This window comes from Mustela lutreola, chromosome 14, assembly GCF_030435805.1.
Source record: "Mustela lutreola isolate mMusLut2 chromosome 14, mMusLut2.pri, whole genome shotgun sequence".
Taxonomy (NCBI): Eukaryota; Metazoa; Chordata; class Mammalia; order Carnivora; family Mustelidae; genus Mustela; species Mustela lutreola.
Window position 1 is genome coordinate 5,002,949 of NC_081303.1, and position 72,089 is coordinate 5,075,037.

At 42.4% G+C, this 72,089-nt stretch overlaps 2 long non-coding RNA genes across 2 annotated transcripts; one reads left to right on the forward strand and one right to left on the reverse strand.

The window, feature by feature from the left end:
- Positions 1–5,334: 5,334 nt before the first annotated feature.
- Positions 5,335–7,436, forward strand: LOC131814586 (uncharacterized). Its single transcript, XR_009347353.1, has 2 exons — positions 5,335–5,762; positions 7,268–7,436. It is a non-coding gene; the product is annotated as an uncharacterized LOC131814586 (long non-coding RNA).
- Positions 7,437–12,903: 5,467 nt separating this feature from the next.
- On the reverse strand, positions 12,904–41,579 carry LOC131814585 (uncharacterized). Its single transcript, XR_009347352.1, has 5 exons — positions 41,454–41,579; positions 40,908–41,052; positions 20,008–20,137; positions 16,916–17,076; positions 12,904–13,310 (listed from the first exon to the last, which is right to left on the reverse strand). It is a non-coding gene; the product is annotated as an uncharacterized LOC131814585 (long non-coding RNA).
- Positions 41,580–72,089: the final 30,510 nt, after the last annotated feature.

Here is a 72,089-nt window from a genome sequence, read left to right on the forward strand (position 1 = left end):
GTTCCCCTGCCATCCTCAAGGTGCTTCTAGGGAACTCTCTTCTGGATGTGCTTCTAGTTTGGATCAAGAGTACAAGAATCTATAAAACACACAAGCGATTTTCTGGACAGAGTAGGCCTTCAACAGATGCTGTAGTGTGATTTTTTTTTTTTAAAGATTTTATTTATTTATTTGACAGACAGAGATCACATAGGCAGAGAAGCAGGCAGAAGGAGAGGAAGAAGCAGGCTCCCTGCTGAGCAGAGAGCCCGGTGCGGGGCTCGATCCCAGGACCCCGGGATCATGACCTGAGCCGAAGGCAGAGGCATTAACCCACTGAGCCACCCAGGCGCCCCATGATTTTTTTTTTTTTTAATCTGTGCGGGCATTTTCGTGTTTATTCTTCCATGGACACACATGTTCCTTAACCACCTCTTAAAGCTGAGGTCTGGTCAGCAGTCTCTCTTCTTGAAGGTGGTTTTCCCTTCGCTTCCTACTCTCAATACCACCATATAGTTTATTCACTCATTTCCACCTTCCTACACTGTACTAATAGGTCTTAGGGGTATGTCCTTTGTGCAAAAATCACACACACACACACACACACACACACACAGAAAACAACAAAAACCCCTGCAACTTTATGCAAATCGGTTTAGGGACCGCCTCCAGGCCTCTCCTTCCTACTTTCTGTGGGGTTGCTTGGTGCTTTCTAGGCTCAGTCTAGGAAAGCTGGATTAGGTTATTTTTTTTTTCTTTAGCACCAATTGCAGTCTACCCTGTGTCAGAGTTTCGCGTAGATGTGCCTGTCACCTCACGGGGAAGAGAGGACAAGCCATTGTCACATGTCCTTGCTCTCCCCCAGCACCTGTCCGTGGCTGTGCTCAGGACAGGGACTGAATTCAATGAGATCAAGAGCTATAGTTTTATTCTAGTTCTTTGGAGCTTCTGCCGTTCTGTCCTTCTATACTTCTAGTTCCGTGATTCCCTGCCATTCCCTGCCACACTTTGCTTTTATTCTTGACATCCTGGGCAGAGTCAAAAGACCTGTATGCAAATAAAAGATGTACTACCTCCTATTGATAAATTATTTCATGTCACGGCCTTCATTTAGTTATCTATGATCAACCAGTAAATGATAGACAGATGACAGATAGAAAGATGATAGATGCATAGATAGATAATAACCTCGTTAATTAGGATACTGCAGCTGTCATTTAAAAAAAGGGAAAACACTCCAGTATAAAAAGATTTACAAACGACTAAAATAAAATTCTAACAGAATTAAGAGAAAAACTCGAAATGCAGTGGCTTTTTTTTCTTATAGAAATGTTATAACAAAATGCTAACGAAAAGGACAAATAAGGCACAGTGCTGAGAGAAGCTGTTTGATACAAAGTAGCATTCAATAATTGTTAGCTGTCATTATTAGTGTCATTATCATCACTTGAGATCGAGCATAGTAACTGTTTATATCAGGAAAATCGGTAAACACTACAAGTTGGGACTTTTTTTCAGAGAGAACTACTTTACCAGCGTACCACTGGACTAGTGCCACATACTGAAATGATAGTATCTTGGATCTATTAGGCTAAATACAACATTATTATAATTACTTTCACCTGTTTCTATTCGCTTTTTTTTTTTTAATGTGGCTACTAAACATTTTTAGACTACATTGTGATATTTCCAGTGGACACTATTGGGCTAGAGAGATCCTAACCCCCGTGGTAGTCTGAGCCTGTCGCATTCCACAGTGTGGTCCCAGGAATTTCTGGGCATTCCGGGGAGAGCTCAGATGAGCCACAAATCAGTCCAGATTGATGCTTTTCATCTTGGTCAACAGTTCTCCCCTTGAACCTCTGTTCTTCCTGAGTCTTCAGCCTCCTTGCATGGTCTAATCACCTTGACATTCCATGTTGATCTCTCTAGATCCCTGTTTCGGTTGGCTGTGGCTGAGATCCCCTCCATTGCTACTACAGATGTCTACTGACAGCACCCAAGAAACCAATATATTTATCTCACGGGCCCTACATGCTTCATCTCAGTTTCCAGGGAAGAGCCAACTCAATGCCCATTGATGAAAATACTCTAAAGCTCCTTACGCACAGTAGCCCCCCCTTCCTTGACACTCTGAATCTCTCTCTTTCCATTTACTAACGATCTCATCTTCTGTGCATTACCCAGAAATGGGGAGCAAAATTCCCCTAACATACAAAAAAAAAAAAAAAAAACCTTTGATATTTCCTAGCTGCCCCACCTCTAACCTTCACACTATATTAACCAAAGCTCCTTCCTAATGTGTATAAAATGTGGGATTCTGTTATTGCAAGGTTAGCGAAAAAATTTTTTTTCATTGATCTTTTCATTACTACTTAAGAAAAAAAAGGAGAAAGTTCTATTTGTTTTCTTTTTCTACTTGTGTGGGAGATGAATTAATCCTAACAATTTATATAAGCAGTAAGACACAGTAATCCTGGCAAAATGTGAAACCCCTTGACTACTAGGGTTGAGACAGAAGAGATTTTGACAAATGATCAGAGATTTAGGGTGTGTTTTGCAGGTCAGGCAAGACCTACTGGTTTAAATACAAGTGAAGGAAATCAAGGAATCAAAGATGATTTCTGGATGACTTAACGGAGCCGCGGTGTACCGGTGCCATTGACTCAGTAAGAGGAAGATGGTAGCGAGGAACGTGGAGGAGGCAGTTTGCAAATCAAGGGATCTGTTTTGAACAGCTCTTCATTGAAGCATCACGGGGTGCTTAAGATGACTCCAAGAGTCATTTTATTCTTCCCATTTTACAGATGAGGAAACTAAAGCCCAGAGAGGGTATGTAACAAGGTTAAGATCTTTGGTGGCTGACTCACTCCATGGGATCTCTTCCTTCACAGGCAGTGTAGAGGTTAAGAGGGATGAATCCTAACCCCACAACCACCATTTGCTAGTTTTGTGAGCCTTAAAATCTCTAGGCCTTGATTTTGTCCTCTTGAAAACGGAATGTTTCCTGCTAAGGGTTTGAGTGAGAGTCAAGTGCAGCAGGATAGGCAATCGGCAGGACATAACGTATAGCACATGTGTGGTAAGTGTTAACTAACGTTATCTCCAAAGCTAGGAATATCATAGCGTTATGGTTCTGGATTACTCCTACTAAACGGACCCATCTATGAGGTATATGTTCTTCCTCCAATCGGTCTTCAGCTTTGACACTAGTTTTGCTTCTTTCATCGTTAAGGCTGTGTTCCAGAATGAGAACCCAGTTGCCTATGCTGGATACTCTCTGACTTCTGAAAGTGAGGGCAGGGGAGAAGCCAGTGAGACATGAAATAAAGCCCGATTGAGTAAAGGAAACATCAGAGGCAGAAGACCAGGCACAAAAACTCCACTGAAAGGGTCTGAAATGACCAAAGAGAAAAAGTCCCAGCCTTAATCAGGGAAAGTTAGTTGTGTCAGTGAAAGAAAAAAAAGATAATAATAACCACACATGATACAATCAGACAGTAAAGATCTCGATCCCAGAAAGCCAAAGGTGAAGAGTGATCAAGAACGGTTCCCCCACGCTGACCTCACAGGAAGAACTGATCCAAAATTAGCAAAATTGAGAGGTTTAGCTTAAATGCCTGGAAAATTCCTTCCCTGAGAGTCCCCAGGTGCCGCCTCCTCCGCCGGCCCACTGGGCACCCTCACCTCAGCACGCCCCTCCCCCCTCGTGGCACTCTCTCTGGTAAGAAAATAGGACATGGAGAAATCAGTGCCAACTGAAGTGGGGAAGGGGGTGGGGAGGTGACCCTTCCAAAGTGTCCCCAAATGATGCCTTTTCAATAACTGTAAAAGGAAAGATGAGGATATGATCGCTAGGACTGGTGTAAAAAGCTGTTAGAGAAAGCAAGGCAAAGCAGCCCCACAGAGAGGCAAAGTAGAGGGGTCAGAGTGTCGAGCCTTTTCCCAGAAGTGTAGGGCTCCCTCCGCCCCAGCCTCAGCCCCATGCCGGGCAGGCTGTCTCTAGGCTGGATCCTAGCTACGAGTCCGGGATGGAGTGTCTGGTTCCTGCAGTCTGGGGAGACCGTCGACCTCAGGGACTGCGACCAGGTGCTGAGGGACCAGCTGCCTGAGGCTGAAGTCCAGCTTGCCCCACCCTTTTCAGTAATAATGGAAGAATAACTGAAGTAATTGGACAACTTAACTTCATTCAACCTTGGTTTTCTCAGTAATAAATATGAGAAAGAATATAAGGGCTGTATAATGAAGGTGAGAAAAAGTCTAATAACGGGGTCGCTGTGCGATGCCAGTGAGGTAATGTTCCCAGCACACAGCCTTCAGGAAGCATTTGTAGTTATTCTGTCTCTATCTGGAGTTTTATTGGATTAGACCAGAAGGTCTTCGGGAAGGCGTCTTTTCAGGAAAACAAAAACAAACCCAAAAAACTGCCAGGAATTCGTCCCTTTTCAGTCCATGTCTTTGCTTACCCCCGTTCTAGAAAAGAATATTTACCCAATAAGTTCCAAAAATAAGTTGCTGAAGAAAACAATGGGGGAACTATTGCATAAAGTCCCAAGAATAAAAAAAGTGAAGACGGAAGACGAGAGCGACGTGGAGTTCAGAAGTTCGCCGGAACGGATGAGTAAGGGGGGCCCAGAAAGGCCGGCTGTCACTCTCCTGCGGGGCTCAGGGCCGCTTCTGACGTCCCAGTGCGGAGCGGAGGTTTCCTCCTGTAGGTAATTTTGCTCCCCCTTCTTCCTTTTCCCAAACATATCATAAACTGTCCGATGACCAGAAAGTCTGCGTTGGCTGGAAACAAACAGGAAAGGGGAGGGTGGGAAACTCTTATTGTCTGTCTGGGTCTTATCTCACCAAGAGCTCCAGGCAAATAGGATGCGGTAGAACCCAGAGAACCGGGCCAGGTAATCCTGGGGACCCCCAGACGGTGAAGGAGATACGCATAAGGGGGTTGCCTGGGGAGAGCCCTGCCCGGTCTGCACCCACTCGGGAGGGATATGCCCCAGCCCAAAGCCCCCAGGTGATTTCCTCTTCAGAAAAAGCAGCCTGTGAGTATGGCGAGCGTGCAGGACAGGAGGCCAGAAGGCCCGAGGTAGCACCAGAGTGATTCACTGCCGAACTGGGACGCTTTGTCAGTGAAAGGGAAGAATATTCAAAACTACTCAAGATAATGTTAGTTCAACAGCCCACACCAGGACTGCCCGGGCAAGCCGGCACAGGTGCCCCCTCCTCTGTGTCCGCTGTCCTAGCGCCAGCACAGACACAAGACCAGCGCAGTAGAAGATGTATGCTGAGGAACAAAGAAAAAAGGGGGGATAAGTGTGAGGGAGGGAGCGAACATCCTTAAAAGCACTAGGACACGCCAGGCCTCTGTGGATCACCTCATGTTCCTGATCTCATGCATTCCCGGCAGACCGGCAGTTGAAGGGAAGTGATGCAAATGGCCTTGAATTCCGGACACTGGGAAGCAGCAGCTCATCCTTTTTTGCCTGCTGCTCCCCCAACCCCCCAGGGCTGACCATCAGGATGACTGCTGGGCACACTGAGTCGCTGGAAACTCCGTGGGATGCTTTACATGTGGTAGCTCAGGGCAGCTCTCCAAACCCCGCAGGGCGAGGTGGAGACGGGCCTCGGGGAGGTCGAGTAGCTCCCCCAGCTCACACCCTCCCGAGTCCTGAGGCAGAATTCAGACGGTCTGCCGGCTGCAGGGCCGGTGTTCTCACCCACGAGGCTGCAGGAAGAGGAGCACCGTTCAGCCGAGCCCAGGAGAGGCTCCTCCTCGGTGAGTAGCTGAGCAAAGAGAGTAGCCACGAGGCGACCTGCCCGCTCCGGCCTTGGCCCCGCCGCCTGTCCTCCTGCCCGCGCGCCCTCCGGCCGCCCTGCTCCTCGCTGCCCTTCGGCGAGTAGCCGACCGCAGTGGCCTCTCGCCCTGCACCCGTCCCGCTTCCTCCGGATTAGCGCGGCCTCTCCGGGGCTGGGCTTCCCGCCCGCCGCGGCCGTTCACCAGCAGAGCTCGGCCTCCCGCCTGTCCTGCCATTCTTCTTCACCAGGACACTCTGAGCCCCTTTCGGAGCCGGGGCTCTCGCTCCTTCCACGCCCCGCAGCAGCGGGGGGCACAGCCGGGGGCACACAGGTGGGTCCCGCGGCCTGCAGTTCAGGTGTACAGAGATCTTGACCCCTGGCCCCAGCGCTGAAAGAGAAGTTCCCCAGGGCAAACCGAAGTCACTCTTCCTTGTACAGACACACCTGAAAAAATTCACTGAAACTGAAAAATCATAAACAACGCCCAGATTTCCACTTAGTCGTTAACTTTCTTCTTCCTCACTTGGAGCCAATCTTTTAAACCGACTTTTCTCTCTGACATGCGTGCGGGCTTGACCTTGCTCTTGAGCCAGAATCTTTAGCCGTGCCCGGAAAGTCACTAGCGAAGGAAAAGGGCTGATGTGTTTCTCAGGGCCTGGCGCCCCCATCTGCTTGAAGTCCTTCTTTTCATGAAGGAGGCCCGGGGAGTGAGAGCTGTCCCAGCTGGGACAGAGCCCCAGTAACTTCTGGGTGCCAGAATTGAGGTGCAACCAGAGTGAAAAGAACTGTGAAGTGAAATGAAATTGCAACTGCTTAGACCAAAATACATAGAGGTTAAAAATAGAAACAGAGAAATTGTGTTTCAATTCTCCAACACAGAGATCGTCAATCGAGAATCACACCAACTACAGAAGTAGAGGAGAAATACGAGTTTTCTAGTCATTTTGCTAGAAAATAAAAAGACAAAACAAAAGTCAGCAAGCACCTAGTCTAATAAACCCTTGCTTATTTGTTTTTTTTTTAAATAAGTTCACTTTATCTGACTAAATATGAGTAATAATGATATGGTGATCTTTTTTTTAAGTTAAAGAATGAATGAAGTTTTGATTTGGAAGGGCGTAATTTACCAGACCTAATTATCACACATCCCTGTACAGACAGTGCAGCACGACTTCATGTTTTTTTCAGAACACGATCACAGAGTCAGTTTTACACTAGGTGGGTAACAGGTGGTCCCCCCAAATCTATTCTCCTCTTATGCTACGCCCTCTGTCATCCATGCAGAGACGACGTTTCTCATCCTGACTAGCCGTTGTGGCCATGCAATTTAGTTCTTGCCAATGGACTGTGAGAGGAAGTGATATAAACATATATCTTCTGTTATCACTTGCTTAAAAGGAAATTGCTTGTTCTGGACTTCCTCTCTTTCCCCTTCCTTTCAATGGAAAGTCGGGCGCGTGACAGATTTCTCTCCAACTCCGCAGGTGAGCATCACCCCCTAGAAGAAGTCCGAGTCCTAAGACGGAAGGAACTTGCACCCCCCCGCCAGAGCCTCCAGAGCTAGACTGTAATCGCTATCTCAAGTCACTGTATTTTGGGGTCCCTTTAAAGCATCTTGGGTGTTTTCCATAATCAGTACAATTAAAGAGAAAGATTCATCCATTTTCTCAAGGACTCTTTTAACCTTCGTGTGTCAAAATCATTCTCTTTTAAATCATCAGATCACGCGACCGTCTTTGTGACCCCTTCTTCCTCAGCTGTCCACTGATTGGAACCTGCCTGAGCCTCCTTCCTCAACAGCTCCAAGTGTGACTCTTCAGTTGTACGTTCACAGACTCATATCTTGACTCTCTTGCAAGCTCTGCAGTTTTACTCAACAAATCAGTTTACTTGGCATTCAAATGTTCACAACCATAGACTTAGCACAGAAGGAGAAGGATATTTATGTGGGGACTAATTTCGTGGTTAGCCAGTTCATTTGTGAATATTTTACGTTGCAAAAACTTTCCTTTCTCTTTATGACCTAAAGGCAGGACCTCAGATAATGCTACCTCAGTGCCAAATCGTCATACCTGAGATTTTCAAAAGGTGTTCAGGAGAAGGAGAATTTGTTGTCTGTGCCTTTAGTGGTTAACCTAAATCGTTTAACATGCATCCTTAACAAACTCCAAGTTTCATATTTTTATCGTCTCTTAAGCGCTACACAGATCCGAGAATGTTTTCATTCTCCTCACTGTAATTCCCTGAATTTAAGTGCTGTGGCGGTCTGGTATCTTGGTTCCGTCTTGTTTTGATTTGTCCTACCAGGTAGGTATTATCATTGCTGTTATTATGTTACACAGTCAGTGTTTGTTTTTATGTAACCACATCTTTAATCACATCCTTGCTCACCATTTCTTTTTGTCGCTCAGACTTTCCATTCATGCTCAAGCCCCAGAGAGGACTGGCTTGTGGTTATAAATTCTCAGGGGAGACTTTTCTTGCTCTGCTCAAACCAAGGTCAGACCAGACAAGGGAAGATTGAGCTTCTCCTTAAACTAAGACCAGAGTCCTTAGGTGTCCCAGCTTTATTTGTGAGTTTCTTATGAGATCCCCACTTTAGTCCAATCTTAGTCATTTTCCCTTGTCTTCTAAGTCCTGTGCACCCATCAGAACAAAACATCAAGGTCACCAAGGTTTGTTAGATAATCCCAAATGAAATCTGCTTTGATGTGCATTTGCCCTTAAGGTTCCTACTTTCACTGAGTTTCCAGCCTCTGTGGATGTCTTCTGTTCTCGCTGACTCAGAGATGGACTTTTAAAGCATCCTTTATATTCTTTCCATTTCTTTTAGTTGTTTTCAACTGGAGGATAATTCAGGATAGCTAATCGCCTTGCTGCTAGAGCTGAAATTCCTTGTTTTAAACAAGTTACACTTTCCTAAATAGGAACTCTGCCACAGAATGACAATAATAGTAATAGTAAATAGCTAATATTCACTGAGCATTACTGTAAGCTGGGTACTGTTAAATGTGTTTCATTTATATTAAGTTCTCTTAATATACATGATATTAATATAATAATAATATTAACGGTATTACAGTACCACTAGAGAGTCACACCCAGATAATCTGACTCCAGAGCCCATGCTGCTAAATTATATCTTTGTCTGTAGGGCATGGGTCACAAAGGAGGGGCCTAGGTCACAGGCATAGGAGGAAGAATATACAGATCTTCCCTAATGAATGCAGCCAGTGAAAATTCTGCAGAAATGCCAGAACTTGCTTTTCTAGTCCTGGGAATGAAGCAACACAGCCTCCCAATGGGCTCTGTGTTCAGGAGACTCACGCCTGCTGCACAGATGGTGTCACAGGTTCGATATAATGCCAGGATAGTAATAAGGTTCATCGTGTATGCCATATCCCTTATGTGGAGTGACTGTAGGGGACCTGCCCTTGAGAAGGCCAGACCTTGAGGCTGTCACTCAGCTCAAAGAGAAAGAGGGTTCTAAGCGATTCTCGGTGTGTGCGTGGACCAGGAGGTGGACGTGCCTTCTCTGGGATACTCCTGAAACAAGAACGTGGAACAGGGCAAAACCCAGATTTGAGTCTGATCTTCCGCCACCTGCCCCGGCCGACTGCGCCAGCCTTCTCCAGACCGCTGCGTGGCTTTACATCCTCTCTCCTCCTCCTCATGAGCAGAAAGTGAAAAGCTTTACTAGGTAGGTCTGCGGTCACCCTCTCTCCACCTGCTCTGTGTCCTGTGTTCCACCTAATTTACTAAGTGCAGCTTTGCATACAGACTGCTCGTGTCTTTAGAACTTAGAAGGAGGTAAGGGGGATTGAATAAAAAGTGAGCATAAATGGGGCACCTGGTGGCTCAGTGGGTTAAGCCTCTGCCTTCGGCTCAGGTCCTGGGATAGAGCCCGGCATGGGCTCTCTGCCCAGCAGGGAGCCTGCTTCCCTCCCCACCTTTTTCCTCCCACCTCTCTGCCTGCTTGTGAGCTCTCTGTCAAATAAATGAATAAAATCTTTAAAAAAAAAAAAAAAAAAAAAGTGAGCATAGAAAATGTCTGTTCCTTTTCTTTAAGATTTTATTTATTTATTTATTTATTTGAGAGATGGAGAGCAAGTAGGGGGAGAGAGGGGTGGAGAATCTCAAGCAGACCCCTGCGGAGTGCAGAGCCCTCCTGGGGCTCCACCTCACGGCCCCGAGATCATGACCCGAGCCAAAACCAACCAACAGAGCCACCCAGGCATCCCAGAAGAGGTCTGTTCTAAGTGGGGAAGCGACGGTAGAGAGACTGTCCAGATTCTTCTCAGCTTTCTAGATCCAGAAATGCTTAAAGGCATTTTTAGTGGTGACAAGCGTAAGTTCCAGAATCATTCTGCTGCAGTTTGAATCTTAGCTGTACCACAAGCTATCTGTATTTGAGCAAGTTACTGAATGTCTCTTAGCCTTAGTTTTATCATCCATAAACTTGGGATAGTAATTAACCCATATCATAGAGTATATAAAGACCAGCAGTTCAAATTTTTTTTTAACTCAGGAACTCTTTATGCTCTTAAAAATCATTAAGGACCCTTAAGAGCTTTTATTTATATGTACTATATCTATCCTATCAATATTTACTATACCAAAAATTAAAACAGAATATTTTGAATAATTTATTCATTTAAAAATTAACCCTATGGCATATTAACATCAAATTTTTATAGAAAAAACCTATATATTCAAAAAATTAATGAGAACAATTTATGTTTTTATCTTTTTTTAAAAATATCTGGCTTAATGGAAGACAACTGGATTCACACATCTGCTACATTCAGTCTGTTGTGACATGCTGTTTTGGTGGATGTATACAAAGAAAATCTAATCAACTATACATGTAGTTGAAAGAGAGCAGTGTTTTAATATTCTTTTCAGAAAATTGCGGATATCATCATTTGATTATATACCAGAACTCAACAAGTGGTAGTTTATTAAAAATTAGTTGCCCTGTAAATAAAAAATTATATCCATGAATTTATACTGTTCCTTTAAGATCCATTGGAATATCTTGCATCTTGAAAGGATCCTTTACCATCTATGAATTTGTAACGTGATTCATTGATCATTTAAGTACTGGCCCACTGAATTTATACAAATCTTCCTAACACTGACCCATTACATTATTCAAAAGCCAGGAAAAAAAATTTCATCCATTCATATCACTGCTATGGTCACCAGAAAAGTCATCAAGCACTATACTAGTAAGCAGTCACTCTCAAGGTGGTATGCAAGTTTTCCAAAATGGACTTTCACTTGAGAGCTTGAATTTTATCATTGACAAAATATACTGCCAGATGTTTTTCTTGAAGTTAACAGACTCATTTTTTAAAAGATTTTATTTATTTATTTGACAGGCAGAGATCACAAGTAGGCAGAGAGGCAGGCAGAGAGAGAGGAGGAGGCAGATTCCCTGCTGAGCAGAGAGCCCGACGCGGGGCTCCATCCGAGGACCCTGAGACCATGACCGGAGCCGAAAGTAGAGGCTTAACCCACTGAGCCACCCAGGTGCGCAACAGGCTCACTTCTTTTGTTTAAAAGAAAGTATCTGCCAAATACTCAAGTCTAAAAAAATCAAAAAGACTGTTTCTTAAGTCTTTTTCTCCCAAAGCAAAAATTGTGTTCCAAGGGGTGCCCGGGTGGCTTAGTCTTTAGGTGTCTGCCTTTGGCTGGGTTATGATCCCAGGATCCTGGGATCAAGTCCCACATCTGGCTCCCTGCTAGGCAAGAGGCCTGCTTCTTCCTCTCACACTCTCCCTCCTTGTGTTCTCTCTCTCTGCCAGATAATAAATAAAATCTAAAAAAAAAAAATCTTCCCTGTTTCAAGGAAAAAAAACAGCTACTGAACTCTTCACTCAGTCACAGAGGGACTTTCCCTCTAGAAACCGTATTTCAGTGCGCAGCACAGCCTGTGTCCGCACTCAGAATATTAAAAAGATGGATACTGAAAGTCAAAATTTGATAAAATTAATTTTTGCTGGGCATTCTTATGTGAAATGGCTGCTTCTGTTTGCTGTGATTGACTTTTAGAGAATGTGGTGACCATTGCAGAGTGTCACCATTGCCTTAACTGACACCAAAATGACGACAGTTTTATCCACCCTCAGTGCCAGTGCCAGGCACTGTGTGAAAGTGAAAAAGTCCAGTATGTGACAGTGCAGTTAGGAAACAGTTTTGACCTCACAGACCTCTTAAGGCACCTCATGATCCACAGATGACACTTGAAAACTGTTGTTAAGAGCAGCTATCAGCAAACTTTTTCTGGCAGACATTTTCTTTTAAACAAAAGAAATGAGCCTGGTACTTCAAGAAAAACATGTGGCAGTATTTTCTTTGCCAATAAATTCAAGCTTGTTGACTACTTGAATTTAAATTTAAAAAATTTTTAAAAATTGTTAATTTTAAAAATTAAAAATTTTTAATTAAAACTAAATTTTAAATTTAAATTTTAAAAGGTATACCTATCGTGATGAGCACTGAGTAATGTCTAAAATGGTTGAATCATTATATTGTATACCAGAAACTGATGTAACACGGTATGTTAATTATACTTGAAATTTTTTTTTAAGTATTAGCACAATACATGAAGTATGGTTTAATTACAGTAATTGCTCCGCCAGTGGTAGCTATGATGACAAGTTTTCATAGCTCTCCACCACAAACACACACGTCTACACATACACATATGCACCACATTAAGACGGATAAGCCTTAACAATACTGTCTTCTGTTTCCTGCCTTTTATTGTAAATTGAATAATTAAGTTAGCCCAATTGATTGCTGAAGTGATAGAGTCAAATTATTTATAGGAATAAATAATAAGGAGGTATTAATAGAAGTTCAGCAGAAGGGCATTAAGAGTTTCAGGCATATGCAAATGCATTTCACACAAGACGTGATTCACTGGACAAGTATAGGTCCAGCTATGTGAAATTCTGGGTCTTAGCTCCAGATCTGTCCTTAACTAGTTTATAACTGTATACTTCTCTGGGCCTCAGTCTGCACATGTTCAAAATGGAAGACATTGATGTGAACAGTATATCAATTTCCTATTGCTACAATAACTTTGTGTAACAAACAGCCACCAAATATCAGTGGTACATAACAATAGCGTTTATTGAGCTCATGAACTTGTGTGTTCGCTGGGGGTCAGCTGACAAAGAGTTGACTTGGGTAGGGAGTTCTGTGTCAGGTGCCTCTCGTTCTCTTTCTGAGACCCAAGGAGGAGTCCTGGCATTTTCTTCTCATGGCAATGACAGAGGTACAAGGAGGCAGAACAGAATAATACAAGGCTTCTTTGGCCCCAGGCTTGGAAATGGTAGACCTTCAACTTCCTTCTGTTGGCCAAAGCAAGACATGTAGCCAAAACAAGGTGAAGAGTGGGGAAATACACCGCCACCTTTTCCGAGGGTAGAACTTCACAGTCACATGGCAAAGAATGTGGTTACAGGGAAGAACTGGAGCCATCAATGCAATCCACTACAATCTGCATCCAAGATCATGATCTGATAAAAATTACACAGATTTCAAATTAAAAGTCTCATCTACGCAGTTTTTCAAGACATTAAGATCTTTGTTTATAATTTCTTCAAATTAGCTTGGGCCAATAAGAGGAGAGAAAGATGGACAGAGCGGGGTGGTATGAAAATTATGGGAATGGGAAGGAGGAGTGTCATGGGGGAGGAGAAGAAAGAGAATGAAGGAGGGGGAGGAAGATGTGAGAGAGAAGGGCGGACTAAGGGCCTGGGGCATGTAAGGGGAAAGCACTAATGACTAAGTCCCAACAAAGTGTAGCCTGAACCAACAAAGTTATTCAGAGCCCACGAGAAACAAATTTAGCACATTTTTTAGGAACTACGTTTTGAAAAGGTATCTATTCTGATTCTACCCAAAATAAGCTATATGGAAACTGTGATTGTCTAAAACACACTTCATTCTCAATGTTTCTGTAAAGCTGATTTAGCATTAAGCATGTCTAATTATGTTAAAGCTGTCAAGATTTCATGGTAGACAAATCAAAAGTCATAGAAGATAGCCCATGTCTAAAAAAATGAAAGTGAGATTTTTAGATCATACTTTTTTTTATTATTGAGCTTATTTTCTATGACAGATTCAGATCACACTCACAGTTTTATGACATCATCTCACACCATGTACTGATTTCAGACCATCAGTCTCTGATTTGATACTAGGTTTGATCTTAAAGTATTTCCAGCATTATGTTCTGTTCTTCTCATCTCACCTGCGTTCCCCTTATTCCTATATCACTTCTTCCAACTCTTTCCTACAATGTAATTTTAGGGCTGCAAACAAAGTTTTGAAGAGGTCACCTCATTTAGTAAGAGAAAAAAGTAGCCTCCTAATCTTTATTGTTATTAAGGTGCTTATTATGATGAAGATTAAGACATGTTTATAACTAAAGAGTTAGAAAGCGGGAATCAGCCAAGAATCTGAAACCAAAATGATTAACATTTTCCATCTGCAGAGTCTCTAAACTCTGAAACTAGCTTGAAACAATTCAGGGTTAGAGGCAAGTGAAGTGTAGGAGGCAGAAGCACAAAGCATCCAGGTTCCAAACCCAGCTCTGCTACTAGTGACCTGGCAAGTGACCTCCCTTCCCTGGGCCAATACGGTCTTCGCCGTAACAGAAGGAAATCAGAAAACTGAAGACCTCAAGCTCCTTTCCCAGCAACCCCGTCTTACAGAATGTTCTTCAGTTTTCATGTTCCTTCCCGTTGTCAGATAACCCATTGAAAGCACTGAGATTTTTTGTTTGAGTTTTGTTTTTTCGTTTTTTGTTTTGTCCTTTGATCATCAGATACCAACGTAATTATCTCTCAGTGGTATCTCTAAGGTATCTCTCCTTAGGTCTCCGTTAGGCAAACAACAGGGGAATCACTTGTCACCAGGGAAAGAAAAAATAAGAAGTCCTGAATACACTTGATGTGACACTGGGCTAGTGTGTTGCATCATATTATCTAATCTTCAGTGCAATCCCTTGAGTGGGACTTCATAGCCCTTGTTTAACAGGAAAAGAGAGAACGAGGCTCCAAGAAAGTTTTTAAATTTCCCCAGTTCACTAATCCAACTCAGTCATCCATTTAACAAATATTTGTTTTGTGTGTGCTCTATGACCAGTATTATTCTAATGGAGGGACAGACAATAAAGGAGGACTCAAAAAAAAAAATCAAACAGGCAAGATGTTGAGTATTAGAAAAACTACGAAGAAAACTAAGCAGGGTAGGAAACTATGGGGGTGAACAGAGCACCTACATGAGATAAAGGAGAGATCCAGGCAATGTTATAAAGATAACAGCATTTTGGAGCATAGCACAGCAAAAGCATAGCATTTTGGAGGCAGAAACATGGCCATTAAGTAATGGAACTAGGTTGAAAATCATGTCTATCTGAAATGCACAGTTTGTGTTTTCTATCATGCTCAGAAAACAGAGGTGCGCTTAATTTATTTCTGCGGAACAGGTTGTGAAGATTAAAATCTCGAAATATCTGGGGGAAAAAACACTGTACTCCATCTTTACTGAAAACAGCAAACGAGGAAAAGTGGCTTCAGTGGTTTCTGATTAGAAGTGAAGAAAACTCTTCCAGAATGGGCTATAGAGAAAACCTATAGAAGGACCTTTTGTAGAGGAATTTCTTAGTATGATTTATATGAGGCATGGGTGAGTGAGAATTTGCTCCAGTGCTTGTGAGTTTGAGACTCAAAACTGATCTGCAAAAGACATCTTTTCCAGGAACCTTATCACTGAAAAGAACACAGAATGATTACAAAAGTAGGGATGAAATATTATTTGTCCCTTAGGCCAGAACAGGGTTACTAGAGGGCTTCAGTATTCTTGCGTTGTTGTTTTTTTTTTCTTTTCAGCGTAACAGTATTCATTGTTTTTGCACCACACCCAGTGCTCCATGCAATCCGTGCCCTCTCCAATACCCACCACCTGGTTCCCCCAACCTCCCACCCCCCGCCCCTTCAAACCCCTCAGATTGTTTTTCAGAGTCCATAGTCTCTCATGGTTCACCTCCCCTTCCAATTTCCCCCAACTACCTTCTCCTCTCCATCTCCCCTTGTCCTTCATGCTATTTGTCTTGTGTTGTTTTTTAACTTTTAGAGTCAGAGAATCACATCCTTCCGGATTTAGAAAGAACTTTTTCCTATGATACACATCCTTGGAACTCGCCCACGCCCATCAACAGTACCACCACCCACCACAAAGCCCCATTCAGATGCTTAACATCGTTCAGTAATTTCAGAAGCAATCTGCGAAATCTGATGCGTGTTACAGACCGACCTCGGCCACATGCAGACCCAGCAGCTCCCAGGTGCAGAGGAAGAGCGCTGATCATTTTGCTCCCTTCATCCCTCCCTTTCTTGAATGTGTACCACGTGCCTATCCCATGTCCCTCCCCCAAGCCTGGCCACAAAGCTTTCTGTGTTGATTCTTCTTCTACAAACTTCCATCCAGTTTACCTTGCTTTCTAGTATTATCTGTCCTTCCTGAGAATGCACAGTTTGTCTCACACCCGCCCCCGCGTTCTCTGCCCCAGATCACTCTCCCATTCCCTTCTGCTCAACAGCAGCTTCCACTCCCCAGGAACCTGAATCTCATCTGTCTTCCCTGATTCGGGAGGTGAGCAGGATCTTGCGTAAATCTCATATGATCCTGAAATAAGAGCTGGGACGGGAGGGGGGGGGGGGAAGCGAGAGAAAGAAGGCTAAGGTCAGGCCTCCCCTAATGTAGTGGTGTCTCCGTCCTCGGAGCAGGAGGCACAGAGCACACGTCCATTGTCTGCCGGTACTTTGAAGCCCCTTTGAAGGAAAGAAGATTTACGTAAAATGCAGAGTGGCTCCTTCAGACTTGTGGGCATTGTTGATACACTCAATTCTTCTTCTGCTGAAGAGTATTCCTTTCCTACCTAATTTAAGTTCAAAGTAGAAACAAATTACCAGCCAGATACAGTCAGCCTCTGGCCGACCATCTACTGCCCAGTTCCTGTACGTGTTGGAGTCGCTTTGGGTTCCCACCAAGTGCTCCGGTCTCCGCGTCAACAGGGCACGTCCCCTGCCCAGAGAACGTTCCCTCCGTGGGTTACTTTGTAAGAAACGCCTTCCTTATGGTGCCTCAAATCCAGCTTCCGGTCATTGCTTTCTTCATACTCCTAGGCCGAATGCCTAGAAATTCCCAGCCACGTGGACCTCCTGACGCTCTGTCTGTGCGGCAGCAGATATGTCCAAAAAGAGGACATACGGCAGGCTGTGGTGGTGAAATGGGTAGAAAAGCAGGAAAGGAAAACATTAAGTAATATCTTCAAGCAAAGAGAGTATCACATGATTTTTATGACCATAACTGCATTATATATAATCTAATTTTGTAACTGTGGAAGCATAAAGTGGCAAACAGTGGCCCAGAGCACCCAAGTTCCAAACCCAGTTTTACTTTTAGCTACCATATGACCTAGGACAACACAGGGGATCTCTGAGGACTTCAGTTTTCTCATCTGAAAATGCAGGGCAAGTGTTAGGGGAGGAGAATGGTGCTAGGTGACCTCCAAGACCTCACAGGAGTATAGAAACAGAATAATGAGCTTTGTCATCAGATTCAAAATCCAATTCTGTCACTTTGTATGTGATACTTTTGTCCACTGAAACATTTTAGGTCTCTCTTAACCTATCATTTTTCTCTCCAATGAAAACAACGATCACTACCTCACTGGACTATGGAATAATTAAGTGATTCCTCCAATATCGGTTCTCGGTGCTCAAGAAATGGGGTTTCCCCTTCCTTCCTTCATCAGTGAGCCATTCCGGAACCCAGTATGTTCAGATTTTCTCAGGAGCCAAACCTGCCCGCATGCATGGCCAAACAGAGATCTACCGACCCAAAAATCTAGCTCTTGACACCCAAAATTAATAGCATTAACTTCAAAGGAAAGGAGGCAGGGAAGGTAGGGAGGAAATAAGCCAGGGGAGAAGTTAAGAGAATATCCCTTAATGTTTCTTGGCACTTGCACTGTCCACAGGTTTAGTGGAAAGGAGCTTTCCTGAGGTCCTAAGGATTTCGGAGAATCATTCTCAGCATCCAGTAGAAAAGGACTCATAGTTCTTGCACCAAAAAGCATCTTCTTTACTTCTGTGGATTTTGAATAATTTTTGTAACTTCTGAGAGATTAGAAAATTAAAAGTTTGTCTTATCACTGAAAGTAAATATGTAACATCTTCTCAAATGTAAGATATGATACTGTAAGACAGGAGTCCAACCCTATACACCAGCAAGGAAATGTCTGGGGACAACCAGATCCAGGGACATTTCTAAGTATAATAATGTGACCAAGGTCAAGCTAGGAGAATCAGTAAAGGACGAACTGAAAGAAGAATATTCAGAGGTTTGGGGGGAGATCCTAACAGCACGGAACTACAGTACTTCCCCTTATGCCACAGGAAATCTGTCCCAAGATCCCCAGTGAATGCTTGAAATTGCAGAGAGTACCAAAACCTGTATTACTATGATTTTCTTATACAAACATACCTACAGTAAAGTTTAATCTATAAATTAGGCACAGTAACAAATTAACAACAATAATAAAATAGAACAAATAAACAATATACTGTAATTTAAAAAAAAAAATATTTCTTTCAAGATATGTCTCCAAAGGCAAAGGAAACAAAAGTGAAAATGAACTTTTGGGACTTCATCAACATCAAAAGCTTCTGCACAGCAAAGGAAACAGTCAAGAAAACAAAGAGGCAACCCACGGAATGGGAGAAGATATTTGCAAATGATAGTACAGACAAAAGGTTGATATCCAGGATCTATAATGAACTCCTCAAACTCAACACACACAAAACAGACAATCATATCAAAAAATGGGCAGAAGATATGAACGGACACTTCTCCAACAAAGACATACAAATGGCTATCAGACACATGAAAAAATGTTCACCATCACTAGCCATCAGGGAGATTTAAATTAAAACTACATTGAGATACCACCTTACACCAGTTAGAATGGCCAAAATTAGCAAGACGGGAAACAACATGTGTGGGAGAGGATGTGGAGAAAGGGGAACCCTCTTACACTGTTGGTGGGAATGCAAGTTGGTGTAGCCACTTTGGAAAACAGTGTGGAGATTCCTCAAGAAATTAAAAATAGAACTTCCCTATGACCCTGCCATTGCACTCCTGGGTATTTACCCCAAAGATACAGATGTAGTGAAAAGAAGGGCCATCTGTACCCCAATGTTTATAGCAGCAATGGCCACGGTCGCCAAACTGTGGAGAGAACCAAGATGCCCTTCAACGGACGAATGGATAAGGAAGATGTGGTCCATATACACTATGGAGTATTATGCCTCCATCAGAAAGGACGAATACCCAACTTTTGTAGCAACATGGACGGGACTGGAAGAGATTCTGCTGAGTGAAATAAGTCAAGCAGAGAGAGTCAGTTATCATATGGTTTCACTTATTTGTGGAGCATAACAAATAGCATGGAGGACGAGGGGAGATGGAGAGGAGAAGGGAGTTGGGGGAAATTGGAAGGGGAGAGACTGAGAGACTGTGGACTCTGAAAAACAATCTGAGGGTTTTGAAGGGGCGGGGGGGTGGGAGGTCGGGGTACCAGGTGGTGGGTATCATAGAGGGCGCGGATTGCATGGAGCACTGGGTGTGGTGCAAAAATAATGAATGCTGTTATGCTGAAAATAAAAAGAAAATAATAAAAAAGATGTGTTCATTTTAGAGAGAGAGAGAGCACAAGCAGGGGGAGGGGCAGAGCGAGAATCCTGAAGCAGACTTCTCACTGAGCAGAGAGCCCCATGTGGGTCTCAATCCCAGAACCCTGAGACCATGACCTGAGCTGAAACTGAGTCAGCTGCTTAACTGACTGAGCCACCCAGGTGCCCCTGCAATTTCTTTCTTAAAAGAAAGAATCTCCCTTCGATTTGGCTTTTGTCCTTTTCTTTTCCAGGAGGCGAGGACCCGGGCAGGTTCCGGGCCTGGGAAACTCGGTTCACCTCTCCTTCTCTTGACTAGAATCATTTGTCTACCCCAAGTCTTGCAACAGATTCGTCATCTGATATTTATGCAAAGCTGGTACTTTCTGCCACATGTTCCCCTAAGTTCATCATCACAAGGATCCTGCAGGACCCAGAGCAGGTCCATTTCACAGAGGTATCTGTGACCTACCGAAGATTATTCCACCAGCTGTGATAAAGATGAAAGAAAGGTGCACATCTCTTGTCTCGCACTCCAAATTCCTGTCTCGTACAGCAGGATGCCTTCTTATCTGTTTGTCCTCACTTGGAGTCCAAAGTGCCTACAAGAGAATGGGCTCAGTGGTTGGAAATGCACTCCCCAAAAGTCAAGGCCTCGTAATCTGCACCTACAGACACATTCTACCCGCTCCTGCCTTTCTCCCTCTCTCCCTCCTCCTGTGCTCTGGAGTTAGACACACCAGTTTATAATAGTTCCTGAAGTTTCCCACACTTTCATCATCCCTTGATATTATCTGACTTTCTAATTTTTGCCAAATGATGAGTGTAAAGTAGTAGTGTTATTTTAACTTGTATTCCCTTGATTATTGGTGAGAATTACTTTCTCTTTAAATATTTATTAACGACCAGGATTTTCCTTTCTGTCACTTACCTAGCCTCATCTTTATATATTTTTTCTATTAAATTTTCTGTCTTGTTGATTATTAGGAGTTCCTTTTATATTCTGGATATCAATCTCAGTTTAGATCATACTACTACATATTTTGCTTTTCTACAAAAGTCAAGACAAAAAGCTTTGATGAGGAAATAAGATGGAATGCGGCCTTCTCTTGCCAATAACCTCTTCCTCCTCAACGCATTCAGTGTCTACTAATTTGGTGTTTGAAAGGTTATGACACACCCAAAGAAGCTAGTGAGCTACATGTGAAACCAATTTCCTTGCGTTTTGTCCCCTGCCACATTCCTGCAATGTTACTGGAAGCCCCTAGAAAAATCCCAGGAATACATAACAGCATCATACATGGACTTTGTTCCTTTTCCCATGAGGAAGACTGGGCCTGAGGCTCTTGTTACGGGACCCAGAGCATTCACATATCTTCCTCAGTCCAAAGACCAAATACTCTGCAACAAGGAAAGCAAATAGGTTCTGATCACTTCCTATTCTACCATTGGTGAAGGAGGAGTTTCCCCCCTCAATAAACAAGATGGAGCAGAACACACGACCTGACACCGCACAGATGGGATTGGCAGCAGTGCATTAGTCACAGAGGCTCACAGCCCAAGGGAGTGCGTATACCACATTGGGCCACATGGGGTGGCACTCGGGAGCAGAGTGAACCAGCAGGGGCTGTGGGAGGCAGGCTTTGGAATAATGAGAGAATGGCGTGACCCTTGGTTCCTGTGGGAAAGGAAATTTGAATAATTGTATGGACTGGCCAGAAGGTAAAGCCCATTAGGTTGAGGATTAGGTAGGCTGCAGCAGGTCTGGCTGATATGGGAATGAGCCCTGTTGGGAGCCTTCCCACTAGTTTGGGGGCATATCTGGCAAGAGCAGGAAAACTCATGGTGTGGCCTCCGGTGTCCTAGGAGGCTCAAAGATGTCAACACAGCACTTAAAATTTTAGGTCTTACAATATGTAATACTTATGGTTTTATCACTTGAGGTCCTTTTTCTCTATCAATTATGCTTGCTTGGTGTTAAATTTAAGAAAAATTTTTAAATGTAGCCATCACAGTCAAAAATGAGGTAAGACTTTGGCTAGCACGGCAGGCAACTATGTTCTCCCTGAGGAAAAAAATGAGAGTGTTCAAATAGGCTTTCTCTTTTTAGAATACTGCAGTTATGCAGACAGAAGCCTACGTACCAGTCACAACTACTTCTGCTTTGTAATCCAGCTTTCAGACACCAAGAAACTCAAAACTCAGCTAAGCCTGAGACCCTGCGCCATTCAGATATTGTGACTCTCATGTTTAGACAAGGAAGAAGAAACACAGATTATATCTGAGCCTTGCGTGGCAGTGAATTTCACAAGAAATAGAGAATAGAATCCCTTTGGCTTGTATTAGTGTCCTTGTTTTATTCAGATTAAAAGATCTAGAGTAGAGGGGCGCCTGGGTGGCTCAGTGGGTTAAGGCCTCTGCCTTCAGCTCAGGTCCTGATCCCAGGGTCCTGGGATCGAGCCCCATGTCGGGCTCTCTGCTCACCAGAGAGCCTGCTTCCCTTCCTCTCTCTCTGCCTGCCTCTCTGCCTGCTTGTGATCTCTGTCTGTCAAATAAATAAATAATCTTAAAAAAACCCAAAAAGATCTAGAGTAGACTAGAGAAGGAATTATCCTGTAGTCGGCAGAATAATGATCTGAGAATGTTACCTTACGTGGCAAAAGGGATTTTTCAGATGTGATTTAATCAAGGACTTGGAGAGGTTACAGTGAAATATCCAGGTGAACCCAGTTTAATCATATGAGTTTTTAGAAGTAAAGAAACTCTCCACAGAAGGAGATGATGTGACTATGGAAGAATGTTCAAAGAGGTATAACGTGGCTGGTCTTGAAGATGGAGGAGAGTCATGCCCGATGAAGGCGCGCAGCCTCTAGAAGCTGGAAAAGGCAAAGAAGTGGATTCTTTCCTAGAACTCAAGGGATACAGGCCTGCTGACACCTTGATTTTAGCCTAGTGAGATCCATGTCAGACTTCTGACCTACAGCATGATAAATAATGAAATTGTGTTGTTTCAAGTCACTAAGTTTGTGTTAATTCATTACACCAGCAATAGAAAACTAATACACATTTCTAATTTCAGCAAGTCTGAAAATAAAAGGCATGTAGCCATCCCCAAAACAGAACAAAAGTCAAAGATAAAAATCTTTCCATTTCCTTATGACTTCCCCTTTGATATCACCACCCTCCGGTCTGCCTCTCCCACCACATTCTCACACGTCACTTGTCAGCCCACAAGGGTGGCATCTCCATCCCCTCTCCTTTGACTCCAGGACGCACACACACCTGCCCATGCTTCCCATGTCCCGGTCTTCACCATTCCACTGGTTTGTGGTGAGGCTGTCTCACAGTCCCCTCTTTTACTTCTCTGCTTTCCACTTCGATTCCACAACAGTTTTAATCATCTCTCTCTCATTAGAGTCGATAGGACAAAATTTGTCTTGATAAATCATTGTAAGTTTTCTAGAACTAAAAGCAGTCACTTGTAATTTCAAAATTATGTCTGTGCACTAATCTTTTTATACACCCTGTCAAAGCCACTCTTTCTTCTACTGATCACAGAAGTGTTTACATGCTCAGGAAGAAATACTAAAAATTTATATCATAAAGCTCAAACTATAAAAATGATATATTTGACAGGATAAAATTAAGCCTATCATTTCAGGACTTATATTACTACAATAAGATAAAGACCCTTAAAATGAACTGGATTATTTGTTACGTCTTAGGGCTGAGTCTCATGTCTGTTGTGACATGGTGGGAAGGAGGGAAGGTATCAACTAGACAGTACGACAGCTCATAAATCTAGCGAATCCCTTTGAAGGAAGAGCTTAAAACAAAGACAACTATGAAAACATATGCTCAGAAATCAGTAAAAATATTAAAGAGTACAGGGAATTTTTCATAAGGGTCAAGGTTGACCCCACCTTCCCAGGTGACGTATTTATTTATTACTTTGTAATATAATAGCATGCTCTGAATATCTCTTTGCAGGTGTGTCTGTATCACATGTGTGTATGTGTGCAAGTACCACATGCTTGTAGAGTGGGTTACTTCTTAGTCCTGTTCCTGTCCAACCAAACCTTTTCTTGCTACTTTAGAAGGGCATCTGACTTAGTAAGATAAAACTAGCATGATCTTAATTTTATCTGTATGGTGATGGGTTATACTAGAAGAGTATTTCAAACTAAATTCCAAAGAGTCCTCAATTCCTACAGAGAAGGGGAAGAGGAAACAAGTGGACAGAACTTAAAGGGTCTCACCTCACTTTAATCAAAGCAGCTGTGTTTTCAATTTCTATTTAGTTTTGGCATGGTGTTTCATTTAAAAAGCAAAAACAGAAACAGAAATCAGCTTTCCTTTAAAAACTTTTGAAGTGGGCACCTGGGTGGCTCAGAGGGTTAAGGCCTCTGCTGTCGACTCAGGTCATGATCCCAGGGTCCTGGGATCAAGCCCCGTGTTGGGCTCTCTGCTCAGCGGGGAGCCTGCTTCCTCTTCTCTCTCTGCCTGCCTCTCTGCCTACTTGTGATCTCTCTCTGTCAAATAAATAAAATCTTTAAAAAAAAAAACTTTTGAAGTAACTGGACTAGATGATGAATAAAGCTTCTCATCCATACTGTTGATAATAATATTATTTATTATTTCACACAATATTTCATGTCTCATAGATAAAATCTTTGCTTTTGGAACAAGTATTTTGGATTTACTTGCTCTCCTCATCATTTATAATGTTCACTTTATTATAAACAAAATAACAAATTTTTTAAATTTTAACTCCAGTACAGTTAACATGCAGTGTTATATTAGTTTCAGGGGTACAATCTAGTGGTTCAGCACTTCGTAGAACACCTGGTGCTCACCAGAACACCTTAATCCCCATCACCTATTTCACCCGTCCCCACCCATCTCCCATTAGTCTGTTCTCTATAATTAAGAGTCTGTTTCTTAGTTTGTCTCTCGTTCTCTCTTTTTTCCCTTTGCTCATTTGTTTTGTTTCTTAAATTCTACAAATTAGTGAAATCATACGGTATGTGTTTTTCTCTGACTGACTCGTTTCACTCAGTATTAAACTCTCTAGCTCCAATTATGTTGCAAAAGGCATGATTTCATTCTTTTTACAGTTAAGTAATATCTGTTGTATATATATACACCACATCTTCTTTATCCATTCGTAAATCAGTGGACATCTGGGCTGCTTTCATAAGTTGGCTATTGTAAATAATGCTGCAATAAACATAGAGGTGCATGTATCCCCTTGATTTAGTGTTTCTGTATTTTGGGGGTAAATACTCAGTAGTGCAATTACTGCATCAAAGGGTAGCTCTATTTTTAACTTTCTGAGGAACCTGCATACTGTTCTCCAGGGTCACTGCCCCAGTCTGCATTCCCACCAACAGTGAAAGAGGGTTCCTGTTTCTCCACATCTTTGCTAACACTTATTGTTTCCTGTGTTGTTGATTTCAGTCATTCTGGCAGGTGTGAGGTGGTATCTTATTGTGCTTTTGATTCTCATTTCCCTGATGATAAGTGATGTTGAGCATTTTTCATGTGTTTCTTGGCCATCTCTGTTCTTTGGAAAAATGTCTGTTCATGTCTTCTGCCAATTTTTTAGTTAGATTATTTGTTTTTGGGGGTGTTGAGTTGTCCAAGTTCTTTGTATATTTTGGATACGAACTTTTTATCAGATACATCATTTGCAAATATCTTCTCGCATTCAATTGGTTGCCTTTTAGTTTTGTTTATTGTTTCCTTCACTGTACAGAAGCTTTTTATTTTGATTTTTTTTTATTTCCCTTGCCTAAGGAGACATATCTAGAGAAACATTGCTATGGATAATGTCAGAGAAATTACTGTCTGTGCTCTCTTCTAGTATGTTCATGATTTCCTGTCTCACATTTAGGTCTTTAATTCATTTTATTTTTGTGTACGGTGTAAGGAAATGGCCCAGGTCCATTCTTCTGCATGTGGCTGTCCAGTTTTCCCAACACCATTTGTTGAAGAGATTGTCTTTCTCCCATCAGGTATTCTTTCTTGCTTTGTTAAAGATTGATTGACCATGTAATTATGGGTTTATTTCTGAGTTTTCTATTCCAATGATCAATGTGCAAAACGACAAATTCTTAACAAGAATTTCTTAAGAAAATTTGAACATAAATTTGATGAATATATTTAACAATAGCATTGACAAAATATTTTGATCCATTTACAAACACATATGTTGACATATTAGTTGCAAAGAAGTCCTTTTTGTTCGTCTCAGAATCTAGTTGCCACCTATGATAAAGTATGTGCAAATAATAAGGATTAATGATACAACTTTATCCCCTCTCTTCCCTTGTGCCCTACCCTCATTCCCCAACACATATACCACCACCACCTATCAGTGTTAGTTTTTGGGTCTTCTGTCCTCCAAGCATCTTCTCTCTCTTTTCAAGCATTCCCAAGTCTAAGAAAAAAATGTAAAATTGGAAGTATATCCACTTTTTTATTATTATTGATATGTTCAATTAGCCACTGTATAGTACATAATTAGTCCTTGATGTTCAGTGATTCATTAGTTATGTATAACACCCAGTGCTCATCACAGCACATGCCCTCCCCAACACCCATCACCCTGTTACCCGCCTCCTCTCTCCCTCCTCCCCTCTGAAACCCCTAGATTGTTTCTCGGGGTCCATAGTCTCTCGTGGTTCATCTCCCTCTCTGATTGCTCCCCCTTTGGATTTCCCTCCCTTCCCCTGTGGTCCTCCGTGCTATTGCTAATGTTCCACATACAAGTGAAACCATATGATAATTGTCTTTCTCTATTTGACTTACTTCACTTAGCATAATCCCCTTCAGTTCCATCCATGTTGATGCAAGAATTGGGTATTCATCCTTTCTGATGGCTGCGTAATATTCCATTATGTACATGGACCACATCTTTATCCATTCGTCTGTTGAAGGGCATCTCGGCTCCTTACACAGTTTGGCTATTGTGGACATTGCTCCTATGAACATTGGGGTTCATGTGCCCTTCTTTTCACTACATCTGTATCTTTGGGGTAAGTACCCAGTAGTGCAATTGCTAGGCTGGAGGGTAGCTCTATTCTTACCATCTTGAGGAGCCTCCATGTTGTTTTCCATTTTCTGAAAATGACAGTTGTCCTTTTCCACACCCTTTTTCCTATTTCTTTAGGGCCTCCTCCTAACCTCCTTTTCCCAGGGAACCCAGTGCCTTAAATGTTCTCTCCTCTCGTTTTCTACCAAACCTGGTCTCAGGAAAAGATGGATAATCTCCTTCAAAGTTTGCGATGATGATGAAGCCACATGTCTCCTCCCTTCCAGGAATGCATACCCTTTCAACGGGGGCTCCTGACCCATTAGCACCATTTGTATGGGTGGCCTTTGGAGGTAGAGGGCTCCTTGTCACTGAGTATTTTTGCCACTCCTTCTGGATAACTCTTAACATGAAGATGAAAAGTAGGAGTTAAAGTATAGGATCGTGGGGGACACTAGCTGTTGTCTGAGGTTCCATCCAAATCTGTGATTCAATGGCTCCATGATGCAGCTGAGGTAAGTTTTAGTGAGATTTTTAAAATATGAATGGGAAAAATTGCAAATCCTAAGGGAAATTGGGCCTATCAAGATTTTCAGTTGCGAGCATGAGACAGAAGAGAACAAAGCTGGAACCTCAGCCACCTAACCATAAGGACCACTAAACTCATTTTTTCTTCATCTCACGGTTTTACCTAGAGAAAAGCCAAGGTTTCAGACACCCCTGATACCTTTTGGAATTATTTACTTTTTTGTTTTTTTTAAAACCAATAAGAGGGGCGCCTGGGTGGCTCAGTGGGTTAAAGCCTCTGCCTTCAGCTCAGGTCATAGTCTCAGGGTCCTGGGATCGAGACCCGCATCAGGCTCTCTGCTCAGCAGGGAGCCTGCTTCTCTCTCTGTCTGCCTGCCTCTCTGCCTACTTGTGATCTCTGTCAAATAAATAAATAAAATCTTAAAAAAAAAAAAAAAACAATAAGAAAAGCAAAGCTAAAAATGCTATATATATGTTTTCAGTGACTTAGGAAAGTATAAGGCTATACAATACTTGTCCCTACTCAAGTCTTTCATTAAGTCAGTTAATTAAATAGCTATTATTTTTCCCCTACTGTGTTGCAAGCCCTGTGATACATTTATCAACAACTAGATGTGGCCCCTGCCATCTCAGAGCTCACAGGCAAGCAGAAAAAAATAGGCTATTAACAAGAACTTATAATAAAGTGAAGGAGTGTTTCATTAGAGAAGTTCAAGATACATACGGTATCTGGGGCGCCTGGGTGGCTCAGTCAGTTAAACAACTGCCTTTGGCTCAGGTCATGATCTCAGGGTCCTGGGATTGAGCGCCGCAGCCGGCTCCCTGTTCAGTGGGGGCCTGCTTCTCCCTCTCCCTCTGCCTGCCACTCCTCCTGCTATTCTCTTTCTGTCAAATAAATAAATAAAATCTTAAAAAAAAAAATACATATGCTGTCCATACCTTCCTTAATGTAGAAGAATAAGAAGTTTCCTGGAGAAAGGAATATTTAAGTTGATGTGTTGATGTCAGATGTATGAGTGGAAATTGAGGGGAGAGTGTTCCAGCATGTAAACAGCATGTATGGGAGATAGGATGTGGTCCTCTCAAGCAGAAACAAATTCATCATGGTTGGAGTCTAAGTGGTCAGAGACAGACAGGAGAGGTAGGCAGAGACCTGTCATGGAACATCTCATAAGCCACATCACAAAATTTGAAACTTATACTAATAGCAGTGGAAAGGTATTAGAGGGTGTTTAAAAACATGACATAATAGGGGCGCCTGGGTGGCTCAGTCATTAAGCGTCTGCCTTCAGCTCAGGCCATGATCCCAGTGTCCTTGGACTGAGCCCCACATCAGGCTCCCTGCTCAGCAGGAAACCTGCTTCTCCCTCTCCCACTCCCCCTGCTTGTGTTTCTGCTCTCACTGTCTCTCTCTCTTTGTCAAAGAATAAATAAAGTATTTTAAAAAATGAAAAAAAAAGAACATGACATAATAATTGGAGTTTTAGAAGAATCACTTTCACAGTAACATGCATTAAAAGATGAGAGAGTCGCAAATAAAAAGGCAAGAAGTGTAGTGCGGTGAGTTGGGAAGAGTGGATAGTCTTTTAGGAAGTAGGTTGACAAGATTTGATTAATTAGGTTGGGGTGAGGGGTGAGGAGGAAACTAGAATGAAGGATGGTTTCTGGGTTGGACAACTGTGTGTGCGATAGAGCCATGAAGGATGGTTTCTGGGTTGGACAACTGTGTGTGTGATAGAGCCATGAAGGTGGTTTCTGGGTTGGACAACTGTGTGTGTGATAGAGCCATTTTTCAAGGTGAGAAAAAGGGGAGGGTCTTGGCACATGTGTGCAGGGGAGGGAAGACGGTAAGTTCCGTTTCGGACATAGCAGAATTGAGATGCATTTTAAAACAGCAAGAGGATTATGAGTACTAAAAGATCTAGATATTAAGAAAAGGTTTTGTTAGTCTCTGAGGACATCGCTTACATCATTAAAATGTAAGGTTAAGAGAAAGATCCAAAGATAAAACTGTCCATTCAATTTCTCCAAAATAGCATACCAGGAGAAGTTATGCTCTTGATGCCTTTGAATGGACGGCATGTCCTGTTCCTTGTGACATCACTCTTGTAGCAACGCCACATCCTTCCTGCATACCAAAGGGTAGGAGGAAAAAGAAAAGGGCAGAGCTCAGCTGGGTTTCAGAGTCAGTGGGAGGACTCGGGCAGAGGACTTGTGACTGCTGGGAAGTAGCCCGTCTACCCACTCGTTTCACAGTAGAACCCCTCCCCTGAAGTCAAGCCCGTGCACCTGGACCCCAGAACTTCCTGCCCTTAGCAACAATACCAACAGTGCCAATACATAGTGCTAAATATTTAAACCTTAGTAGAATGGAGATAATAATAGTACCTACTTCATAGATTTGGGGAGGGGTGAAAGTTCAGGCATAATGAGCACGAAGTACAGCGCTTGACACATGCTAAGTACTCAATAAATGTGGCGTGGTGGTGGTCAGACTCATGACTCATCGGCATTGTGTGATCCTGAAACTCTTAAGTCATCAAATCATCTAATTCTATTGTATTTTTTTAAAAAAGTTAGTGCAGAGTATCCTTAATTGTATTCTAAATATTCAAAATTTGATAAGACCTTGTTCATCAACAGAGCTGAAAAACTATTAAATATCTATTTTATGTATATGGCATCTACAGATTTAGCCTATACGCTAAATTGAGATCTTGATATTTTGTATTTCTTTGTCTTATAAAAACCTTTAAAGGATTTAGCTAATTTTGTCCAATTTAGCACATTAATAAAACATAAATGATTTTGTAGTTTAATTTTTGCTTAGCTAATCATTTTGAAACATTCAACATTAGAGAGAATATGCTCATTTTAACATTTTAGTGGAGTACCTTGAAAGTTAGTATGGAGATAGAAGTTAAGAGGTAGAAATTTCTTTCTTAAATATACAAAACTTCCAATCATAGGGTCTTATTCACGTCAATATCTCCAGTTTCTTTTTTTTTTTTTTTTAAGATTTTATTTATTTATTTGACAGAGATCACAAGTAGGCAGAGAGGCAGGCAGAGAGAGAGGAAGGGAAGCAGGCTCCCCGCTGAGCAGAGAGCCGGACATGGGGCTCGATCCCACGACCCTGGGATCATGACCTGGGCCGAAGGCAGAGGCTTTAACCCACTGAGCCACCCAGGTGCCCCTCAATATCTCCAGTTTCTTAACAAAGATCTCAACAAATATTTTTGAAGAATGGATGATAGAAAAGTAGATTGAAATCTGGGGCTTTTAAGATCAAATGTCTTTTAAGAGACTAAACTCATTAGGGATCCCAGCAGAGGGAATTATTTCATAATATACTCAGAAGGCTAAAATCATGCATAGATGATCCAGCGAGGTTTCCGGAGTGTGAGCCCGACACCAGCACCATTCATATCATCAGATAACTTTTCAGAAATGCAAACTTTGAATCAGAAACCCTGGGGTGGAGGGGTGGGGGCTGCTAAGCATTCCACTTTAATAAGCTCAGTTTGGGAAACCATTGAGGGGGAAGGCACAAAGTCGGTCCCTAGACTTTATAGATCCACCAGGTGTTTAAAATGGAAAATATTAAGCAGATATATAAGTCTTGGTCAAAATGCCAGCATTTTGCTTCCAGAATTCTACATTCACCTGGCAACTTTACACCATGTAAGTTAACTGCAGATTCCATCTAGGCATCTGAGTTTAATTAATTATGGTTAATTGCCCAACAAACAGATCTGAACAGGAAGTTTGCTCTAGAACAAAGTGGGAATAAATTGAGTTAACCTATGAATTCCTTGAGGGTAGAGACAGATATTGTTCATTATTGGATCCCCATTTTCCACAAACGTGCTTGTCATGTAGAAGGTACTCGTACCTAACTGTAGAATGAATGTGTATTACACACATGGGAAAACCTGACCCGGGAGGTTCTTCCACATGGTCCAAATGGGAAGCTAATGAAATTAACCTGGGCTTGAGTCACAGTTCCAGCCCTTGTAGCTAGTGACCTTACACTAAATAGTCTCTCTAAGCTTTATTGCCCTTAAAGGGCAGCAAAGATAGTAACAGTCTCTAACCCATAGAGTTATTATGATGATTAAAAGAGAAAATACCTATGAAGTACATAGCAGGGCGCCTGCAGTATATGAAATTTCAATTAATGTTAGCCCTTTTGGTAATTTTTAAATTATTTTTATTGTCATTTCAGTAACACTACTGTGGAGGAGCCAATGGTTAGGCATAAGACCCCTGTCTAATTCAGTTTACATTATTAGGACTTCAGCCTACCCCATCCGGCAACCTGCTTTCCCTGGAAAGAAGCATAGGAATTTTCCTTTATTGAAGTTCTTTCTAGGAGCTGGAGAATTACAACCAGAGAATAAGATAAATGCCCTATTATTGTATGACTCTTGAATTTTAGGCAGGTTTCAGTTAGCTAAACAAGGTCAAAAGTTTAATGTTTATAGAAACATCTGTCAAAGTAAAGATTTGGCCACTTTTGTAATAAATCCAGTTCTTAGCTCTGATGATAGGAAAGAAAAATATGAAGGGGTAGAAGGAGGGATGGAGGAAGGAAGACCGAGAAGAAATAAAGAGCTCCCTGAAGTCCGATCTTAAAGGATGATGAATCCAGTTGCTAACTATCATGTTGGAGGAATGCTGGCCTCAGATTCTAACAGCTTAATTATGGATCTCTTGATATATCTTCAGACAATCTTCATACAAATCGAATCAGAGATTTGAAGCTCAGATTGTTGAAATCATTAAAACACAAACTCGTTTACTGAAATTAAATATAGGTCATTACTTAAGGAGCCCTTCCAGAATGGAACTTTCCATTCTTCTCCTCCTTTGGGATAATTATCTATGTAATACTTAGCACTAAATAGTTAAATACACAGTGCACCTGTGCCCTGAGTCGAGGTTGGAAGAATGATTATTTGTCTCGCATGGGAAGTATCTCAACTTCTCTATTTCTGTGGATTGTAAGATGACCTGGATTCCCATCAGGAAACATCTCTTCCCACAGGGTAGCCTGTGTGCTCCATCACTGTGAGCGGACCAGCAATGAACACGGAGAGAAAGCAGCCCCTCGGGCACCAGAAGGAGCCCCAGTCAGATCAAGACCAAGAGAGATGTCCCTAGTTTAACAAGGAACTGCAGCAGGCACTTCATGGAACACTTTGGTAGTACCAAAGCATCACTGAAATTTTTTTCATAGAAGTTCTACTTAAAATGTATTTTAGAAGTTGCAGATGAAATGGTTACCAGCTCACTTCCAGTAAGATAAGTTTCAGAACTTCCTAGGAATCATTCAAGCCTTTCTTCCATGCCTTAACCGTGGGCAACTCTGAGACTCCCACCCCCAGCACCTCCTTGCATTTGGAAATATGTTCGAGTTTTTTCCCTTGTACCCACTCATTCTATCTTGCCAGGTTTGTTTATTTCTTTGTTTTTGTTTGTTGTTCTTGTTTTACCAACCCTTCAATTTAGTGTCTTGCTGTTTCCCTGCTCATTTGGACCTGATATTTCTACCTCCTCTCACAGCCAAGTCGTCCTCAGTACTCAGCCATCAGACCTTTTTTTAGTTGAAGTCCTGCACATATATACCAGTTATATCCCTTCCAAACACAAAACTCAGCCCAAAGACCTCTACTTGTCCAAGAGAGAGGTCAAGAGCCAGGATCCTGAAACATGAGTAAACAAATTCACTTGGAAAGGATGGAATAAGAAAGGCACATGCCAAAGAGGGTCAGCAGAAGCCAGAAGAAGAGGGATCCCCACCAGACCAGCGACTGCCCTTCACCATGCTGGCAGAGGGTTCTCAGAGCAAACACAGGAGGAGAATTCAGAAATTGAAAGTTGAGCCTTGGAGGGTGGAATAGCGAGGTGGACGTGGGTCCCGCAGTTTGGTGTTACTGGCACAAAGAGAAATTGAGGCAAAAACATCAGTACCTCACAGTTGCTTCACATTTGATTCTTTCCTGCAGAGAGCTGAGCTGTAGGTAAAAGGGATGAAGCCAAGATAAATCAGCTTCTGGGTTTGCGCTGGACCTGCCCTAGGAAGACAACTAGTCAAGTTCCGTTGGCATTATGGAGTTTTCCTGCTTCAGCCGAAATCAAGCACATAAACTAAAGTAAGCTGTTTCCTTGAAAGCTTCCATATTATTTTGTCTTTTTAGTCATGGCTAAACATTAGTTGTAGGAGGAGGTGGACGCAGTAGCCAGCAGATAGGTAGGCTGTCATCAGTCTTCCCAGCTGTTCTGAAAGGCATCCCAGAATGAGAGGTACAAAACTGAGGACTTGGCGTTTTTAGGTCTAGTACTGCGTTTAGGGTTATGTTTGGATGACTTTCTTCATAAGACCTTAATCTCTTCCGTGTTCTATTAATGAATCAAGTTCTGTGTCATCTGGATGGCTCAGTCAGTTGGACGTCTGCCTTTGGCTCAGGTCATGATCCCAGAGTCCCAGGATCGAGCCCCACATCAGGCTTCCTTCTCAGGAAGAGTGGGCTTCTCCCTCTCTCTCTGCCCCTCCCCCCTGCTGCTTCTCTCTCTCTCTCTCTCTCTTTCTCTCAAATAAATAAATAAAATCTTTTAAAAATATGCTAAAAAGAGAATGGAGTTCTAGGTGGAGCAATTTTGAAAAATGAATGTAATGCAAAGGCAACTCTAAGACCAAGAATGATAAGTACTGAAAAATCATTAACATTCAAATTCTTCTCATGAGGCCCTGTACCTGGATATAGATTTCTACCTTATTTCTCATAAACAAGATCCAGGGTTCTAGAGGAGTAGGAATTACCAGAGCGAGAATTATGGGACAAACCTAGAATATCTTGGGTTTATTAAATGCGGTTTAGAAGCATCTTTTGAACAGAGGCTAAAAGAGAGTATTCAAGAATAAAATTAGATTGATAAAATTAAAATATCAAAGAGATCAAAAGAGGAATTGCCAGCAACAAAATGGAACCACAGAAAATAGAAACATAAAATATAAAAGAAGAAAAAACATGTGGCTCACAAGAAGAAAGTAGGTTTGATGAGCACATCTTTCTACTTGGCTGCACATTAGAATCACTTGAGAAAGTTTTTTAAGCACTAATGTCTAGGCCCACCTCCAGAAATTCTGATTAATTGGTTTGAGGAGAGATTGGGAAAGGAAGTAAGACTAGCATTTCTCCTTTTCAAGCAACTCATGTGGTCATGTCTGACTGATACTACTAATTACAATGGGTTGAACCTCGATACTCACGTCCACACCAGGATGCTTGCAACAAGGATTTAAAAAAGAGATAAAACGACAGTGTCTTCGTGCTTTTTATAGCCCATGTATTATATATATGCTTTTTTTTTTCAATTTGTTGATTACTATAATGCTCCTCAAATTCTTGAACAGACTTTGGCAGTATGATAATGGAAAACTTAGTATATGAGGAAACAAACGTCAGTTTACAATAGAAATCCTACTTTATGGGAATGTTATTGCTAACCTCTAGGGGGAGCTCAAGGCTCCTTCTCCCCACCTCCCTCCTTCTCCACCCCAGGGAGAACTGCTTGGGTTTAAGTTTAGGATTTTACTGGTTCTTTGATACGAGATGGCACCATATTGCCGAGTTAATACTGGTATAATGTGGCTGTGGATTCTCTTCTTTGGAAATTGAGGGGGAAAAGAGTTGATTTGCACTGGGCTTTTTCCTAGGAGAGACAGAAATAATTTCCACCGTTGGCTAAATAGGCAAAAAAGGAGTCCTTCATGGGGTCTGTTGAAACCTCTTGTAGTTCTGCACTAGGCTCAGCACCTAATCTAATACTTCTTTGCCTGGTCTTGCTTCACCTTCGTCATCTGTCGGGTTTTATCTGCTCCCCCACCCTCATCCTCACTGTGAATGGGGAGGGATGTTGTAGGTAGTGTTTGGATAGCGTCTTAATAAAGTATCACTTAATAACACCACTATTCTTATTTGGGTACTATTTTTTTTAATAGGAGAAATTAGATCAGATAGTTGTTGCAGCTCAGACTTGAAAAAGATAAGGGAAGTTAAGTCAAAAATATTAAGGCTGAGCTTCTTAGTTTAAAAAAATAGAGAAATAATAGTGCCTGACTTTGTCTTGATTGTCAGGCATATCAATATGCCTATATATAAGACTTTGTCTTGATCAGCATATCTATGAAGATTGGAAGAATCACACAAACAGAAAAATCCTATCATAATATTTAATAAAAAATTTACCAGGTGCTGAGCAAAACTGCAAACAGCAGCCTTTTCCCTGTGTCTCACATGGCAGAGAGAGAGCACTCTCTGTCTCTTCTCTTCCCATAAGGGCATTAATCCCATCATAAGGGCTCCATACTCATGATTTCCTCTAAACCTAATTGTCTTCCAAAGGCCCCATCTTGAAATACGAGCACACTGGGAGTTAGAGCTTCAACATACGAATTTTAGGGCACACAGTTCTGTCCGTGGCAACCATAGAAGAGAGACAGTCAAATTGAGAAACTTTCATAACCTGTTTTAAATCCAGATCTTGGAAACAATAAACTTGGAGAGACTGAAGATAAGATGAAGCCGCATACTGACCTGGAAGGAGCTCCCCAGTGCTCTTTTTAGGTAGGAATGTGGTTAAAAATGGAGGAATGGCTCGACCACCCACTTCAAAGGGTCTTCCCTGGTAGATAAGAAAAGTCGTTTTTTTGTAGTTGTTGTAAATCATGCTTCTACGGTAGGACAGGGCAATGCAGTAAGAGATGGAAGCTTCATCGTGTCTTCATTCACAAAACTCCAAATACTGCATGGTAGAGATTCCGACGTTAATCTAGTTCCTCATGATTGACTTCCGTTTTCTGCAGAATTGTGGTTTTAGACATACAGCATCTACACTGAGAAGAATACCTTTAGATAATACTTTATTAATATTCGTAACCAGAATTAATTTGGGGCAGGGTCGGGGGTGGGGGCATTGTAATGACTTCTGACATCAACTATCTAAAGTTGGACCAAACTTCACAGGCGAAGGGCATGGCCACTCACAAGACTACTGCCCACTAAGACAGCAGCTGCAACTGCAGAGGTCCCCAGGTCACCCTCACCTCTGACCAACGATCTATAAATTTGAGGGTCCCCTCGAATTTATATCCACTCAGGTTCAATAAGTCACAAGAACAGTTCAAAGAACTCAGAAAACCACTATATTTTTTAATTAAAGTACTATCTCAGCAAAAGCACACAAGTCATAAAGCGAGGTCTGGGAGGTTCTATGCTCCAATCTCGCATTGTGCTTTCCCTATGGAGCCAAGTTACATCATCCTCCTCACACGTCAACAGAATACTCGATAACAGAACAACGCCAACTGGGGAGGCACACTCAAGCTTTGGTGTCCAAAACTTTATGGGGATTTCATTACATAGTTAATCACTGTCAGAATCAACTGCTGAGCTCAATTTCCAGCCCCACCTTCCCTCTCTAGAGATCTATCACTGTGGCTCAAAGCCCCAACCCTCTAGTCACATGGTTGCTCCTTCAGGCATAGCCCGCCTCTCATCTTGAGTCATCTCATCAACACAAACCATCAGGGACCCACCCTAAGTCAGACTGTTAAACTATCAGGACTGACCATAAAGAGCAAAGACACTTCCTATCAGGAAATTCCAGGAGTTTTGAGGCGATGTCCCAGAAACCAGAGATAAAAGAAAGCCCAATTCTTTATTATACAGGCTACCCCCTGGCCTTTGGCTATGGTTCTTTCTATATGCCTAACATCTGGAGTAGCCAATGTGGGGTAGGTACAGGAGGCTTTTGACCCAATGTCACAGTACTTTTGACCAATATCAGTATTATCTCACCAACAATGCACTGTTCCACCCTAAGTGTGATACATGTAATCTGAAAAATAAGGATAAAAAGATCTGGCATATTACTGGAGTCCCACTAAGCCGTTGTGCAACAGAACCAACGGGAATTCACTTTGTGGTGAGTCACAGACACACCAGGTGGAGTTGTTGCACAAAGTGAACTTTATTTGCAGCAAATAAGGAGATCACAGGAGTAACTTCCAAATCCAGGACTCCCTGAGCAAGGGTGGATGGGTTCCCTTTACTGAGGGTTAGGACGAGTATTTAGGGAAGCTGTAGTATGTAGAGGCTGGCATAAGGCAGTGCACGTGCCTTAAGGAAACACACCTATACACGTTGCATGTTACATAAATGAGGCTTATGCGCATTTTAGCATTTTGGTATTATAATGGGGTAAATGTAGTTGTTGGTCATTCAGAGGTCACTCATGCACAGGCCTGAGTCAGAGGTTTAGCTCAAACTGGTCTGGGTGGTCTGGGCCAGTGGGAGGTCTGGTCAAGACAGCTGCTATCACCAGGGGGGTGGTTTTGGTTTCCATTTGCCTAAGTTAAGAGATGAACTAAAAAGAAGAGCTTAAGGGAAAATGTGGAACAGAGGTCGGTGAATACGCTGGTGGGCACTCAAGGCCAGGTCTTGGGGTCTAGCTGGTGACAATTAGCAGTCAGTCCATTTCCATTATATCATATAACCAAAATGTCTCTCTGGGCAAGATTCAAGTTTGCTGGCTTCCATGTGATCAACTCATTTTCAAAAAAATAGAAGTTATGGGACCCCTGGGTGGCTCAGTTGGTCAAGCCCAACTGCATTTGGCTCAGGTCATGATCCTAGAGTCCCAGGATCTAGTCCTGCATCCGGCTCCCTGCTCGGCAGAGCATCTGCTTCTCCCTCGGACCTCTCCCCTCTCATGCTCTCTCCTCTCCTTCTCTCTCTCAAGTAAATAAAGAAAATCTTTTTTAAAAAAATAGAAGTTGTCTCAGAAATATATGTCATCACTGTTTTAGGCATCTGGTATAACTGAGCTAAAGGACAATATAATCACTTGCTCCGAGCCTCTCTCCAGGTGTTACTGTGATACACTGGAATTCCCTGACTGGGTAACCCATTCATTCATTTTTCCCTTAGCTATTATCTCTCCCCTCCATTTGTACCCGAAATGTTGGACCTTTGGAAAGGATGTTTGTTGCAGCTGCTGAGCTGGTGTAGATTGCCAGATACACTCATTCAGCAAGAGCTCTCGCTCCCCGCCATCTACTGCCATCCATACGGGGAATGATTATATATGTAGGGAATGAACAGGCTACTTCTACCACTAGGAGGTACAGCTGCATTAACTGTCAAGGTCAGTTTTACCAGATGTGGTTAAGGCACGGTCCAACCCATCAAGCCCTTAAGAATTCTGACCCAAGTGTGCCTGGGTGGCTCAGTGGGTTAAGCCTCTGCTTTCAGCTCAGGTCATGGTCCCAAGGTCCTGGGATCGAGCCCTGCATCAGGCTCTCTGCTTGCCAGGGAGCCTGCTTCCTCCTCTCTCTCTGCCTACTTGTGATCTCTGTCTGTCAAATAAATAAAATATTAAAAAAAAAAAAAAAAAAAGAATTCTGACCCAAAGGTTTCAAGGTACATTATAGTTTCCTGTTTACAAACCATCCCTGTTTCCAGGACTTGCAGTCGTATCCCCCATCCTAGGACCACCGCATTAGTAAGGAAAAGAACATTTGGGATGATGTGGGGAAGAAAGAAAAAATATAGTCATTGTCATACCATGATCCCCCCCCCCACCCGGTTCTTTCCCCCAGATACACCAGGAAAGCAGAGGCATTCATGTAGTGGGGCCCTCCCCTGGCTTCCTTCATGTGGAAGGTGAGCTCACACCCAGGAAAGTACGTAGGCCGGTCCTTCGTGTCTGTATCTCCTGCCGTCGGTCTTCGACAGCCAGTGCTCCAGCTACCCTCCCAGTTCTCTCTTAAACTGCTCATCTGAAGAGAGATCTCCTCTGCCCATGGCTAGACAATATGGACTCTAAAATATGTTCCTTAGTCTGAAGAATTGTGATTCAGTGATCCAAGTTGTTGCAGAGTTTTCTGTTCTGGTCCTATTAAACCATTTCTAGCATTTACATGTATCACCAAGTAGGCAAAGCCTTGTCCGAAGTGTCTTCCTTTCTGGACCATTTGCAGCCTTCTGGAGCTACTAGTATCGGTCCAACTTGCCAACTATGTGTGGGGCCTTCCCCCAGGGAATCTGCCTCATAGCCATCTGCAATCTCTGCCTCTCTCTTCAGCAGACAGAATAGTTCCAACGGAGAGAGCAGCGCCCAGAAGGTTCCGTGGTAAGACAGAACTTGTTGGTACAGCCACATGCTGCTGGGGGACTGCAAGGTGGCCCCTGTGAGCAGGGATCCTCTTTCCCGTAGGGTTATCTCCGAAAACATTTTAAAAGCTGTCAGACCTTATCACCGCTTGGATAGTGCCCTGGAAACAGCTACCAACTGACCAACAGATAACTGTTTGGTTTACGGAGAGCAGCTCCACAGCAAGTGATAAGCGTTAAGTTTGAAAGGCCACCGCCTGATCGAAGAAGGTAAAAGACTGATCACCTTTTACCTGGTGCTGTCACAAATGGCAAATGCTGGTTCCTGCTCCACATACCAGCAGATCCATCCAATGATGGAAACAAAATATCTGCTAGTTTGTATACTTAATAGTAACTGCTCATCCACACTGCAAGACACTGATCTAATTAGTAGGATTTTTTTATCTGTCAGAGTTACCAATGGAGCAGAATGGAATTTCCAGAAATCTATATAAGAATCTGATGTCTCTAGGGCACCTGGGTGTCTCAGTTGGTTAAGCATCTGCCTTGGGCTTAGGTCATGATCCCAGAGTCCCAGGATCAAGCCCCACATCAGGCTCCCTGCTCACCAGAATGTCTGCTTCTCCCTCTCCCTCTGCCCCTCCCCCGCTTGGGCTCACTGTCTCTGCCTCTGTTGGATAAATAAATCTTCAAAAAAAAAAAAAAAGAATTTAATATACAATAAAAGTGGCATTTCTAGTCATTCTAGATAAGTATTTGGTAAATGTTATCAGGCTAATTGTTAACCAGTTGGGGAAAAATGTAGATCTTGATTAATCCTCTATCAACAGATAAAGATCTAAGTTATTCATTTAAAGAATGTGATAGATAAACCATAATTTATTCAACCTACTCCTTTGGTGAAGAATTGGGGTCATCACAAATAATGCAATAAACATCTTTGGACTTTCATCCCCCTTATAAAATGGGAGTTCTAAAAGTAGGAATGCAGAATTAAAATGTATATGAATGCTCAGTATTACCAGACTACTTTCCCGAATTACAGTAATGACAGGCAGAGTTCTAGGATGACCTCCTTCTCCCCACGACGTACACGCCCTGCGATAATCCCCGGTCCTCTGAGTAATGTGGATTCCCTGATTATGTCAGCCTCGTGGCTGACAGCCAGCAAGGAAATGGGAGGGGCCTCAAGTCCTGCAACTGCAAGGAAACGAATTCTGCCGGCAAGTCGAGGGCATGATGCAGCCCCAGATAAGAACTGTGGCCCTACACACATTTTTATTTCAACCGTGTATGATTCTAAGCAGAGAACCCAGCCCCACCGTCCCTGGATTTCTGACCTCTTGACACTGTGAGCTAATACGGTTGTGTCGTTTTGAGCCCCCAGGTGTGTCGTAATGTTACACAGCAAAGAAAATTAATACCGTGAGGATTTACCTTTCCAACAGCAATGCGCCAGGTACCTATTTTTCTCATCTTACCAGCAGCAAAAGTTAACTATGCATATTGTTTAACTGAGTCAATTTGATAAGTTGACTCAAGGATAAGGAAAGGTTATCTCATTTTTGATACATTTGCAGTAAAGACTCCCTTTATTTTGTATTTCTGAGTAAGACTGAGTACCTTGCCGTGTGTTTTTATTTGTTCAGATTTCCCCTTCTGTGAGTCTCCACTTCACGTACTTTGACCATTTTGTTCTTGAGTCATGCGTCCAGGTCTTGTCAAGGGCTTGAGCACATACTGAACTGACTTGTTGCACTTCCAAAATCTGTGGCGATGGAAACAATAACCCAAATGGTTTAGACATTTTGTACTCATGGCGCGACAGGAAGCATGAGTTCCATGTTCACATCTGCCTCCATTGTCCCCGGGTCCCATGTGCCGAGGGAAAGGGCTCGTGTCCAGGTCCCAGCGGAGGAACCCCACGTTTAGCAACTTCCAGTCTTTTAAAGAGCTGTAATCAGTTCTGTCCAGACTTTGCTCCACAGAGAGATACCATCTTTGTTGTCCTGGGCTGGAAGCAAATCTGCCCTTTCCCCTCAAGAAGGACACCACTTCTAGTTTTGAATGAGCCTGTGTGCTCTGCAATGCTAGAAAAGGCCGTCTGGAACGGAAGCTGACACAAGTTGTGTAAAAACACCACGGAGAATTGCCTTCAAACACACCTACCTTTTGTCCACACACTTCTCTGAGTAGAACATTCTATCCTGCACTCTAATCTGACTGATGAGATACGACCACGTCCATCCATTCAATTTGTAAACACGGGCAGCTCTCTTATGACCAGTGTTTTCTGGGAGAGAAGAAAAGAATTACACACAAGAGTTATAATCTCAAGGGCACCCGCTGTATCCCTGGGAAAAAAAAAAAAGTATTTTCAATTGTTGAAAAAAAAAGTGTTTTTGATTCTTGGGGACCCTCCTCTCCCAGTAACACAACACATCAGTTATAATAGCTAACACTTATATGACACATTTCTAAGAGCTTTACATACATAGACCCATTCAAATCTTACAACAGTGTGGCTGAAAATATCAGTATATTAAATAAGAAAAACAATAAGAGCATCTCAGTTGGTTTTTTATTTAAAAAATTTGATAAAATCGAATTTGGTAATTTCTTTTTTTAACTGAGATACAACTGACACACGACTTTCACTTGACCTGTCCCTGTTATATTAGCTTCAGCTCTACAGTGTAACGATTCAACGTGGTCATGCTCTGTGCACCACAAGTGTAGCTACGCTCTGTTTCCACGCTACACTATTATAATACTATTGACTATATTCCTGATGCAGTACCTTTCTTCTCTGGGACGTCTTCACTCCGTATCTGGGGGCCTGTACCTCCCCTCCCTGTCGAGCCTTTTGCCCATCTTCCTGTCCTTTTCTCTCTAGCGGTCATCCGTCCGCTCCCTGTACTTGTGGGTCTGTTTCTGTTTTTGTTTGTTTGTTCATCTTTTTTTTAGATTCCACACATACATGAGCTCACATGGTATTTGTCTTTCTCAGTCTGACTTATTTCACTTAACATAATACCCTCTAGGTCCATCCATATTGTCCCAAATGGCAAATTCTCATTCTTTTTTATGGCTAAGTAAAATTTTGTTGTATATCATATGTATATAGTACATCTTCTTTGTTTATTCATCTATCTGTGGACACTTGGGTTGCTTCCGTAAGAGTTCTCAACAGATCACTTTCTTTTTTCTAATTTAAATTCAATTAATTAACATGTAATGTATTATTGGCTTTAGGGGTACCATCTGTGATTCATCAGTCTTTTTTTTTTTTTTAATTTCATTTATTTGACAGATCACAAACAGGCAGAGAGGCAGGCAGAGAGAGAGAGGAAGGGAAACAGGCTTCCCGCTGAGCAGAGAGCCCGATGTGGGGCTCGATCCCAGGACCCTGGGATCATAACCTGAGCTGAAGGCAGAGGCTCTAAACCACTGAGCCACCCACGGGCCCCTCATCAGTCTTATATAATACCCCATGCTCGTTTACAACACATCCCCTCCCGTGTCCCACACCCAGTTAACCCCACCCCCTCTACCACCCTCCCCTCCAGCAACGCTCAGTTTGTTTCCGAAGATTAACAATCTCTTATGGTTTTTTTCCCTTTCTAGATTCGTCTTGTTTCATTTTTTTTTCCCTCTCTTCCTCTATGATCTTATGCCTTGTTTCTTAAATTCTATGTATCAGATCATGTGATTAATGGTCTTTTCTCTGATTGAATTATTTCACTCAGTATAATCCCCTCTAGATCCATCCATGTTGTTGCAAGTGACAAGAATTCATTTTTTGATGGCTGCATAGTATTCCATGGTGCGTGTATGCGTGTGTGTGTGTGTGTCACATCTTCTTTATCCATTCATCTGTCAGTGGACAACTGGACTCTTTCCATATTGTGGACATTTCTGCTATTAACATTGAGGTGCACGTGCCCCTTTGAATCACTGCTTTTGTATCATTGTGGTAAATACCCAGTAGCACAATTCCTGGGTCGTAGGGTAGCTCTATTTTCAAATTTTTGAGGAACTTCCATACTGTTTTCCAGAGTGATGGCACCAACTTGCATTCCTACCAACAGTGTAGGAGGGTTCCCCTTTCTCTGCATCCTCACCAACATCTGTCATCAAACACTATTTCTTGATTTTAAATGAATTCTTTAAACATTTATAATCGATGTTTCCTTAACATGATAAAGAATATCAATTTCAAATCAACATCAACATCATACTGAGGAATGAAAAATTAAAGATAATTGTGTTGATCCCATGCCAAAGAGAAATGACAGAGGTCAGTGACAACTGTTTGATGTAAAAAAAAATAAAAATAAAATCCCAATATAGATTTACAGAAAGACTGATCCAAATCTACCTGCCTCTCTAACTCTGCTGCACAGCGAGTGGAATTTTTCCCCAGGAAGACGCCCTCTAAGCTACAGGCTCCGGATTTTCTCCCACTTGTCTTCCTCCTCCTCCTCTCCTTGCCTCTGCGACTAACGCCTTCAAACTTTACACAGTTGTTCCCAACATCCCGTGATTGGGAAAGATTCTCAAGCACCAGTTCAGAACCCTGTAACTGTGCTCAAGGGAAGAGCACATTCAGGTGGAAATGAACGAAGTAGCAGAGGAGGAAAAGTCACTGAATCGGACCCTGCAGGCCACAGAAGGTGTAGCACTAGAAGCTGACGTCCAGCCCAGCTGCATCCCTGCTTAGCTCCCATGACCGTCGTTAATTTAGGACTCAGCGTGGCACAGATTTCCTATTTTGTATTCCAAATTTGCAAAAATATTGACAAGAAAATTGATACTTACTTGCATTTGAGAAAGGGAGATGAAAACAGGTGAATCACAAGCAGGATCAGGGAGGAACTTGCTCATCTGTGAGCCAAGAGCCAGGCTCAACCCAGTGACCAGGCTCCTGAGACCCTCAGTTTCCACAGCACAGCTGCTTCCTTCTGCAGCTGGGTGTGAGGTAAAACGCCTACATGTGATGCTGTGATCAAACTGTCATTTCTGAAGATAAAATTTCTATCCCCTTCACACAAGGACACACAGCTATAGTCCCTCGAAATAAGAAGAGCCCTAGTTCTTCAGAATCAGTCAGTTACAATCATGATGCTTCAAACGTCCCAGGTGTTTGTAAGGCCATCAGTTAGAGTGAAACCTTTTCTTTGAACCCGTTCAACCAGAGTGAAACTCTGCCTGCGGTGAAAAAAGAAAGCAGCACATGGTTTTATGGTACTCGCCCCACCACCTTCCACAGAGGTGAGACAGAAACCTGTCTGGAGTGAAGAACATGGGGGATTTTGCAGCAGTTTTCATCTGTCATAAATGTAACTACTCGAGATCTGTTCTGTCCCATCAGCTTCTGGGGTCTTGACCATGACAGTGACCAGAAAGAGGTCCAAATTCAGATCGGAGGGAAAGTGGGGTCTCAAACCCAGGAATCAAAAATCAGAGTTCTCCTAAGGCCTGTGTAATCGTTTTAGGCTCCTTACCTCAATATTTAGGGAAGGCTCTATTTCTAGGCTTCCTGGGGATTTCACCAGCAGGGACCAAAAAGATGAGGGATGAAAGGTGGTAAGGAGAAAGAGACGTTATTAACTCACAGATAAGTGTCTTAGCACAAAGCTGGGACATTTTAGTAAATGAACTCAGCCCAGTCCAATAATGATGGCTACTAAGTATGAATCAGATATTACGCTGAAAGATTTGGGAATTTCTTTCATTACATCTTCACAAGAGTCCTGTGAATTAAGCATTGTTGTTGCCCCCAATTAATGGACAGGAAACAAATTCAAGAAAGAGAAAGAACTCTAACTAATGACACAGAGTTCATTAATGACAAACTGAAACTAGAGGCCCAGTGAGCCGATTCTGAGCTCATGGTCCTCGTCGCTGTGTTACACAGTCAAGCTCTCAGGAGAGGTTCTTGGCAGAAAGAGCATGGCGCGCGCGTAAGAGGAGGACCGCGCTCGGGAAGAATGACTCCACCCAGAAATCCAGGCAGCGTGCCCACATCAGAGTAGGTCTGAATTCCTCCTCTATCTTGTGCAGACCTAAATTCTGGTGAGAATCTAAGAAAAACATCATTCCCATCCTCTCAGTTTAAGTGGGAGACTCCAAGTTTCGTCTTCACTTTCCCTAGCCTTTCCAGACAACCTCCAGCGAAGAAGACGTTCCTCTGTTCTCCCGCCACACGATACACAGATTTGGATGGTCTTCTTAACTACCATACATCAGCACCGAGCACCCAGCCTGCTATCAAATAGATGCTCAATTAACTGTTTACACTAATGATTGAATAAATGAATTAATATATCTCTTATAGTCTTCTTCCTGAGCCTTCGAACTGATGCATTTCTAGTTATCTCTAGTTTCCCTGAGATTTGTCAGAGATATGTTTTTTCTTTTATTCCTATTTATTTCCGACTCTAGCTTGGATGGATACTTTAATAACGCTGTCTTTGTCTTTACTCAGTAACTCTACCACCATCTGGAGATCGTGTCCACACCAGTACGGAAACCTGACATCTAAGAGGCAGAGCCCAGTATGGAATATGGAGTTCTCAAAAAATTACACTTAACATCCTAACAAGTCAAATACGATCTCAGAGCACAGCTCATATATAAATGACTTTATAAATATGGTGAAACTATCCTTTCACACAAATGGTGTTTCAATTCTAGTTGGGGAAATGGGAGGCACAATAAGGGGAGGAATTTCCAGGATACATGACCCAGATAACAAAAGCATCCTTGAAACAGATTGATACAGTGGTATAATTTGGCCAAGTAATGAGGAAGGAAGGAAGGCAAGATCAGAACTTCCAGTAAAAGTACTAGAAACCGGGACGCCTGGGTGGCTCAGTTGGTTAAGCAGCTGCCTTCGGCTCAGGTCATGATCCCAGTGTCCTGGGATCGAGTCCCACGTTGGGCTCCTTGCTCAGCAGGGAGCCTGCTTCTCCCTCTGCCTCTGCCTGCCATTCTGTCTGCCTGTGCTCTCTCTCTCCCCCTCTCTCTCTCTGATAAATAAATAAAATCTTAAAAAAAAAAATTTAAAAAAAAAAGTACTAGAAACCCTATAAGATGCAAAACCAGCCACAGTGGTTGTTATAAAATAAATTAGGGTGCCCACTGTCAACAACAACAACAAAATCTTGAGGAACATCACAAGTTTGATGAAAACTTACAATATTAAAACTCTATATTTGAAGAGAAATATTTATTAGCACACAAGAAACATAGTAGTTATTTTATTTTCCAATTAGCATAAATTGTTATTGCCAGAAATTCTCTTTTCTCCTGGCCACTGACTCAGTTATCACCTGGTGAGTCTCAAGAGTCAGCCAGCTCGTTCCCCTTAGCAAATTATAGGTCAAAATCACAACTTCTAGTTTTTTAAAAAGGAATGGTAATCAAGGGTACCCCCACATTTCAAAATCAAATATATATACCTTTCTCCACTTTATTTTCATCTCCCAGTGATATTCAATGCTTTTGATCACTCTTCACTTAGAAAACTCTCTCTCTCTCTCTCACACACACACACACAGTTTTTCTTCTACTCCATTAGATACTCTATTTCTGGTTATGGAAGAATCGTGATGTAGAAGGATACATTATATTCTACATGGAAACATCCCATGCTTAAATCCTGGATGCTTTGGGATAGAATCCTAGAATTCTGACTCTATGACCTTGGGCAAATTATTCCATGCCTCTAAGCTTCAAAATCTTTATCCTGAGAGTGAATGTAAGAATGTGGGAATCTGGCAAAGTGGTCGATACAAACCTAATTTCATTTATATGTCATCATCAGAAATTGAATAAGCACTAATACATGACCGCATTTCACAAGGAGTTTTTTTTTTTTTTTTTAAAGATTTTATTTATTTATTTGAGAGAGAGCATGAGTGAGGAGAAGGTCAGAGAGCGAAACAGACTCCCCATGGAGCTAGGAGCCTGATGCGGGACTCGACCCCGGGACTCCGGGACCATGACCTGAGCCGAAGGCAGTCGTCCAACCAACTGAGCCACCCAGGCGTCCCTCACAGGGAGTTACTATACACCCTCTTTAAACTGCAAAATCTCGTTGTTATTATTATTATTATTATTATTATTCATAAAATAAATTTCATAACAATGCTAAAATTACTCCATTTTTTTAAAAAGATTTTATTTATTTATTTAACAGAGCGAGATCACAAGCAGGTAGAGAGGCAGGCACAGAGAGGGGGGGAAGCAGGCTCCCCGCTGAGCAGAGAGCCCGAGGCGGGGCTTGATCCCAGGACCCCGAGATCATGACCTGAGCCGTAGGCAGAAGCTTTAACCCACTGAGCCACCCAGGCGCCCCAATTACTCCATTTTTTTAAAGGCAACAGTAAGATAATTTGGTGGCTCAAGGTGACCAGTACATACCCATCCGTGGTTCTTGAGGTTTATATTTGGCTGCAGGTAGAGGCATGAGGTGATTACAACAGAGGACAGTTACTGAACCCATTATGCAGGAGGTATTTGCTAAATGATTTCCAAACCTTGTCTCATTTGATACAGCAATGCTGTGAAAGAGGTACAAAAAGAGTCCTGTTTCGGGGCGCCTGGGTGGCTCAGTGGGTTGAGCTGCTGCCTTCGGCTCGGGTCATGATCTCAGGGTCCTGGGATCGAGTCCCACATCGGGCTCTCTGCTCGGCAGGGAGCCTGCTTCCTTCTCTCTCTCTCTCTGCCTGCCTCTCAGTGTACTTGTAATTTCTCTCTGTCAAATAAATAAATAAAATCTTTAAAAAAAAAAAAAAAAAAAAAGAGTCCTGTTTCAAAGAAAAGTGAACTAAGGTGCAGAAGGAGTGAGAATCTGCCCAGTCACACGTCACTAAGTGGCAGAGCTAGGTATGTGTGCTGCTAGATTTTCTTAGGTTCCCTCCCCACCCCAAACCTCTTGTCAAAAATCTGCTTGTCCTTCGTGGCTTTAGAGTCAATTTTTGCATCTTAGCCTGGACACTTAAACTTCCTGGTTCTGAATAATATGTCTATCAATATTTATAATTAAATTATTAAATTCTATAAAGTCTAATGTTCCTTTTAGCTTGAACATGTGATGGGTCTTTGATTTGAAGCATATAATACATTTTTTTCAGATTTTATTTATGAGAGAGAGAGAGAGAGAGAGAGAGAGAGAATGGGAGAACAAGCGGGGAAGTGGGAGAGGGAGAAGTAGACCCCCCCTGAGCAGGCAGCCTGATGTGGAACTCAGTCTCGGGACCCTGGGATCATGACCGGAGCTGAAGGCAGATGCTTAACGACTGAGCCCCCCAGGTCCAGTTCACCCTGAGTTCACCCCTGAGCATGGTTCTTGAAGACCTCAACTTTAGTCTCTGTGGTACATACTTGCAGGACCCGCCTCGTCTTTTTTTCCTGGATGAAACAAAACTCTAAACACACTTCTGGGATGTCTCTGAAGACTCCAAGAATGACAACCCCACGATGCCAAATCCTCCCTCTCCAAAAAAGAGTGAGCTGAAACCAGAGCGGGACTCAATGAGTAATAAGCAAGACAAAAAAGACAAGTTTTTCTGTAGGTTGTTTGGTCAGGACTGCAGCTAAATAAGAAACTGAGCCTCAAATTAGGTTAGAGATCTAAATCAAAGACTCCCACGGAAAGTCAGAAACCTAGAACGTGGTGAAAGCAGTCCCTGTTTGCTGGTGCCTTCTGGAGGCAGTAGAAACAACTGAAAACCCTCTACTGAGTGCAAACACTCCCAATTTATGGCCTCAGGATCCTCACAGATTAATTTCAAGCAACTAGGAATTCAAAGGAAAACTGCTTAGTTTCCCAGTCACTGAAAGCACAATGACCGAGGGGGAGAAAAACAGTAAATTTAGAGGAGAAATTACTAAAATTCTGGAATCGGCTGATATAGAGAATGATGACATATGAAATCCTTCTAGAAATGGAGTCACAAAATGAGCAATAACTGAAGGACCATCAGAAATGAGCAGACAGGTATGAAGATAGAACTTTTAGAAATAAAAAAGCGTAATTGTTGAAGAGGAGTTTTGAAAACCAGAGGGAAAAGGCAGATCACTTACAAAGGAATGAAAATTAGGTTAAATAGAGAGCTGACTCTGCAGCTTTAACAATGGAAACCAAACTGGTGTTTTTAAGGTATTGAGAGGAAATCACTGTCAACCAAACATTGTATACTATTAAGACCACCTTTCAAAAATGAAGGTTAAATAAAGACATTTCCAGATAAATAAAACTAGTAGTCACCACCAACAGACATTTCTAAAGAGAATTCCAAGAATTTATTTTGGGTAATAAGGAAAACTTTCCACCGAAAAAGTCTAAGATGGTGGGGCAAACATTATGAGCAAAGAAAATGGTAAATGTATGGGTGAATTTAAACACTTTTATAAGAAAACCACAGTAGTAAAGGCTAATCAACAGGTTAAAAAATAAGGACCTAAGTAAATGTATGACAGCAATAGTATATAAGTTAACAGGAAAGTGAATAAAAGTAAAATATTCTAGATCTTTCCTTGTTCAAAAAGTTAGACTTTGATAAATACGATGGCAAAACTTCAAAAGTAATTACTAAAAGTAATAGAAATAAGGATGAAAAACTGGAGGAAAATAAAAATATAATTAATAAAAAGACAAAACAGAAGCACGAAAAAGTAGAACAAATACAAAGTAACAGTAAGATGGGAGGGAAAAAGCCAATATATGAGAATCATTATTTTTTTTTAATGTGATGGACTAAAGCCAACAATTAAAAGAGATCGTTGGTTTAAACTTTTAGAAATTCAGCTACATCCTGTTTACAAGAGAGCCAGCTAAAGGCTACTTACAAGAGCACTGGGTAAGACTGTCAGCAAACTATGGCCTCCAAGCCAAATCATGCTCACTGCCTGTTTTTTAAAGTTTTATTGAGACACAGGCATGCCCATTTGCTTACACACTGTCTATGGCAGTTTTTCACTCCACAACAGCAGAGCTGTGTAATTGGACCAGAGACTATGCACTACAAATCTGAAAATATTTATTCTGGCACTTTAACGTTTGCTGACACCTGACCTAAAATAAACACATGGAAAGGTTAAAAAATTCAGCTAGACTAGAAGATATATATATTTTTTTAATTAACTGTTGGCAACTAACAAAGCAGCCTCAGAAAGTAACAAAATCTTGACAAGACAGATTAAAGAGGATATAAATAAATAGAAGAATACTCATGGGTTACAAAACTCAAAATTGGTGAGACGTCATTTTACCCCAAATTGTTTTATAGATTCAATTCAATTTCAATCTAAATTCCCAGCAGAGGTTTATTTAATTTTGTTTGGATTTTGAAAATCTAATTCTAAAATTTATATAGAAACGTAAAGGACTTACAATAGCTAAGGTGGTCTTGAAGAAGAATGAACATAGAGGACTCACACTCTCTGACCTCAAGATGTTATGAAACTGAAGAAATTAAGACACTATTATACCTTTAAAATTCTGTAAATCAGTTAAGGACAGACAAATTGTGGGGGTAAAATGAGCCAGAATCCAAATATTCACTTAAAAAAAAAAATCCAAATGGCTAATAAGCATATAAAACTGTGTTCAACATCATTAGTCATCAGAGAAATGCAAATTAAAAACCACAATCAGGGACGCCTGGGTGGCTCAGTTGGTTGGACGACTGCCTTCGGCTCAGGTCATGATCCTGGAGTCCCGGGATCGAGTCCCGCATCGGGCTCCCAGCTCCATGGGGAGTCTGCTTCTCTCTCTGACCTTCTCCTCGTTCATGCTCTCTCTCACTGTCTCTCTCTCAAGTAAATAAATAAATAAAAAAAAAAAAAAAAAAAAAACCACAATCAGATCACACTACAGACTCAGCAGAATTAACAAAATTAAAATCTAGACAACACCAAGTGCTTGCAAGTCTGTAGAGCATGTGGAACTCTCATGTGGTGCTAACAGGAGAGGAAATTGGTGCAGTTAGTTTGCAAAGACTATTTGGCGGTATCTACTAAAGTGATATGCAAACTTAATCTGTGCCTTAGCAGTTCTACTCCTGGGCGTTTACCAATAAATGTGAATGTTTCTTCTCTCCACAAAAGGCATATGCAACAATGTTTGTAGAAAGGTTACTTACTATAGCTCCATACTGGAAAAAACCTAAATAGGGAATATGGAACGGGAAGTTATTTACACAATGGAGCTCTTCAGAAGAACTTTATTTTTTTTAGAGATTTTATTTATTCATTTATTTGTCAGAGAGAGAATACACCCAAGCAGGCAGAGGCAACAAGAGAAGCAGGTTCCGCGCGGAACAAGAAGCCCGATGCAAGCCTCGATCCCAGGACCCTGGGATAATGACCCAAGCTGTAGGCAGCAGCTTAACCAACTGAGCCACCCAGGTGTCCCTCTTCAGAACAACTTTAAAAAACAAATCTACTGATACACAAAACAATATATATACATTTTAAAACCATAATGTCAACAAAAAGACACATATTGTATATTTATATTTATATGACAGTAGTCATAGTAACAGATTAAAAAATTAAAATTGAAATTAAAAATTTTCAATAGATGAAAAAAAAAGCATTTAAAAAATTCAACACCCTTTTGTGATAAAACCACCCAGCAAACCCGAGAATGAGCATCTGTAAGAAACCCAGAGCTATTACCACAATTAATATTGCAAGATTAATATTTCCCCCTAAGACTGAAAAGAAAGCAATATATAAAGAACACTTATAACTGAATGCTAAGAAGATAATCAATCCAGTTTCTTAAATGGGCAAAATATTTCAATAGTGATACCACAAAAATTACACAAATGTCTGATGAGGATATGAAAAGATGTTCAACATCATTAGTCATCAGAGAACTGCAATACGAAACCACAGTTAGATAACTGCACACATTAGAGTGTCTAAAACTTACAAGACCGACAATAGCAAGTATTGATGAGGATGTTGAGCAACTGAAATTCTCATATATTCCTGCTAAAAACTGAAAATTATACAATTTTTTTAAACACTTGGGCTGTTTCTTATAAACTTACATGTACCATCTGTCTCAACAATTCTACACCTAGTAATGATCCAAGAAAAATTAAAATATGTATCTCCACACCAAAACCTGTGTATAGATGTTCCCAACAGCTTTATTCATAATAGCCAAAGCCTGAAAACCACCCAAACATTCATTGAGAAATAAATGCATAAGCAAAGTGTGATCTATCCATCTGTCATAAGAAGGGAGTCATTATTGTCATATACAACAGCACAGATAATTCTCAAGGACAGTCTGCTGAAATGAAACAGAGGCAAAGAGTAGATGCTAATTGTTTTAATCTATATGAAATTCTACAAAAGGCAAAACTAATCTATAGTAAAATAGGTTAATGGGAAAGGGAATGACGGCAAAGGGTCATGAGTGTCCAGTTGGGGATGGAGGGAAAAGTCCACATTTTGATTCTAGTGTATATTATGTAGTATTTGTTACACTATATATAATGACTAAAACTCCTATGACTGTATTCTTAAAAAGGGTACACTTTAATGTGTGTCAATTAAGTGTCAATAAAGCTGATTTAAAGTATTATAGATTAGGGATGGCTGAGTGGCTCAGCTGGTTAGACATCTGCCTTTGGCTCAGGTCATGATCTCAGGGTCCTGGGGTCGAGCCCCATGTCAGGCTCCTTGCTCAGTCTGCTTCTCCGTCTCTCTCTGCCCCCCAACTCATGCTCGCTCTCTGTCTTTCAAATAAATAAAATCTTCAAAAAATAAATAAAATACTATAGATTAAAATACTGCAGATTAATAAAACAACACTTTGAGGAAAATGTACAGCTTTGAATGCATATGTTAGGAAGAAGAAATGTTAAAATTGATAATATAAGCTTCCAAGAGAAGAATTTAAAAGGACAAGAGAAGAAGAAAAAAAAAGGCAAAGAAAGTAGAAGGAAATCACAAGGATTAAAGCAGAACTGACTAAAACAGAAAAGAAGGAAACAAAATAGAGAATCAAAAAAGCTAAGAGTTAGTTCTTCAGAAAGAATAAGAGAAACAGAGAAGTTTCTAACTGTGCTGCTCAATACTGCAACCATTAGTCATGTGTGGCTATTTAAATTTAAATACTGATTATTAAAATTAAATACAATTAATGTAGTTCCTCAGTCAGACTAGCTGTACTTCAAGGGTTCAGTAACCACATCGGGCTAGTGACTACCTCAGTGGACAGGAGAATAGAGCATTTCCCCCATCACTGAGAGTTTTCGTGGACAGATCACAAAAAAGCAAAGGCATGGAAAAGTTCCCTGCCCTAAGGAAATGTTTGGCCTCAAGACAAAAATTACACAAGCAATTACAACATAATAGAGCTATAATGGTACAGGGTGCTATGCAGTCACATAGGAGGAACTCCTAGCCCAAGTCTGCCTCACCCAAGAAAATGTCTCAGAGGAAGGCATTTTTAAGATAAGGATGAGGGAGCCGAACGGAGAGCTAGAAGAGAATGTGCTTGGCGGGGAGCCCTGACTGCCTGAGATGAAAGGTGGTGCTGTCGAGCACATGGGTCCATCACAACCCAACAAGTAGTGATCAGTCTCACCCAACAAGTAGTGATCACAGTCCTGCCACGGAGAAGGCATCTATTCTACTCGCGGGGGTCAGAGTGTGAGAAAGAGCCATGCTCGCAGGGAGCTCCCAATGTTGGGGTGACAGGGCTTAAACTGTGCAGGGTTTGCAGAGTAACCCCCATCAGTTTCAAATACCACCTAAGCTGTGCATTAGTCTCATGGAAGATGTGGTGGCTTTGTTAGCTGGCAGAAGAGACGACTGGCAGGGAGAAGTAGGGAGACTTAAGAATGAAAGAAGAAAAGTTTGGCAAGGACCTTGACAGCATGGATGTACTTCTAGGCACACATTTGCTCACCACGTTAATGGATGTGGGTAGGCAGGAAGAGAAAGACATTTATTACCAGCTTGCTATTTCTTCCTGAGCAGTTTTCTCCATGGCCAGCCATGCTCCCCCCATGGAGAAGATTGCCAAGTTCTAGGTAGAGCAAGGAGACTGGAATGGGTAGACAGAAGTGACAGGGAGACAGTCCCATGTAAGAGGCCAATATCCTCTTACCCTCAGCATTGCCTCTTCATGAGCCCCAGAACCCTGGGTAGATGCACCCAGAAAATCAGATGTTGCTACTTTTCCTCCTTCTCAGAAAACTAAAAGAGGAACCACACTTTCCGAACTGTAGTTAATTCATGAACAAATGTATATTGACGCTTCTCTGTTCCATACTCTGGAGAATCAATGATGAATGAGAGATTTTTTTTTTCTTCTGCACGGGGTCTAATAGAAGAGAAAGTAGAAAGCAAAAAAAAAGTCAAAAACAAAAATATAAGGAAAAGTACATGGTGCCCTTAAAGGGCTTAAGAAAGGTACACAGTCTACCCTTGGTTGCGGGCTGGGGTGGGGATCAGGGTACGCTTCCACGAGAAAAATGCTTCCATTATATCCATATGCCACAAAGTGAGATGTGATACCTTGTTCCTTTAAACCCCAGAGCAGGAGTTCAAGGGTTAAAGGAAGAGTTATCTGTCTACGCTGGGAAAAAAGCACTGGTATAGAGGCCAGATCTGTCACAGACCAAGTGAAGTCAACTTTCCTAGCCACTGGTGTGCTCTCCTTCTAGGGCACTTTATGGACAAACACAAACACGTTGTTAGCAAGGTCAGGGTTGAGTGCCAGATTAATCTAACCCGTAAGTCTTGAAACAATAGGAAGCATAAAGCAGACCTGACCCCAGTCAGCCCTGCTGCTTTGTTGAAATTATCCCAGCCAACCAGCAGTTCCCAGAGATGGAAGCTAAGCCAGAAAACAGGGTGGGTCCCAGAAGCAAGGTGTTGAACTTGAAGGCAGAATTCATCTACATCTGGCCCAGGCAAGGACACTGCGGAGGGGAATTCTAAAATACGCAACGCAACCAAGCTGGCTTCTTAGCCAGAGAGGAGGGAGGTGGATGGATGAATGCATATTTAGAAGAGAGTAGAGGGGAAAGGAGCAGAATGTGCAGCAGCAAGCCTCTGGGGCTGAAGGCAAAACATGGGTCATGTGGGCAGCCAGTTGGGAAATGCCTCTGGGTAGAAATAAGCGGACTCCACGTCCCTGGAGGTGACCACATGACATTTTTCTCTAGTTTTCAACCAAAACCGAGTTTGTGCCATCAGTGCCGAAAAGCTTAAAATTCAAAGGAAACATTTCCACTGTTGCGGGTAGGGTCTGGGGAAATCCACGCCAGCTCTGCCCTGACCTGAAGGATGATCACTGACTTTGAGGACAGGGACTGAGAGAGGGCTGTCACAGGGGAAGATTAAAAATGAGACCAAAGCAACCACGACCACAACAAAAAGAGAGAGATAAAGAGAGACTTAGAAATGAACACCCACTCGCTTTCGGATGAGCGAGTTGAGTCAAAGCGGTGTTGAGGTGACAGCTCCTGCAGCGCATGTATCCAAGAACCCCCAGAACTAAACAAACACAGTGGGTTTCCTTTCCTCCCCAAAGTGCGATTACTACAGCCTCTCCTGGTCAGGAAGAGGCGAGAAACAAGTTCTAAAATGCATACCGACTTAACGTACATCATTCAATCTCCTGATTGTCTGTGTCTTTTCTGTTTTGTTCTGTTCCGTTCTGAGTTCACTTCAGTGGAGCCGGTCTGTGTTGCCGTGGTGACGTAGCAAGAGACGGGATTTGGCCCCTCAGGAAAAGGCTACCTTCCTTCCCGGGCCCTTCCCCTCACCGTTCCCTCCCCCCCATTCCTCTCTCTACAGCTGCACGACCCTCAGCGTCCAGGGCTCCCCATGCCGACTGGGGGCTCCCGGGGCTTCCTCGGGCCCGTCCCACCTGCCAGGAGCAGCGGCTCTGACAAGCATCCATCTCGTTACCGTGGGCCACAAGCCCGCCGAGAGTCGGGAGTCGGGCAGAGTATCATTGTTGCCATTTTACAGATGAGAAAACTGAGAACAAAGAAGTTGGATGGTTTGTCCTGTGGTAAATGGCACGCTTCTACTAGGAGCCCAGGCCTTTCAAGCCAAGTCTCCGAATTTCTTCCAGCAGGTCACACCGGATAAATGAAACTAATTACACATGAAATCACATTCCTGCTGACCCCTGGCAGCGATATCACGAGTCCCTGAAAGTGAGGCCTCTAACTGCCAGCTATGCACGCTGCCTGCCCAGTCGGCTAAAATATCCCGGTTACACAGACAAAGTCAAATAACACCAGTCGCTTGGAGAAATGTCTGGACTATAATGTCACTTGTTTAAGAATATTTTTTGAGTGCTCTAGGGGACGCTGGGGCACAGCCCCCAGATCCCTGCATTCGGAATTGCGTCACACTCACTATTTCGTGAGCTTTGGGGTGTTTGGACAGCAGCTGGCGGCTCCGTTGGTTCCCGAGAACTGCCCTCAGCCCGTGGACGCTGCCTTGCTTGAGGCCGTGCCTCCCGCAGAGAGCCACCCTGCCCCCAAGACTAGCAGACGAGCAGAAACGGTCCAGTTCCCTTGTCCCAAAGTGGGAAGCTTCTGAAGGGGTCATTCCAGCCTTGGAGGTAACCCACGGTGTGCGTGCGATCTCGGGGGTCTTCGCTGTGACTGTTCCCCATTTCGGCTCTCCCGTCGTGCCCATCCTACGGCCTTCATTCCCTCCCAGGTGTGAGAATCTCCCGTACACAAGTCCTTGTCGCGCAGCGATGTTTTCCAGCTGAATCCTCTCGCAGACCAGCACCGTGAGACGGGCGAGGTAAGCTGCCTGTGAAAGAAGCCGGTCTAGTGGGGCAGGCGAAGAAGCAAAGGCGTGATTCCAGTGTTCGGTGAGAGCCTTATCTTGGGGAAGAGCTGGGGTAACAGAGTATCAATTCCAGTCACAGAAAATAGCGTGTCCCTTGAGAGTCTTCTATTGTAAAATGTAGATGTGCCTGTTCTTCTCTCTTCACACTAATTTCAGTGGCCAAGAAGGCTGTGGCCATCCATTCGGAAGAGTCCTGTCAGGACGAACGACGAGAAAAGTCCAAAGGACTAGCTCAGTAAGATCAAGGCCTGGCGTTTACATAATTTCAGGAGCCGAAGACTTTTTCTCCCTATTTCCTTGAAATATTGTTCTACTGGCTTAGGAGAGCCTAACTTCTAAATTTCATCATGTTTCAATCAAAATATTTGCAGCAGGTAACTCAGAAGTGCTTTTTGTAGTGACTGATTTGTAAACTTGGGATTAAGGCTCTCTCTGGGGCTGATGCCTAACAATGATTTTGCAGAAACAGTTAAAATGTGTAGTCACGAATGCAAAGTGCACCTGTTTCTGAGTGTGCGATGACTAGATCAACTAGAATTTCAGCGTGTCCCCACAATGGATGTGTGTGGGGGATGGGGCTGCGGAGGATGGCGTCAGGGCTCGGGGTCTCCCCGGCTGCAAGGACTAGGTGATGTTTACATGCATCCTCGAATGGCCTTGAATGGCTAAAATTCTTTTAGGCTAGCTTCGCCCAGCCTCTGGAAGGCACGTTTTATAAATTCAGTCACTAGGGTCTTTTGGTCGTCAGGCAGCGGCTCGTTATAATCCCCCACTTCCTCCAACACAACACAGATCATGATGGAAAGGTAGATGGCGAGGACAGACAAATGACAGGTAGGTAGGTAGAAGATCGGTGATGGATGACAGACAGATGATAGACAGATAGATGATGGACAAAAATAAAAGCTGAAGTTAATTTTTAAAGCAGCCCCTGGGGAAGACCAAGCAGTCCCAGAGTTCTTTCTCGTTAGCTCACCCCTACCGGGGGTTTCTCCAGGCAGGAACTTCCTATGGGGGAGAGGACAGAAGAATATGAGAGGCTGAAGTCCTCAGTCATTCAGAAAAGCCATGAAAGATGGTATCGGCCGTCCGTGTTTAGACTGCACCTTATCAGCCCTCGCAAAATCTCAAAGGTCCCTGGGGCACTTTGTCATCATGGAGGGATTTTCTTAGGGTCGGGACTTCCCCAAGAGTCTCCGACAAGTTCCTCTCTCTGCAGCTGCCCAGAGCCTGCTGTCTCACTGACCAAAGGACCTGGATTTTGTTGATCATGGATGTGTGATAATGCTACAGGAATTAATCGAAACGCGAGTAACTGGGTTTTTCCCCCCTTTCTTTTCGGATGGAGACACATTTGCTGCAGCCTTCCCAAGAAACAGAATTAACATAAATTCCAGTGCCCGGGGATGAGTAAACTCTCAATCCAACCTGCCATCGTTCCTGCGACCGGTCTCTAAAATAATTTCACTATTAATTGGTCCTATTTGGGGAGTGGCAGCACGGTGTTTTGAAAGAGTATATCTGACCACGAATCCCAGGTCTACCATTTATGGTTAATGTGACCTTGAGCAAGTTACTTAGGGCCCGGAACCTCAGGTGTCTATCAGTAAAGTGGGTTTTCTAACGTCTGTGTCACTGCAGTTCTTACCAAGGGGACATGAACTGTTTGTTGAACACGTGACTTGTGAGTTTAACAAACGATGGTCACTCTTGTTATAGTTTTACAACTACAAATACAACAAAACCCCACAGTCATTAAAGAAAAGAAAAAAGATTCGTTTAATTTCTTTTTGCCTGTCTTTATATATAAAGCAGTAGCATTGGACTAGCTGAATTCTACGGTTTCTTTCAACCCAGACTTTCTATGATTCAGTTATAACTAACATATGAATGAGGCAGATAGAGACACTATTATTTTTATATAGAACTTTAATAAGTATGGTTGATAGAAAATTAGGTAAGTCAGAAAACCACATTTCTTAGCATTTGACTAATTAAAATGTGACTATTTTTTAAGTGTTTCAGATTAAAAGGAGTAACAAGAATATTAAAGATTTTGGGCGCCTGGGTGGCTCAGTGGGTTAAGCCGCTGCCTTCGGCTCAGGTCATGATCTCAGGGTCCTGGGATCAAGTCCCGCATCGGGTGCTTCTCTATCTCTCTCTCTCTTTCTGGCTGCCTCTCCGTCTACTTGTGATTTCTCTCTGTCAAATTAATAAATAAAATCTTAAAAAAAAAAAAAGAATATTAAAGATTTTTAAAACGTGAAATTCCATTCCCCTTAACACTAATGTCATTATAGCCCTTATCTGATAAATGAGGAAGTAGCGTAATTCATTCTTTGAATTGTCCTGAGGATTCAAGTTTTAAAGAAATGGAAGTCATTAAGCATAAATCCCTGGCACGTAATAAGAGCAAAAGAAAACGAGCTCAGCTAACGAGTTGTTATCACAAAAGCATTTCCAGACACTCCCTGTCGTCTGCAGGAACAGCTCCTCCGTTCACGGAGTCACTCATTCAACCAAACCAATGGGACGCACATTGCTTATAGGGCACTGGTCTCATCACTGGGAACGGGGGACACATGGTGAAGACAAAGCTCTGCTCTTCTTGAAGTCAGCTCACTGCCATCTGCTTCGAGAGTCCTTCTCTGGCCACTCGGTCTGGGTCCCACCTTGTCCAAAACACTATCCTGTCACCCCTGCAGGTCACAGAAGCAAAATAACATGGGGAGGTGGCCTTTGATCCTCGAGGAGCCTGGGCTCTCGGGCTGTGAGACCATGGGCAAGTCACAGGTTCTCCAACCATGTCCTTGTGTGTAAAATAGGAAGGATGAAGTGTTCTCGGACAAACCTACTTGGAGGGCTGTCCTGTGGCAAAACCTACAAATACACAAACGTAGCCAGCATTCAGGCCTGATTCTTTACCACATTGTCCCAGAGAATTTGGTAATGTGTGAGACTTTGCCCACTGAGTCTCACAAATGCGACCCGTTGCAGCACGAAAGGGCAGCAACTATATTCATTCTGCTTTTTACTAGTATGTACCGAGTTCTTCTGACTGGTAAGAAAAGAGCAAGGAAAGAGAGAAGGAAGGGCCGGGGGAGCGAGGGGTCCAGCAGCGTTACTTGCCAGCGGCGGCCGGTCATCACTTTCATGATCTCCTGGGACCCTCACGGCGGCTCTCATCCCATTTTCTAGATCAGGAAACTCAAGTCCAGAGAGTTTAAGGGCATGGACTCCCCCACAGGGGTCCTGCGTAAATGAACACCGCAGGCTGTGTGGACAGTTCCTGTGACTTCAAAGCCCACACTTTCCGTGGTCACCATGCTGCTTCCAAGAAATGCCAAGGGCAAGAAATTTGGACAAAGAGACACAGGCTACAGAGAAAATTAAATTTACTCAACCATTCAAGAAAGGAGAATTATCAACTCTTTTTTTCCAGATTGAACTGAATTCTGGGGGGAAATGTATGTGGAGCAGCTTGAGGTTAGCTATGAGGGGTGATTTAATAACAGATACAGTGTTGTAGCCACTAACGAGGCTATGAAAGATACCTTTGGAATATGGTTTCAAGATGGGTTTTAAACCCTGACATCAAACCTTTCATCATTCCAGGAGGATTTGAATGAGAGTCTGTGTGAAGACAAAGGGACAGACATTAATTTAAAGTTCCTAGTTGTGATCCTTGATCTTTATAAAATGAAACTATCTTTTTAAATTATAAAAGGATATATTTTTATACATGTTTTTAAAATTCAGAAGTCAAGGGCGCCTGGGTGGCTCGGTGGGTTAAACCTCTGCCTTCGGCTCAGGTCATGGTCTCAGGGTCCTGGAATCGAGCCCTGCATTGGGTTCTCTGCTTTGGGGGAGCCTGCCTCCCCCCGCCCCCCGCCTGCCTCTCTTCCTACTTGTGCTCTCTCTCTCTCTCTCAAATAAATTAATAAATAATCTTAAAATCTAAAAAAAATTCAGAAGGGAATAATGTAGAAAATACGCCACCAACTCCCCTCATAAGCTCCTCCCCAGAGACAATCATCATTTACAGTCCGAACTAGCTGCCGTCTATACCGTATCTGTTTATGCCTGTGTGAACCTTTGCCTTCTTGTGGCCATTCACTCCATACAGTTCCTTAACCACTTTTTTCCACTCTATACGACAGACAATATCTCAAGTCAACAAGACAGATCTGCTTTGTCTTTTCTATTGCTACACGGTGGGCATACCGTAATTATTCCTTTTTCTTTGTTTAGGAATCTAATACAGTGATCTTTTCAGAAGAAAGACCTACTGCTCCACCAATTTCTTTTCCCCGTCCTGTCCAGTGTGAACCGCCCACACACTGTTAGTTGTTTCTACTATATGCGTGTGAAAACAGTCATTTCTGTGTTTCCCAGAAGCTTTGGTCACTTGGTCCACTAATTCTGTGTATGCAAGAAATGTTGACAAGAAATAATTATTCATTTCTGGAATGAAAAGATCTTCAGGTAAAGGTTACAGAGTCTTCTGATCATACAAAACTTGTGAAAAATAAAATCTTGACTGCATGAGACTCAATGTCCCATGGCCAGAGCAGTGACCACAATCTCACAGCATGGCAGTCCTTAGAATTCCTATAAACCAAGTAAAGGACTTTGGACTTTATGCTGGAGGCAATGGGAGATGGTGGGACGAAAATGCTTGCTTTCCTGGGCCGAGAGCACGATCAGATAAGTGACACAGGAAGATCACAGCAGCTGAAGATAGTGGTTTAGAAGAGGGAAAACCCAGGGGTAAGGAGACCCAGTTGCTCATGAATGAAGAGGTTTTTTAAAGATTTAAGTATTATACTTTAGTAATATTTTCCTTTTTAAGCTATTACTTTACTTACTTGATTACGGTATTAAGTATTATTGGGGCCCTGATACCATCACTGCTGTCAGAAGTTTAAGTACAAACTCGGACCTTCCCTTCTAAAATGGCCCTTGCCCTTACTAAATGGCCAAAGAACCAAACTCCACTTCCAAGATGGCTTAATTAAATGGCGCTCTCTCTCTCTAGAGGGCTACTTGAGCAGATTCAGGACATGAAAGCTACTCCCTCCAGAGCAAGAGAGTGGACAAGGAGGAAGCCACATGCCTTATGACCTAGTCTCAGAAGTTGCTCAAGGTGACATCTGCCCCATGCATTTCATTAGAAGTAAGTCGTGCAGTCTGTCTGTCCCACACTTCAGGGGACCGACCTCCTCCAGGAGTCCTTCTGTACTCCACCAAGTGCCATGTCTCAAAAAGGGGAGTGTCAGGGACTTTGTGGACATGCTTCAAAACCATCACAGGAGTCTACTTTCAAGTCCAGATTGATGCCTATGAGAGCCAGAGCCTGAGGGGATTGTGAGGTACAATTCTCCAGGAACTGACAAAAACAAAAGGGAGTTCTTCAGACTTTCCCAGACCATAGAAGTGGGTGGTTTAGTTTATCTAGACATCTGCGAGGCAGGGAGGCCACAAGATATTTCAGTTACACTGAGAACCTCTACCTATTACCAACTGTGTTCACGAGGCCATGAGATCTGATTCTTTCCTGTTAGTCCTCAGAAGTTATAAGAACATGCCAAGTAGTCATTATTTCCATGTATTCCAAATTTTAGTTCCAAACAAGAAAATTTAGCACCTACATGAGCATTCAAGGACTGTGTTCTGTTCTGTTGGGGCAGGATTAGACATATTTAAGTTGGAGAATGTGAACCTTAAAACAAGTCTTCAGGTACCCAGATCCTCTTTTCTGTCCCGACTTCTGTGGAAGACATGTATGTCTCTGGTGTGTTTCTATGCTAGTAATCAGGCTGAGAAATTACATCATTCAACCAGTTTCTTAAACCAGTTGTACACTGAAGGGTACGAGCAGGAGTAAACTTTACTTTTTATCACCACTGCCTCCTTTGATGTTCTCTATAATTCATTCATTTACCCTCCCCTCAATGAAATCTCAAGCAGATCTCCTAATTTTTCCAATCACTCTTAAATGGTAAAATACTACTATATTTTATCTAAAATGTGCATATGTTTCCATCTTAACATCTCATCTCTGAGTCTTAATGTCATCTTATAATCATAATTGAAGGTTTTTTTTTCCCTTAGTTGTATATAAAATAACGGAGCACCTTATCATCAACAGCATCTTAGAGTCAGTGATATTTAGTGTCTCTTTTTCCAGTATTAAAAAAGTCTATTCAAGGGGTGCCTGGGTGGTTCAGTCGGTTAAGCCTCCGACTAGATTTCAGCTCAGGTCATGATCTCAGGGTCATGAGATCGAGCTCTATGTTGGGATCCGCGCTCAGCATGGAATCTGTTTGAAGATTCTCTCTCACCCCTCCACCCCCCAAAATCTATTCAAGTATAATAATCACAATTCTATTCTCATCTAATTTAAAACTTTTTCCTTCTTGGAGTGCTGGCCTACTTCAGGCTTGGAAGCCTATAACGAGTAAAGATAGGAGTGACTAGATTCCTGTCAACCTCTTTTTCTACCTTCTCCTTCACTCCACAGCTGAGGTGTTGGGACCTTTCAGGGGTGGAATAAGGTGAGTGAGAGGAAGTCAGGGTCAATCAAAGTATTATTTATTCATAACACAGTTCTACTCAGGCAGAGACAGCCTCTCAGGGACTTTCTAAATGTCCGTGCTTTTCTTCTTGGACTGGTTTGTGGCCTCTTTTTCAGAGACAGCTTCCATCACTGGAAATCTCTTGCCTGCAGTTCCTTTGACGCAGGCTCTGCTGCCTCCAGCTGGCCACTCACAGCTTCCTCTTTAGCTGCTGGTTTCTCACAGCCGCCTGTCCGCTGGGTCAGTCGCCTCCTGTGGAGTCCCACTGAGAACAGCCCAGTAGGATTCCCTCTGGCCCTGGGGCCTCCCAGGTTCCTGGGGAGTTCAAGCATCCCTGTCACACCAGAGGCTAGAAGTTGTGGTAAACTCCCCCAGAGCCACCTCGCTCGCTCTGCTGCAAGTCCACGAAGCTCAGGCCACTGACTCTCGCCTTCAGACTCCATGGTGGTGGGTCCGATGCTAGGCCCTCCATCCCATCCAACGTCAGAAGCCCATGAAAACTCTCCAGATGGTTTTCTTGAAGCATCCTCACTGCGTCTGAGTACACTATCTTACTACCTGCCACTCGCAAGGGTCCGTTTTAGGCAACCTGCTTCTGTTTGAGGTTTCATCGCCGACTTCCATACAGACACAATCATACATCGAGTACTAAATAAGTAAATGAAGTTTTATTTATTAAATCAGTTCATTCTCTAGTTAAAAAAAAAAATGTTGAGAAATTGCTCACCTTAAAAACACAACAGTAGGGGCACCTGGGTGGCTCAGTAAAGGTTGCGCAGCCAACTCGTTATTTCAGCTCAGCTCATGATCTCAGAGTCACGAGATGGAGCCCCCATCGGGCTCCCTGTTCAGCAGGGAGTCTCATTCTCTTCCTCTCCCTTTGCCCCCTGCCCCCACTCATACACTCTTGAGCACTTACGCCCTTTCTCTGAAATAAATTTAAAAATCTTTAAAAAAAAAAATAGCAGTAAGATGAGATACAGTGACTCTCTACTTTATGCCAGGTCAAATTAGATACTGTCGATGGACTAAGGACAAAAGCTTACCGACGTAGTTATGCCTGCTGAGATTGAGTAGGCTACATCTAATCACGGGGAAATAGCAAAGACTCCAAGCGCAGGAATCAAATCAAATTATCAGCTTTCATACTGACAATCTAGGGAATTCAGAGGTCAAATGCTAATACCTCCTAATACTTCACTCCTGAATTAATCAGACTTAACACTAGTCCCTCTGGCGGTTACATGCATAAACCATAGGCCTCTTAATTCAGGAGACAATGTCTCCCCCATTAGGCTTGTCACAGAAGAAAAGGAGCCTCAGAATACTTGTGGGGCTCAGGGGTAGGCAGATCTAAAGGAGGAAAGAACCCCAAAGGGGCTGAAATACACAAGGTCCCCAGCCAGTAAGGGGGTCAGCTTTATAGACAGAAGTAAACTTTTGAGGGGGGAATCTAGACCCCCGGGGCACAATGTCTTTGCTGGAATTCACTCTTCCCTCCAGGTGAACCCAGCTCTCTTCCAGGGCACGAGGTCTGAACGTTAGCTCAGCTTCAGCCCCCAGTCTCCGGCACAGGGGCAGCCTGTGGAAATGGTAGCCCCAAGCGCCTAATTCTCTCTCAGTCGCTCGGAAGCTTTGAGTAGAACAGATTGTAGGGTGGAAATTCCCTTCCTTTTCTACTGCAGACTTGAACATTCTATTTTGCTGGCCTGTGTAGGGATTCTGTGAAGAAGAGAAAGTGGTTTCCTCTACATGAGAGATCTCAATACATTAACGATATCTGCAGGCCTTTTTTTTCCCCCTTATAGTTTATCATTTGCTTCAATTTTTATGTGATTTCCTAAAAACAGATATTTTGAATACTTAGCATTTTGACAGAAAATGCAAGGACTCTAAAGAATTCATTAGGAACACAAGATAAAACCTTCTAACATTTTTAGTTACTAACAACTCACTCATTTATTGGACAATTCAGTGTCGTTCTCAACTATGTGCCTACTGTGCCCATTTCAGAATTACTTTGGAACGTCAGATCTCACGTGTAGGGGTGGGGGGGTGGTGTTTAAGATTTATTTATTTGAGAGAAAAAGTGAGTGAGAGAGGGAACACAAGCAGGGGGAGGGGCAGAGGCAAAGGGAGAAGCAGCCTCCCCACTGAGCAGGGACCCCGACGTGGGGCTGGATCCCGGGGCCACAGGATCATGACCTGAGCGGAAGGCAGCCACTTACCCCGACTGAGCCACCCAGGCGCCCCCATCAGATCGCACATAAACATACCTCTAATGTCACCTCTCCCAAGCAGGAACACACTACCTGTGACAGTATATTTTTTCATCTCCCATACATCAGTGCTACATCACAGCTCTTACATTTTCTAAGAAGGTACGAGAGTGATTTTCAAGAATTTATCCCACTGCTTTTGATCTCTTCTGGGTTTTTCTTTCTTTTAAAAGAATACTTTATATAATCTCTCCTAGAATTGAGCACATTTTTTACAGACTCTCAATACTTCTCTTCAAAACATGTCAATTTTCGTTAATCATGGGAAGTATATTTTTTCTCTTCACATATTACATATATACACATATTACATGCTACACTTCCTAGTGTGGAAGCCAATCTCATCTCCTTATTCTGAATTGTCTGGTAATTTAGGTTTAGGTGAGTCTATGGTATGTCAATAGCAATATTTGGATTTTGCTTTTAGGGGTCCATCTAGGAATGGACTTTATAGTGGGGACATTTGGAGCATTCATATTAAAGTTTTGGTTTTTTTTTTTTTTAAGATTTTATTTATTTATTTTAGAGAGACAGCGATATAGCAAGAGAGGGAACACAAGCAGGGTGAGTGGAAGACGGGGAAGCAGACTTCCTGCTGAGCAGGGAGCCCGATGCAGGGCTCGATCCCAGGACCCTGGGAGGCAGGCACCCTGCCTCCTGAGCCAGAGGCAGACGCTTAATGACTGAGCCACACAGGTGCCCCTGGAGCACTCATATTAATTACTCTAAGCAATACGCCTGTTATGATTACAGTCATCTTATATGCTATTTCCATACTTTTTGCTATTTCCCTTCTCTATAATCCTATTTTTTGCTGCACTGACTTGTATCAGCTTTCTCTTCTTTTCTAGTGATTAACTAGTCATATATCCTACTTACACCACTGTCATCTTTACATTATAGTAATTATAATAAATACGTTTGAACCCGTACTTCTAAATAAAAATCAGTAATGATTTCCACTTGTGAAATCTTGACTTCTCCCCTGCCTGTCTTACAAGCTTTGACTGAGCTTTCTGGTCCAGATGATTATTTTATTTTTTCTTACTTTATGTATCTTATCTTCTAGGAAATATTATTTATATTTTCATGGTGTTATGAACTTAGTAACAACTCTAAAATTTATTGGCCTCTCTGCTTACTGATTTTTGTTTTACATCATTCTTCCCATTCTTGAGTTCTTCATTTTGATTCATTTCTCAGTCTATTGAACCCAAAGAACACTTGCTCACGCTCTGTCAGGCTGTATGTGTCATTACCTCTGCCCACACTACTTCCTCAGCCTTCATGCCCACCACTTGATGATGTCCAACTTCCTACTGTGTTCCCACAGCACATCCGTTGTGTGTACTTCTATAATGGAGCTTATTTCCTTCTAGGTGTGCACTACTGGAATTTAAGCCCCATGAGAACGTGAAAATTAGTAGTGGGAAACCTCACAAAAATGAAGTCAGGGGTTTCAGCAGGGAGAGCTCTCATGCCCTATGCTCACAGTCAATTGCAGACCCAATAGGAAGAGCTGGACTTGACCTTGCATGGATTTAACCTTGCACTTGGACATCACTCTGCTATTCCAGCCAGAAAAAGAGATGCTTGCCACATCCCCCACTCTACCCCTCACCCAGCACCAACCCTCTCAACTCCCCTCCCCACGACAGCTCAGCTGGTGAGAAGCCACCACACTTCAACTCTCAGTTTACTCCAACAGCCTTCTGGTTCCTAAAAGCCTTCTCGACTTACCCCTTTTCTCCTTAAGAAACCATACCTCTCCTTCATTCCCCAGACTTGCCTATGGTTATACTGCAGCTTATTTGTTCCAGGTTGTAGTTTTCTTTCATTCCTGAATAAACCCATACTTTTTAAAGATTTTATTTATTTATTTGACAGACAGAGATCACAAGTAGGCAGAGAGGCAGGCAGAGAGAGAGGGGGAAGCAGGTCCCCACTGAGTGGAGAGCCCAATGTGGGGCTCGATCCCAGGACCCTGAGATCATGACCTGAGCCAAAGGCGGAGGCTTAACCCACTGAGCCTCCCAGGTGCCCTAAACCCATCTTTTTAAAAAATATTTTATTTATTTATTTGAGAGAGAGAGAGAATGAGAGAGAGTCCATGCACACAAGCAGTGCAAGAGCACAAGCAGGGGGAAAGGGTGGAGGGAATGATTTTTAAATCAACATTAAATTTAATAATTAGTAAGAATTTATTAACTCACAATTAGTCATTAATTTGATAATCAATGTTTTATTTTTTATTTAAAAAATTTTAAGTATAGTTGACACACAATGCTACATTATTTCCAGGTGTCTAACATAGTGATTCAACAACTCCATACTATGTGCTATGTTCATTTCAGTTGTAGCTACCATCTGCCACCATACAGTGCTATTACAGTATCCCTGACTACATTCCCTATGCTGTGCCTTTTATTCCCAGGACTTATTCATTCCATAACTGGAAGCCTGTGCCTCCCATTCCCCTTCATTCATTTTACCCATTCCCTTCCTCCCGTCCTTCCCTCTGGCAGCCATCAGTTTGTTCTCTGTATTTTAGGTATGAGTCTGCTTTTTGTTTGTTTATTCATTTGTTTTTTAGATTTCACATATGAGGAAAGTCACATAGTATTTGTTTTTCTCAGTCTGACTTATTTCACTTAGACTAATAACCTCTGGCTCCATCCATCTTGTCCCAAATGGCAAAGAGCTCATCCTTTATCGTGGCTATATAATATTCCAGCATGCATGGATGATGGGGAAAAGGCATGACCAGAATCCAAATCTAAATCAGGCAAAGAAAACAAGACTGCACATTAGATCAGACCAGGCTGGAGACTGTTCTCCTAGTCACACTGAAGATCATTCTTCTCAGACATCCAGAGAAGGAGATGAGTTTAGATCAAAACTCATGAATGATCTTTGTTGTTGTTATATTTATTCATTAAAGTACTAAATATACATAATTTCTTAAATTTCATATTATGAACCAAATTTTTTTCAAACAAATCCTTGTTTATTTTTATAAAATACCAAGTTAATGGGCCTCTATATGTATGGTAATTGTCATTATTGATTAAGGCTGGTATAACAAAATACAACAGACCAGATAACTTATAAACAACAGAAATTCATTGCTCACAGTTCTGGAGACTGAAACCCAATATCATAGTAGCAGCATGGTCAGGTGAGGGTCTTCTTTTGGATCCCAGAATTCTATTGTATTCTCACATGGTAGAAGGGGCAACCTAGCTCTCTGGGGCCACTGTTATAGGGGAACCAATGTCATTCATGAGGGCTCTGCCCTTGCCACCTAATCCATCTCCCAAAGATCTCGTCTCCTTAATGCCATTACTTTGGGTAGTGGGATTTCAACGTATGCGTTTTGGAGGGACCAAATATTTAGATCACAGCAGTTATGGACAGATATGAAAATGGACTGGAAATATCCTGTGTCTTAAATCATTTGCATAGTGCATGTTTGCATGCTTGTTTTATTTATTTATTTTCTCAGTGTTCCAAGATTGATTGATTGTGCACCACACCCAGTGCTCCATGCATCATGTGCCCTCCTTAATATTCACCACCAGGCTCATCCAGCCTCCACCCCCCAACCCTCCAAAACGCTCAGTTTGTTTCTCAGAGTCCACAATCTGTCATGTTCATCTCCCCCACTGATTTCCCCAAATTCACTTTTCCTTTCCTTCTCCTAATGTCCTCCATGTTATTCTTTATGCTCCACAAGTGGAACCATATGATAATTGACTCTCTCTGCTTGACTTATTTCACTCAGCATAATCTCCTCCAGTCCCATCCATGTTGATACAAAAGTTGGGTATTCATCCTTTCTGATGGAGGCATAATACTTCGTTGTATATATGGACCACATCTTCTTTATCCATTCGTCTGTTGAAGGGCATCTTGGCTCTTTCCACAGTTTAGTGAATGTGGCCATTGCTGCTATGAACATTGGAGTACAGGTGGCCCTTCTTTTCACTACACCTGTAACTTTGAGGTAAATACCCAGTAGTGCAATTGCAGGGTTGTAGGGTAGCTCTTTTTTTAATTTTTTTGAGCAATCTCCACAGTGTTTTCCAAAGTGGCTGCACCAACTTGTATTCCCACCAACAGTCTAAGTGGGTTCCCCTTTCTCCACATCCTCTCCAACACTTGTTGTTTCCTGTCCTGTTAATTTTGGCCATTCTAACTGGTATAAGGTGGTATCTCAATGTGGTTTTAATTTGAATTTCCCTGGTGGCTAATGGTAATGGAACATTTTTTCATGTATTTGTTAGCCATTTGTATGTCCTCTTTGAAGAAGTATCTGTTCATGTCTTCTGCTCATTTTTTGACATGAGTATCTGTTTTCTAGGTGTTGGGTTTGAGGAGTTCTTTATAGACCTTGGATATCAGCCCTTTGTACTGTCATTTGCGAATATATTCTCCAATTCTGTGGTTTGCCTCTTTGTTTTGTTGACTGTTTTCTTTGCTGTGCAGAAGCTTTTGTTCTTGATCAAGTCCCAAAAGTTCATTTTTGCTTTTGTTTCCTTTGACTTTGGAGACGTGTCTTGAAAGAAGTTGCTGTAGCCAATGTTGAAGGAGTTACTGTCCATGTTCTCCTCTAGGATTTTGATAGATTCCTGCCTCACGTGGAGATCTTTCGTTCATTTTGAGTCTATTTTTGTGTAAGGTGTAAGAGAATGGTCAACTTTCATGCTTCTATACTTAGCTGTCCAATTTTCCTAGCACCATTTATTGAAGAGGCTTTTTTCCACTGGATATTTTTTCCTGCTTTGTCGAAGACTAGTTGACCATAGAGTTGAGGATCCATATCTGGGTTTTCTATTCTGTTCCCTTGAACTACGTGTCTCCTTTGGTGCCAGTACCATGCTGTGTTAGTGATTACAGCTTTGTAATAGAGCTTGAAATCAGGCAACGTGATGCCCCCAGATTTTTTTTCTTTTTCAACATTTCCTTGGCAATTCAGGATCTTTTCTGGTTCCATACAAATTTTAGGATTGTTTGTGCCAGCACTTTGAAAAATGCCAGTGGAATTTTGACTGGGATGGCACTGAAAGTATAGATTGCTCTGGGCAGTATGGGCATTTTAACAATGTTTATTCTTCAGATCCATGAGCATGGAATGCTCTTCCATCTTTTTGTGTCTTCAATTTCTTTCATGAGTGTTCTGTAGTTCCTCAAGTACAGATCCTTTACCTCTTTGGTTAGGTTTACTGCAAGGTATCTTATGGTTCTTGGTGCCATAGTAAATGGAATCGATTCTCTAATTTCCCTTTCTATATTTTCATTGTTAGTGTATAGGAAAGCAACAGATTTCTGTGCATTCATTTTGTATCTTATCACATTACTGAATTGCTGTATGAGTTCTAGTAGTTTGGTAGTAGAGTCTTTTGGGTTTTCCATAAACTATCATGCCATCTGTGAAGAGAGAGAGTTTGACTTCTTCTTTGCCAATCTGAATACCTTTTATTTCTTGTTGTTTTCTGATTGCTGTTGCTAGGACTTCTAGTACTATGTTGAACAGTGGTGAGAGTGATCATCCTTATTGTGTTCCTGATCTCAAAGGGAAGGCTGTTAGCTTTTTCTCATTGAGAATGATATTTGCTTTGTGTTCTTCATAGATATATTTTATGAAGTTGAGGAATGTTCCATCCCTATACTTTGAAGAGTTTTAATCAGGAGCGGCTGTTGTATCTTGTCAAATGCTTTTTCTGCATCAGTTGAGAGGACCATGTGGTTCTTCTCTCTTCTCTTATTGATTTGTTCTATCACATTGATTGATTTGTGAATGTTGAACCACCCTTATATCCCAGGGATAAATCCCACCTGGTCATGGTGGGTAATCTTTTTAATGTACTGTTGGAGCCTATTAGCTAGGAATTTGTTGAGAATCTTGGCATCCATATTCTTCAGGGATATTGCTCTGAAATTGTCCTTTTTGATGGGGTCTCTGCCTAGATCAGGGTAATTCTAGCTTCATAGAAAGAGTCTTGAAGTTTTCCTTCCGTTTCTATTTTTTGAAACAGCTTCAGGAGAATAGCTATTATTTCTTCGTTGAATGTTTGGTAGAG